Below are 57,570 nucleotides of genomic sequence, written 5' to 3' on the forward strand. Positions count from 1 at the left end.
GCCGAATATTTGATGTAAATAAAGCTGTGACGTGTTATGAAACACTGTCTTAGAAGCAAAATTCGCCCCGACTATGGTGCAATCGAAAAAGGCGTTGCCCCCCAAGATTTTACACAGCGTTTCTCCAAAATGTGCACTCAACTAAGGAGAAACATGGAACTCAAAATAATGCTCAGATTAGGAGAATAGAGGGTTTGATTTTCGGTGTAGTTTGAAACTGATCCCCAAACTGATTATAAAGCCACAAAGATTTTGTAACCGAAAATCAGAATTTATTTGAGTAATTAAAACACCTGTAACCGCCGATCATAATTGATCACGTAATAAAACTTCTGATAACTGAAAATCAGAATTGATTTGAGTAATTAAAACGGAAGCGAAAATCAAGGAACGTAATAAATACGACCGTTACGATTTTAGTTTAAGAGGGTGGAGTGAGCTACGTAACTGACGGTCCAGTCTTAACTGACCGGTCTCATAAAGACTGGACCGTCAGTTACGACTTGGCCCAAAAAACCACCACACCCCACCGCGCACGTGCCACAAACCGAACTGGCCGGACTGGCGGCAGCGGCGCTCGCGTGGGGGGTATATCCCCTTCTAGCCCACACCACTTGGGGAAGTACTTCGAAGTATAAACATTATTTCCTTATATTTAAACAAAGGGAAAAGCTTGTTTTCTTTCCATGTGGGACAAAAATCCTTTTCTTTAAATACTCCACTTGAAAAGCCTACTTTTCATTTCTCCCAATGTGGAACATTTTCACAATATGGTAAAACTCTTTTTCTTTGCATTATTTCCAACACAAAGATATATAAAAAGAAAATTGATATTTGAAAAAATATATTGAGACTAAATTAACTAGCAACACAATGCATATCACATTTTATGTATTGGTGAAAAAGAGTCAAAGCTGTTAATGTAATAGTACACAATTTAAATTATTTCGAATTCAATAGGCATGCACAAATGAAATACTTTCTCTATTTTTAAGGTATGTTTTCATATGCTTTTGGTGTCACACTTTAAATACCCAAATTCCACATTTATCATTGTTACCTAATATTTTTCTTCTATTTATTTGTTATCATATGGACTACTTTAATATTTACAATTTTTTCTTAATCATTATGCCCAAATCAAATAGTAATGTGGGACAAAGGTCCATGACTGTTAGACAGTTAGACCATGTTTACTTGTGTTAGTAGTCTATGTAAACGATGGTCTAACAATTACGAAGTACTCCGTAGTAAATTATTAGGTAAAAACTTAAATTACATTTTTTTTTTGTACATATGAATGAGTCACAAGGGAAATATGAAATTACAAATGGATGCGGGAGGTTTGTATTTGGTCCAAGAGCAACCAAAATCTAGTGGGTGGGTGGATTTCCAATTGGATTGGTTTATGGGAAAGGGGGGGCTGCAAAACCAGAGAGTAATTACGGCGTTTTATACAATGTACTTGTACTCCGTACTCTACTCTATTGGGGAAAGTACACTGTACCGTATTGTGTACCATGTTATTAGCAATATGATTGGTCGGTTCATAGTTTAACATTATCCACATCCAGGTTTTCGTAATTTTGTTTTAGATAAAACATGCTTTATCCCATCATCCATTTATCCAATCCCCAATTTATACATTTCTCCTTCATACTTAGTATCCACCCTTGAATTAATTAAACTTATTAATTATCAAAAAAAAATAATTAAACTTATTGTTACACATTGAAAAATTAGAAGAAAAATGATCAACTTATTAGTGCATTGGGCTATTTTATTTATTATTGTAAATTCGTAAAAACGTACTATATAGTTAAACTCTCACCCAACATAGACTTGTTACTATCTAAAATACTAACCATCATAACATACGAACTCACGGTTTCCCAATGAACCGAGTAAACCCCAAACCGTCGTCCCTTATTTAATTAAAAATATACTCTTAAATCTTAATGAAATGATGAAGAAGGTTCATACAAGTTTACGTGTATGTTGGAATAATTTGTTAAGAAAATCATGAAATTAAAAGGTGGACATCACAATCAATGAATCAAAATTAAAAGTCATAAACCGAGTGACGAATCTCCATAACCATAGATTCGGACAAATAATACTTTGACTTTGATAAATTACATGATTGAATTGTGATGATGATGAATTATGTTGACCATAACTCAAAGGGTATAAATAATGAATGAATATTGTTATTTCGAAACGGGCAATTGAGATTGCAGAATGGCATCAGGGAAACTTATCAGAACCATACACACAATTATAGAATAATCCAACAACAAATATACCTTCTCCCAGTTGACATCTTTAATTTGTTTGGAGTTATTTTTCTTGTTTTCAGTGCATTTATCTTGACCTCCAATCATTATGCATGCTTAGGATACCTCCAGCAAGAGGTTTCGGGTTTCGATCAGAAAAAGGCTACATGTACACATAGTGTACAAGATTTTCATGTACATCACCATTAATTTGTTTACAAATCATTAAACCCACTAAAACTGAGAATGAAAGACAATAAATATGCAATTTCAACCAATAGAAAAATATGGAGTACAAGATATCTTGTACACTAGGTGTACATGTAGTAGGAATGTAGGATCCTTTGGATCAACTACTTTATTCGTCCTTAATCGAGTGGCGGAGTTAAGATTTTTGACTCGATGTGTCAACATATTAATAAAATAATATTTTAATCCATATTAATTTACTTTTATATTTTGGTGCGAATGAGCCACAAGGATAATACTAATACTAATTACAAATTGGGGTGGGAGATTCGAACCTATGACCTATCGTGCATAAAAACACAATCTTAACCATTAGGCCAAAACCTCATTGGTTAATTTACTTTTCTAATAATACAGGGTATAAACATTTTAAAAAAAAATTGGGTTGTCAGCCGACCACCCTTGTCTTATAGTGGCTTCACCACTGAGTCCATCCGATCCTTAAAGATCGTTCTGTGTATAAAATACTACTCCCTCTGTTTCTTTTTGTTCTTTACGTTTGACATTTTGCACGTTTATTAAAAAACTAATTAATGTGCATTGAGATTCCTTTATTTTATTTTTATTTTAAAAAGGATAATTAAGTTTATTTATAATGTTTTTACTTCTATCAAAATTCTGATATTGGGAAAATGAGAATAATTTAATGTCCCAATAAAAGAGTGTGAGAGATTAAATGACCCAATGAATTTAATTGGTTAAAATAATTTTTTTTTTTTACAAATTTTGATAGAATATTAAAGCATTTATGTGATAATATAAAAGAAAATATAACACCTAAAAATGAAAACGTAAAGAACAAACCGAAACTCCCTATGATTTTTATGCGGTATTTTTTGAGTTTTTTTGATACGAAATACGGAGTATTTTTTTGGTATATATATTTCAGATTTTCTCACATGTTCTCATTATGTTTGTGGATACGAATTTTTTTTAGAGTGAAAATTGTGATGTGAGACAATATTTAAGAGATGGGAGCCGGGAGGGGTACAAATTTTAGCCTTATACAGAGAAGGATAACGATAACAATGTTTTTGAATTGAAGCATTACACATTTTAGCCTTTTAAGATATCGATATCAATGTTTTTTTTTTTTTTTTTTAAAGTTAAACTGTCTTTTCGGACTTCCAAATTTCAATATGAAAAATATGAAACTATAAGGTCTGTTCTCTGTTGTTATACATATATTTTGTCCGGTTGTTTTTCGATCATTCAATATCACAGTATGGATAAACCTTAATAATAATGCATTCACAATCAAAATTGGCAAGCTTTAATTGATTCTAAATGAACAAATAATAAAATTAACAAGACTACAAGAGTAACAGAATAAAAATATCCTAGTCTTTTTCACCATGCACGCCATTCTTTCTCCCAATTTCCCATACAAATCTGTTTTCGTGAAAGCTATGTTTAAGCACATATGCTCACAAGTTTTAAGCATACGGCGATATAGGTAAATAGATAGCTCTGCTCATACCATGCTCATAATATAACAAGTTGTATATCGTAAACTGGCCACTCATATATACGAGGTATTTCCTCCGTTTCTTTTTAAAATTTTAGTTGAAACATTTTAATATTGTCACTTTTTTACTATTGGCACTATTTAAATACTCAACTTGAACTATCATTCTTTTGTGATCTATATATAAGTAAAAAAAGATAATCCAGTTATGTAGGATCTAGGATCTTATCAGATTCATGTCATTGTATATTCTCAAGATACCAAAGTTTTTATAAATTTTATTTATTGACAATTGTAATAAAAAATAACGAATAGCCGCATAGGCTACTGTAAAAAATAATGAAGGACAAGTACAAGTGTACAACCCACTTTTTCAGTAGAGATGAACATAGGGCCAAGCCACGCTGAAATCAAGCCAATTTTGCGAGCCATTCAGGCCAAACAATATTGTCGGGCCGAACATTACAAGAAGATTGTTTTCAAATCACTTTTAACCCAACCAAATTTAAAAATGTTGCAACTATTTTGCTAGAAATGGCTCAAAAAACACGAAGTGGTCAGAAATGCTGGTACAGACTTATGGTAACTTGTACTACTACGCAGTGTGTAAATGAACTTACGGGGAATCGAAGTTTAGAACATGAAGCATTGAAGCCTAAGCTAAATAGCAGCCATGTCTGCATATCCAATCCCTCTCCGGTTAGTCGGAAAGAGAACGAACAAGAAGCTCGACAAAGCTCCGACTCCAAGAGGCAAATTCAGAAGAAGTGCACTAACCCAATCTTCATTTGCTGAATTCCAAAGAAAACACTTCAACACATGTTGATCACTGAAGGCAAACACCAAGAACACAGCCAATGAAACAAAAGCATGAACAAAGTCTATAAACCTAATCCTGTGCTTGCTCAAGTCTTTTGCTTCTCTACCATTTTCCCTCTCCTCTTCTTCCCATTTCATCCCATTAAACACGTAGATACCCTTACGTGTGGCAATCCCGTAGTAGAGTTTACCGTCTGGACCCATAAAGCTGTCAGTGAAAGAAGAGAGGAAACAAATGAGAGCAAATACTACGATCAGAGATATGGTGAGGTATGTGTTGACAGGATGACATAAGCCATTCTGGGAGAAAGGAGGGATGAGGGCTTGGAATGCAAGGACTGTGCCTGTAGGCAGAAGGTTAGCAAGGTTAGCAGCACTGGATAAGGTTTTGTGGACCGAGCCTGTACCTTGTGGTGTGGATGGGCCGAGCAAGGGTCCGTTAAGGGGTAGCTTATTCATTGTTGATTGCTGTGACTCGGGTGTGTTTACCATCGCGGATTTAATAACTTTATGGAATGGATATGGTTTGATTTGAATGTAGTTATATAGCTGGTATAATTTGGTAATGGAAACGGGGTGGTTAAAATTTCGGTGGGGAGTTTTTCCTTGGCTTTTGGTGTATGGTGCATCAGTAACTAACTTGATGGAAAGCATACTAATCATGTGAGATGTTTCAAGAGATATAGCGTATTAGGCATCTTTATGATGTGTATGCCAAACTGTAACCAAAATGACATGTGATTCAGTATACGGTTTAAAATGATTGCAGTATTCACAAGAAATAGTGCATGTATGAAAGGTAACATTTTGGATTAAAATTTCTCAGAACTTACGCTACCAGTTTGTTCGGCTAGAATGTCGTATCCGTTATAGATATGTGCAGCAAATGTATCACAGAAATACATTAAATCCTGCTCCGTAGCATGTATAGATAGAAGAATGTAGTGTATAAAACAACATATAAGTTGATCGATGTTTCTTGAGATGAAACTATGAACGTAAGCATGAGTCAGGTGAAGCTAAGTTACAAAAGTAAATAAGCGGATGAAGATATATACCAATATCAAAACTGAAAAGATCTATGAACTTGATGTTAAGGGGTTCATGGATGCCTGGATCTCTTCCAACGTGCGATCCTTAGTCTCAGGTACAAGCATTGCAACAAACACGACAGTCAAACCACAAATCACGCAGAATAAGAAGAAAGTACCTGTTACGAAAAGAATCCATTGTTAATACTCAGTGATTGTTACAGCAAACAGAAGTTCAGGGCAGCTAGCAAGGAATTGAAATGGGTTTGTTACCAGGGGAACTCCAGCTCATCAAGAAGTTGAAAGCAAATGAAATAATCCATGAACCAAGCCAATTTACTACTGTGACAAGACTACCAGCTGAACCGTTGACGTTAATTGGAAAGATCTACAAAACAAATGCAACTTTCGTTTTTTAACATGACATGAAAGTTTGAAGATAAATACATTCTGTGAAGGAAGCATCGAATGCACAGGAATGCTACATCCTACCTCGGACATAATTACCCATGGTGCGCCACCCATGCCCAATGAGAAGAATGCAGTGAACATCTAGGTCAACAGCAAGAACAGAACATCATTAAGTTGAAAGAGTAGCATATAACAATAAATTTTGTAAAGGAAAACTGCATGATTATTAATCAAGGATTTAATAGAAAAATAACAGATCCTCCAGTAAACTTTTAATACAAACGGCTGAACCGGTTACTGACACCATCTTCTCATAGCTCCTACAGGGGGTGGTTGCATGGAGTTGAAATAGAAAAAAACACCTCTAAATTTTTTTGATTGGTTAAAATTGATTTAGTTTTACCAGCTATTTTAGGCTGATCCTTATACGGGTTATACCTTTTCCTTGGCAAGATCTTCGTTTGAGACTAAGGGGTGAAGCTTTATTTCATCTAGGTAAAAATCCACAACCGAGTATATATTCAGAAAAGGGGGAAGAAAAGTAAATATGCAGGGCTGGGGTAACTTGTGCCTACTCTTATAGTCTTATGCATCTTACCAGTACCCCAATGAGTGCCAAAATGGGAGCTTCAGTATTCCCCATATGAAGATCCTGCAAAATGAAGAGCATAATTTTCTTAGGCAAGGAATTTTACAGGAGAAGATGATTTTCGTAAACCCATGAAGATGAGTAGGAGGAGTTGGGGATGGGAGTTTGGAGTGAGCGAGAAGAGGACCTGGAGCAAGAATGACAATCCTGTCAAGAAGCAACCCAAACAAGTCCCAGCTGCCGAAATCTGAATTTGATAAGCAACTTCAGGCTTATCTATATACTTGCAATTCAGATGCCGTGCACAAATCTTAGAATCACTCACCATTAGAAGAGGTCGCCGTCCAGATTTATCCATTAAAAGGGTGCCCACAACTGTCATAGGAACCTGTCATCGGCAGTTACAAGGTCTTACAGACATGCACAGGCAGATTTGTGGGAACCATTAATAATAAATGAAAGCAGAGAACCTGAAGTGTGACCATTGCTATAGTCCCCACTCTTTCCGAAAAACCTGAGCATGCACAAAATTTATGAGAACAAAGGATCAATTGCAAGACTTTGTTACATTGTTAGAGACTTAGAGGTAATACCAAGAAGCACCATTTTCAATACCAGCAGATTGGAATATAGAACTTGCATAAAATACAATCCCATTAACACCTCCAAATTGTTGGAAGACCATCAGCCCAACTCCAACCTAAATAAGATTTAAAGCACTTCGTGAAAGAACAGTCACTCTAATAAAGGGACTGCAACTGACAATTTGAGATGCTCACTATCAGTGAACGGGTATATTCTTTCTGGAATAGGTCGAGAAACTTTGCTTCAGATAAGTGTTGAAGGGTTTCTGTATATTCCTGAAACATCAAACATGTAGGAGGCTTAACTCATTCTCCATCTTATGCAAATTTAAGGACTCAAAAACAAGAGCTGGATAAATCACCCTAATCTCCGTAGCCTCTGCTGAAGTATCAACATGTTGTCCCCTAAGATGCTTCAAAACATCTTCACACTCTCCCCATCTTGAATTCTTTGCCTGTACACAAAATTTTGGTGTTCCAGTTAATTTTCCTTAGTTGATTATTCACTCTTCAGGGCCCACGTATGTTTTATAGCAGAACTGAAAAAGATACTACAACATAAAATTAACTGATTCGTAAGATGAACCTTACTACACGCATAAAATTTCCAAACTGTAAATCAAATTATAATAATACATAATACAGGCTTTTGATCACAAAATCAGATCACATGCTAGAGAACATTAATATCTTACTTAGAATACTTACGAGCCATCGTGGGGACTCTGGGATAAAGAATACACCTAGAAACTGTAGAACACTTGGAACAATCCCTGAAAAGTAGTCAAGAAACTGTAATTCTGAAACCACATCTTCCCCTTCAGTCAAAGGTTTAGGAGAATAGGAGAAGAGTACCAATTAAGGCGAGAATGCGCCAATGAAGTATATTTCCAGCAAGCCACATTGTTGATACACCACAGCAAATCATCAACTGCCATGCAGGACATTTAAGTTCTGAATAATAATTTTGTTATTTAACCAGATTGCAGATTCAAGAGACAGAACCTGATGGGCTGCTGTAAATACTCCTCTAAGGTTTTTAGGGGTTATTTCGGCTACATAGACAGGTACCTGTTATGAATTTAGGAATGCAATTACAATGTTTCACATTAATAAGTAATAAACTGGGCTTAGTGCTCGTATAAGATGTTGTACTTACAACATAAGAAATGATCCCAATTCCAACACCGATTAGTAGCCTTGCGATATCAAGTAACCAAGCCACCTTCAGCAAACATGGGATTCACGGAATCACGGTGACATAAGATTGCAAGCACATTATTGTAGAGTGAAGGTTGAAACTTAAAAAAATACCAACTGTCCTGGAAGAAAGATAATTGTACTAGGTTTCTTGGGCATATGCCAATTACATTATCAGTTACTTTCTTTGGAGGGATGAAAAACAAATCTTGGATCAACAAAGTTTTCTCAGCGAAACTCGCTTAGAAATACAGAAGAGGAGTTTCATGTAAGTATGTAACTACCATAAAATAGGTTTTGGTCCTACTCATGAAAAATTCATACACATCCAATTTTTAAAATATACTTCTGTAGAGGGGATTAATTAAAATAATTGTGATCTTTATAGCCATACAAGAGATGGAAGCAATGTTCTGGTTACTGATTATCTTTATAGAACTTCACATATGCTGATGGAAGCACACAAGAATATGCAAGAAAGGTTGTACGACTTATACCAAGTTAAACCAGAGACAACCTACCAGTATCATCAGAATTCTACTCATGTTAAACCAGAGTTTTGCAATAGATGCAAAATCGCTAAACTTGTCAAGCGGCGTGAACAAATATTATGTTTGCTCTAATTGATGAGAACATCAGATTAGAAAGATGGGTACTTCAACATTTACAGTTGGAAAAGATAAGAAGTCAAACCTTCGCAAATACAATTGCAAGATTTCCTGCAAGGCAAAGAAGTTCCGAGAATGCCATAGCCTGCAAAAAAAAGATCACTAGAAGATAACAACTTAGCAAATGACATGACAGTAGCAATTTTCAAAGACCAGTTAGGAAAAGTGAAGCAACTTACACCCCTTCTCCCAAAACGATCTGATAGCATGCCACTTACCATCGCACCTATCATTGCTCCAATTGTCAATATCGATCCAAAGACTGAATACTGTATGGCCAGGTAACGCAAGTGGTGTAAGTTTTTAGAGAAAAAGAAAATGTATCAGTTTACTGTGTATAAGATCAAGATCCTGCAATGGTACAATGATACCAAATGATTCACATAATTTTTCCCCAAAACATGCTGTATATTTTGGTAACTCAACACAAGTCGTAATTCACGAGGACGTGATTTCTATCATGCATTCTTATTTTCAATCTTAATTCGCATTCCAGCGTAGAGGCCGTAGACTGTCTAGTTTATATTTACCTTTGTTACTCAAAATTGAGTATTGCCTTCATATTGGCATCAGATAATGGTACATGTAGAAGTGTCACACTTGACCTTTTAGTGAAAAATGTCCATAGTTAACATCCAAAACAAAGTGATAAGTGTCCATAGTTCCATGTCACTGTGCAAGGATTTGACACGAGTATTTGAGGTAAAATGAAGAGGAGTAAAAGCTCTTGCCCACAGAACTTTCTAATTCTTGAGGCATCCTTGCTGATTAAATTAGTACTTTGTACACTCTTTTTGGATGAGGAAACGAAGACAAAGAGAGGGAAGGGATAGGGACGGGAACAAGTTCCCTTGTTTGGATAAGGGGTCGGGGGGAGGTGTGATGAACCCACCCAAATCACCTAACCTTCCCCTTGATCCTATAGTAGTAGCAGGCCAGGCTGACAGAAGCAGAAAGGATAGCAGAAGCAACAAGTAGTGTTGGTGAAGAGAGGTGTGGTACCTAGCTAGAAGACAAATAGTAATTAAGAGAAGAGTACGGTCAGAAAAACTCTAGGCTATATGTAAAGGGAAGACAAACAAAAAAAGTGTGTGAATTGTGTAGTGTATTCTTGAGAGTTGTGACCTAAAGTCACTTGTTTTGGAAAGTGGTAGCCTAAAGCTACTAGTTTGATTTCCTTGAGCACTTGCTTAGAATTTTCCAGTAATCAAGACTTCCACTTTCTCAGTAATCTTATGAGTTTATCTTAAATCTATTGAGTGAATTTGTTAGTTCTTTGCAGGAGGAAGGGGAGGGATCCAATTTTCCCTCCCTCTTTACTTCCTTAATAACCATCATCCTTACAAAATTGGAGAGATTTGGAGGAAAAATGGAGCTCTGCCTTCTCCCTTCCTCTGCGTTCCCTTCCCTCCCCGTCTATCTTACCATCCAAACAAAGTGTTAGACACAATTATATCTTTGAGGCCCTTACAAATCACAGCCCACCGATTTGGAGCAAAGATGACGCTAAGGATGAATTTATGAGTCACAAACATCGCTATACAGGAAACTCAAGGCAAACTATAATCACAGTTTCTGTACCAGGTATATGTTTTTCATGATGGAATGATAAAGAACAATGCAGTCAATCTAAGATGTAATGCGTACAACTATAACTAGACTAAATTTTCCAGCATTTATGTCTGTCCGAATTGAATGACAAACTTAATTAGGCTTTTCATAAGCATCACTTTACCAGAAATGAGCATATCAAGTAGAAAACTTAGGACATACTAACTACTAAGTAATAGACCTTGTTGATGACATTGCACGACATATCGCAACAACATAATAGGGTAAATGAAAGTGTATTCGACTTGCATTATGCTACAATAGAAAGAAGATATTACACACCTGTGCCAAAGTTAGGTCTAGGTCAGAGATCATTCCAGATTCAGCAGGTGATGAAAAACCAACCTGCAACAAATCATGTCTCCTTCAGTAGCAACTACCAAGTACTATGTCCCAAAAAGTACAAGAGTGCAAAACCAAGTCATTTCCCTTCTCAAACATTTAATTCAACTTTATGATTTCCCTCTGAATTATTGTCCCCTTTCACATCAATTTCCCTCTACAGTCCTGGAGTGGACTATTTTGCGGTACTCAAAACCTAGGATCGAATACCGCTTACATTATGACAAGTTTATATTCAGAAAAATCAGTGTTTTATTAGATAACCGAAGTTATCATCTTGCAGCAGATGTTTAGTAAAATTTCAACAACAATCAACAACCCCAGAATGAAACACCAAATAATGCCAAAAAAAAAATTTGGGCAAAAGAAGAACGATTGGGTTAATAATCAACTTACAGAAGAACCAAAAACAAAGGACCCAGAAATTGCAACCAAAGTGCTGAGTATAACAGCTGCAGTTGCTGCTGCTGGTGAGCCATTTTCTCTCTCCTCAACTAGCAGAGGGCTACTACTGCTGCTGCTAACTGATGTTGTTTGCTGATATTCTTTCATGGTTTCTCTCTCCACTGCTCCGGTGTTTGCCGATTTTAACAGTAATGTAATACTATCCGAATGAACCAAGAGGGCATTACAAATTACAAAATTAATATCGAGTACTAATATTATGAATCAGTTTAAAATTACTTGGGAACTGGAATTAAAATTGAACAAATAAATGCCGGGCAAAGTTCCGACGACGCAAATCAAACCCGGCCAAAAACAAATACAGTTCGGATTTTATGGGTAAAATAATAAAATTAAAAAGTTCCGATGCCGGGAATCGAACCCGGGTCCCCTGGGTGAAAGCCAGATATCCTAACCGCTGGACGACATCGGATTTGTTAATACTAATACAGCGGTAAATTAATTAAATGCTAACTTGTGTCAGAATTGAAAAGTTCAATGGCCGGGAGCCTATTCATGTTTTATCTACCGTAATTGTTACCCCTCCTTGTCAAAATAGTCGTTACATTATTATGGGCACACGGTATAATGCGATAAGTAGTAGTGTGATTATCAAATATTATTTTATTAAAAAGTAGATGTGATCAGGGGCGGAGCCAAGGGGGGCTAGGGTAGGACATGACCCCCCTATGGCTAGAATAAGTAATAAATTCTGCTATTATTAACACAAGCTAGCAGTAGCAGAGATGGTAATCCTTAACTCATAACAAAATATGTCAGCATATCACAGGTTTGAAACCTAGCAAATGCAATTTTAGTTTGCCTATTCTTTTCTTTTTGTTTCTACTTTCAATTATTGTTTGTTATGTTTTTTTTTTTCCAATTCTTTGCTTTGACAACTTCATTTTAATGGCCAACTTTAACAAAGTATTTTAAATGTCAAAAAAGATTAAGGAGTATATTTTGAAACCACGCTATTTTTTTAATTCTCGAAGGGATATGAATAAATTTTGTATATCATACACCGCACTATATTTGCCCCCCCCCAATTAAAATTTTCTGGCTCCGCCCCTGGATGTGATGGAAGTTAGTGGGGTATTTTAATATTAGAGGAAAGAGAATTTATGATATTTTTATATTGAAGGATAGGAGAGTTGAAATTAAAATATTTGTGTAGTGAGGCAAAGTGAGAAAGGGACTCTATTAAAATATTTTCTAAAATGGGTTGGAAAAAAAGTGTAACGAATAATCTGAGACGGATAAAAAAGGAAAGTGTAACGAGTATTCTGGGACGAATGGAGTATTTTTTATAATTTTTTTGGTTTATAAGCAGAAAAATCCTCTTTTGAAGAGGGTTCAACGAAAGACCTTCCGAACTTTGTTCGCGAAGGAACCGGATGTCTGAGCGGTTGAAAGAGTCGATCTTGAAAACCGAAGTATTAATAGGAATACCGGGGGTTCGTACCATGATACTTTCTGTTTTGTCGAGCCCGACTTTGGTCTGTTGGGTCTTGGGTTTGTTTTAACTTTTCTCCGTTTCCAAATAGTTGCATCATTTTTTACTTTTTCCACTATTCATTCAACTTTAACCATAATTTTCTACTCATAAATAAAAACAACGGAAATTTCATGAAATGCCCTCGAATTTTGCCATAATTCACCAAACGCCCATCAAGTTTCAATAATTCATAAAATACCCCTCACCATTCGTACAAATACCCAACATACCCTTACTAATAACGGGTCGTTAGTCCGCCGTTAGTCAATTCACCCAAATGCCCCTATTCTGAAACTTATTTCACCAAATGCCCCAAATTTAAATATAGCTATTCTGATGTTCCGATAGCTAGTTTTTGTGTTTGAAAAGTGGTTCTTGGTCATGGTTGGCTATAAAAACCCCTTTGCTTAATGGTTCTTGTATTTTTGATGTTATTTTACTTTACTTTGCTAATTTCATAAGATTTGTGTCATGAGTTTTCTTTCAAAATCATCTTCCACACCCAATGAGTCCACATATATTAGGGTACCTAACAAATTTTGTTATTGTGGTAGGAATGGAGGTTGAAGTGGAGAATTGTTCCACAAGCTCTTCTGGATAGTTGCTAATGCTTTTTGGGGAGTTTTTTGCACATCTGTTTTGATCTTGCACATATTCATTGAGTAGAAAACAACATTAAATGTAGTTGGTGCAAAGATGTTTTGTAAGTGAAGCTAAAAACAGAAATGCTTCCCAGTTTGGTATTTTGTGCAGATTATGCAACATCAATTATGTATGAAATGTGAATTTGTTTCTCATTACTTCATGATTACAATACAGTAAAATTACAAACATCAATATCCTCATTTGTATTAAAACTTTGACTACTTTTTGTTGTTGTTTTAGCTTCTTCTTCATTTGCTTCAATTCTTCTTGCATCTTACTGTTTCGCCTGTTTTCAATACTTTCTCCTTCGTCTAAGCTTCCCCCGCAATATCCTTCGTGTTGTTGCCCCTTGTTTTCTTGCTCAACTACTCCCTTGCACCATCTCAGATTGTTTTAAGGATCACACTTGTAGTACAACCTTTGTGGATTGAGTGTTGTATCAGAGCTTCGAATGACAAATTTCCTACCACAATAACAAAATTTGGCAGGTACTCTAATATATGTGGACTCATTGGGTGTGGATGATGATTTTGAAAGAAAACTCATGAAAAAAAATCTTATGAAATTAGCAAAGCAAACAAAAATAACATCTAACTTACAAGAACCATTCAGCAAAGGGGCTTTTATAGTCAACCGTGACCAACGGCTACCTTTCAAACACAAAAACTAGTTGCTGAAACATCAAAATAGCTATATTTAAGTTTGGGGCATTTGTTGAAATAAGTTTCACAATAGGGGCATTTGGTGAAATAAGTTTCAGAATAGGGGCATTTGGGAGAATTGGAAACTTGGCTAACGGCAGACTAACGGTCCGTTATTAGTAAGGGTATGTTGGGTATTTAAACAAATTGTGAGGGGTATTTTATGAATTATTGAAACTTGATGGGCGTTTGGTGAATTATGGAAAAACTCGGGGGCATTTCATGAAATATCCGTAAAAACAAATATTATTATGTAAATGTTATTGCATTTATCTCATGAGTACTGTAGCATTTAAAAATAAAACAAATAGAAGGGTCATGCTTTGTATTTGAACCGAACAACCTCCACCAACAAGAGCATTCAGTTCAGTTCAGTTCAGTTCAGTTTAGTTCAGTTCGGCTCTAAAGAACAGGGCCTAAGAAAAGGAGAGAAAAAACCATTAATGGTTTGCAAGGTTTTTTGCAACACAATGCAAGCCATTAATGGTTTGAATCATGATACATGATGCAAACCATTAAAATCCATAATGCAATATATCATCATTTAAGAGGCTTCCGGTAACCAGGCATTCTTCTAAAACTATCAACCAACAATGCAATATAGCATCATTTAACACATTATCAAGCAATTAATGCAATATGATAAACCAAATTTAATCAATCAACAAAAGCAAGATCCCCTTTTAACCCTAACACACACAAAAAAACCCAGTTCATATCTTTTTCATTATTCATCAAAACCCTATTGAATGAACCAATCACAACTTTTCAAATGTATGGATCAAAAATCAATAACTAACAAAAGTTAGTAATTAGTAGTAAAAGAGGATACACTTTCTTGAAAGCCCCGCTTCCTAGGATTTCCTTATATGAAAAGTGGAACGGGCAGAGGCGTTCGTAGGCTTAATCACATAATGCTTAATCCCTGTCACAAACTTGAAGGAAATAATGCCCTTGGTCCAAGTATACATTTAATGCTAAGTCTAATAAATGCGGTTCAGTATTAATTAACAAGTTAATAATTCAGTGAGATCAAATGAACTGAATGCCTAGCTAGATGCCGCTTCAGTTCAAGTGGAATTAATAATATTAATCCACAACTTACTCTTGACTGAACCCGTAGTGTCACACAAATAGTACGTGAACGGATCAAGTATTTAAGTGAATATGTTATTCATTGAGTACTCCATTTATGAACATTCGGAAACGACGGATCTCGGTTCCAGTGGGAGCTGAAATCGTCAAAAGGTAAAATAAAGAACACTCAGGAAATGATGATATTGCCGGAAACGAAAATATGATTCATGACGGAAATATAAATATTATCCAATTCGTAGATGTTGCCGGAAACGGAAATATGGTTCGTATCGGAAAATATTATCGGAAATAGAAATATTGCCGGAATCAGAAATATTGCCGGAAATGGAAATTACCGGAATCGAAAGTATTGTCGGAAAAGGAAATTATTTCCGGAATCCGAAATATTAACAGAAACGTAAATATTTGTTCAAAACGGAAATGAATTCCGGAATCGGAAAACGAATCGGAAGCTCGACGAGCAACAAGCCGGCAAGCGAGCCGGCCCATCGCTCGACAAGCAAGCAAGGCAGCACCACGGGTCGCGCCCTGTGAACAAGGCAGCATCACCATGGGCCGCGCCAAGCTGCAAGCAAGGCATCAGCCATGGGCCGCGCCAAGCCTCGAGCAAGGCAGCAGCTCATGGGCTGCGCCCAGCAAGCAACGACTGCAGGCCTGCTGAGGCGAGGGCCACAACACACTGGGCCGAGGCAGCACCACACACCAACGTGGCCCGTTGTGGCTGCATTGGGTTGTTTCTTCTTGGGCTCCAAGAAATATCTGATTACTTAATTCCCAAGTAACCTTGGATTAAGTATTTCTAGTCCGATACTAGAATTCATATAATTAAGAGTTTAATTAACGTTGCAATTCTAATTGAATAAGAATTTCAATCCTAGTAGGGTTGGTAATTCTATTCCTAGTAAGACTCAAATTCCTTATTTCCTACCCTATAAATATGAGGCTAGGCCCTCATAATTATACACATCAATTGAATTGAAAATCATATTCTTTATTCCCATTGCGTTCAAGAGAGAACATAATACAAGCCTAACCTGAATACATAAAACCTTAAGTAAAATCCTAGTTGGTTAAACCTAAGGCGGATCCGAACGTGCTGTGGACTTTCTACGGAGGGGCAACGTTTGGGGTTCTAAAGACTTGTTCTTGTTTGGTTCGGTAGCAGCTAGGGAAGGCACGCATCACATTGTATGTCACCTAAATTATGCTAATTGTTTATGTGGTAATTAATTTGGATTCTGACTTTATGGTTTTTCCTCATGAATTATATTGTTGTATTATTATTCATAACCTAACAGTGGTATCACGAGCCTCTAATTAATTCCATAATCAATAATAGCTAACATGGATTAAATTTTATAAATTTGCAATGAATTAAAGGAGTGATTAATTTCGTGGATGTAATTGATTGCAAATTCGTGCGATTATTTGATTATATGTTCGCAGGATTTTTCGGCAGTTTTGTCAATAATGGTCGAAATCTTATGTTTTTATAGTGAATTTCGCATATAAACGACGTTTTAAAATTTTGACAAAAATCAAAGATTTGACGCCGAACCCAGAATTCCCAAATTCGAAGCCTAACTATGACTTTTCGGAGGTTTTAGTTTTTCGAATGCAAAATTTGTAATTTTTATGATGTTAAATTAAATATTTGCGAATCTTGTATGTAAATCTTGAATCTATGATTGACCTACTGTATATGTTTAACAATTTTAAGGTCTAATTTTGTTAATTATACAACCTAAATTGTAATTATAATTAATTTGTTGAATTTCAAATAATTTAGAATTTGTTTTGATTTTCATAATTAATTGATAATTAAATTAGGATCCTATGATTAAAAACCACCATAAAATTTGTTAAAATTGAAAAGTTTAAAATTTTATGACCTAGATTTTAATCCCTAAGAAAATATGTAATCGGAAATTAATTTGAATAATAAATTTTCGATTTTTTTCACATAAATTTAGTGAAATGAATATGAATTATTAATTTGTACTTAAATTTGAATATAAAAGTTTTGATTTTTATAAATCATTCACAAACTTGCACGCACGAAGCAATGGAAGCTAAGTGTTACCCATAAGGGGTGTTGCATAGTGCGGGCTTGCGACGACGAGCAAGGGAGCTCGTCCCCCATGCGGTACGAGGCAATGAGCAATGAGGCATGCGCGGCAGGCAAGGGTTGTGCCGTGTGTGCCGTGTGGATGGTCGAGCAAACAAGGGGAAGCGATGCAATGTAGCGCCAGGCACGTGGCAAGGCAGCATCATACGAGCAAGGGAGCTCGCATGCCGCTCCGCAAGCCAAGGCCCAGCGCGCAGGCAGCCATCGAGCAACGAGCAGCAAGCACAACACGAGGTTGTGCGCAGCGATGGTGCATCACTCGGCCACACAACGCGGGCCTGGGCGCTTCTTCGTGCACGCGGCCCATGGCGCTGCGGTTGTTTGGTGCTTGCGTGAGGCTTGGGCTTCGGCCTAAGGCCTTGCCTTAGTACGTAAGGGCCGTTTTATTTATGTTTCGGTTGAAAACGATTTTAATTAAATTTAAATTCGTAAATTCATTTTTTCTCGGAATTTAATTTTGATTAATTTAATTATTATAAATTTATTTATACTAATTATTTTACTAAAATTAAAACCTTGATAAAATTTAAATTAATTAATTTTAATCAACTGAAAATAAAATTAAAGGATTTAAATATTATTTTATATGAGCTTTAAATTTTGATTAAATTTGTAAGTTTCCGGTTGGACTAGGAAATACAATTTTATGTTTAAAATTTGTAAAGCATGTGAATTTCTTGGTTTTAGTGGGAGCTTTTAGTCATTAAACTCTTGATTAGGTCTACATTCCTTTAAGGTTAAAACAACTTGATTAGAACTAATAAGGATTGAATAATTTGTAGATTATTGGAACCCTTGATTAGTTGTTGCAAATGTTTATGTGATGCATGATTTGTTTCTACTACCTTGCTATGTGGGTCATTCATTGATAAATGAATGGGTGAATGGTATATTGTAAATGTACTGTTTTGCAGGTTATGAAAAGTGACTAGTATGACCCAAATAGGATAGGAAATATGGTCTGCGTACCATTAATTTGAATGTAAAATTGGTCTAATGCACCAAAGTTTTTATTTTAAATATGGTCTGCGTACCATCAAATAGTTGTAATTAGTTTCAATTATAGCATATCCTATTTGAAGAAAATGGCGCCTCCCATGGTGAAATTCAAGACGGAGTTTGAAGTTGAAGCTTCAAGATGAAGTCGGGCCATACTATATCACATTTACATCTTATGCATGCTTTAAGTTATTTATTGCTTTAAATATGTCTTAAAATGCATGAGATCAAAAGCTTGATTATGTTGCATGATTAAGGATTTTAGTTCACTTAAAATCTAACCAACATAGTAAGAGCCTTAAGTTCCAAACTTTAAAAATTGAGTTAAAAGGTGCCATGCCAAAATAACACTTACTTGGATAACCTTTACATCAATCTAAGTAATAGTTTTCCGCCATAGCGAGGTGTTACTTGTTGATCCTAAAGGGGTAAGGTACACAAATAATTATGATTACATGTTAGTTTTGGTGAAACTCAACGATATAAGTAAGGAGTCCTTTTATGTCGTTGCAAATGAGATAGGTTTACCTAATAAGTTCTTAGACGTACCTATCAACCAAGTGTAGTTTCTAGACTATTAGCAAAGGATTTGCTTACCTAAAATATTTTAGAATTAAGTTAAAATACATAATGTGCTTAATTCTTCAATGATTTAAGGATCTTGGATTCATTTTATTCACACCTGCCGGAACACAAACACTCGAATAAAATGCCAATGACTTGTTTAAATTGCATGATTGCTTTAATTTTTAATTTATTACTTATGATAAATGTTTAGACTTTGCATGCTTCAATATATGTTTTAATTATTGTTTATAATTAAATATCTTACACTGCAGTAAATCCTTTTAGAAAGGTAACAATGAATTTCCTCGATTGGTAGTGAATCCAAGAACGATTTACGGAAATGAGAGAAAATGAGCAATTTAAAATGTACCTTTCTTTTAGCGAATTTTATGGTTGTTTTCGAGTATCAAAGTCGAATGGCAAACCGATTGGTGCTTGTGAATTCAAAATACAATGTAGTTTTGAGATCATAAAGCATTGAGTTTAACACTCAGCTTTACCAATGGTTAACAACCTAATATCTTTTATCCATTTAATTCTCGAATGAGTCTAGTCCCTAGACATTCAGATAGATCGATGCTTAGAGAAATTTAGAAGCTTCTGGTAAGATCATCTAGTTGAAACAGAATATTCAACCTAAATAAAATGGTAAGAACCTTGTTGGAGTGACATTGGACATGTCTAACTAAGTATAAAAGTCAACACTAAAGAAGTCAATTCTTAAAACTATAAGAAAGGGTACAAGAAATAGGAAACATAAGGAACACATGAAAGGAATTTACAATTATGTTTCTACCTATAAGTTTATGTTTAAAGAGAAGTGACCTAGCAATCAAACTTCCTTGGTATCATATACTGCTTGAGGTTCTTACTTCAGTAATAACTCAAATGATGGAAGCTAGGATACACTAATGACCTACAAGTGGAAAATGAAGCATGTCATTGCTACATTAGTTGTAGGGTCATCTAGTTTGTTTTAAGTCCTTTCAAGGCTGGAACTTAATGGCTATTTTGTTCCATAATCATCATACCTAAATTTCTGCTTCAAACACAGAAAGACTCACATTCGGAAAAACATAAACACTGTTTGTTTGTTTATTTGAATGAAATGGTCATTTACGGGTTGAGTCATGTATGCTTGATTAAAACAAACAACTCTTTAAAAAAAAGAACTTTACTAGGTTCAAATCAATCTCTTGATTTGAGTTCCACAAACCTTTAGCATTGTTGCTTAGACCATGTCAACAAGTTAACGTTCTAAAGCTCTATTTTGATGGAATTTTGAAAGTTGACTGATTTCTAGATCATTCAAGACAAGCTAGTCTTACTTGTTGAAAGTAACAAAAAGGATATGAACTATTGTTAGAACACCAAGACAATAGAGTTCAAAGCTAAAGAAAAAAAAATTACTTTATTATTTTACCCAGGTTTGAGTGAATATTGGTTTATTTACTCAAAGTGATATAAGTTTGAATCTGTTTGGCTAGTTCAAAGATTCATAGAAAAGTATAAAAACGTCCACTTGGAAAGAAATCATAAAGATCTAGGTTAGATCATGTTGATGATTACTTATACAAAAAATGATCATCAATGATTGTGTGTTGTAATTTCACGATCTAGCTCCATAAGATATGGCATATCTACGTTGGAATGATCGAAGTCAATTAGTACTTGATTCGATCAATGATGAATCATAAAGATTTTTTCTATAAAATGCTCAACTACCACCAAACTAAACCAAATTCGTCAAAGCTGTTGAAAAGTAATTTCAGAATATCTTTTCAATAATAAAATACATCTAAAGAGTTTCTAAACTCAGTGGGAGCTTAGTGTTTGTTATTCGACAAACTAAGGCCCAAGTATAGATATATGTTTCATTGTGATATATTCAAATGAGACACAAGGGTAATCTTTCTACCACGAGTTTTTGAGAACATAATGTTTGTTTGCTCGAAATAGTGTCCTTTTGGAAATTCGTTTCCAAAATGACAAGTGGGAGAAAATAGACCTCAAAATGTCTTCGAGGCGAACAACAAACATAAACGGACGTTTCGGAGGCTTTTCGAAGTTCATCAAAAAATCAGAACACTTATTCTTTAAGGACTTTAGAAGTGGCTTTAAAGAATGGACATCTCTTAGAAGACTTTACAAGTGCTTCAAGGAGAACAGAATATTCAAAGGACTTTCAAGTGTCTGTTGATATTCTATTGTTTGATGTTCTATACCCAAGTAGGCATAGAGTTCAGGTCACTGAAACTATGAGATTCTTCTATTAGATAGTGAAGAAACCTACAACTTGCAGTCAAACTATTATCATCTAAGATTAATGAGTTTGTGACTTGTAAGAAAGCTATGACGAAATATAGATTCCCTAAAATGGTTAGAGGCCATATACAGACTTAATGTTTAATTGGTTAAAGGCCATAAAACATACTTAGTGTTTTGATGACAAAATTGAAATTTTGTTGATTTGCAAGAATAGATTAACACCTATTGGTTGCAAATTGGTTTTAAGGATACAAACCATCAAACATGGAATTGTGTTCACACACAAAGCTAGATTAGTTGCTAAAGGTATCAAGCAAATTCATGGCGTGGATTGTGTTGAAACCTCATGCAAAATCGTAATGCTTCAGTCTATAAATCAAGCAATGATTGCATATTGGTACATATGGCAATTGGATGACAAAACATCTTCCTCAATCAAATATTGTAAGAAACTATGTACATGGCATGTCATAGGATTTGTGGATCCAAATAAATACTTGAAAAGGAAAGCTAGCTTATGAAATCTAAGTACGGATTTGAGCAAGCAATTGGGAATTGGAACTGTATTTTAGTGAAGCTAATAAGTATTTTTGTTTCATAAAATATACATGATTCTTATAGATATATAAGAAGTTTAGTGGGAACACGTAAAACTTAATTGTTCCTATGTGTATCACACACATATCTCTCTATTGTGAAATAACATTCAAATGCTAATGACTTAGATTTGAAATTATTCATCAATGAGGGACCAAGGCGAAACTTAGTACATACTGGGTATTAAGATCTATTTACAAAGATATTAGAATATTGTTTTGGATTAAGTAATGTCATTTACTAAATCAAACACGAAAGACTCCATTGGAGATATTCGACCCATATGAATAAATCTAAGTAAAGAATGTTTGAACTATGTATAAGCATTTACTAAGTTAAACATCAAAGGATCTGAATGAGATTCTTAACCTATATTATATGTCAAAGAATTTAGTTGGAATTAGTATCTACTGAAACTAGACGAGCTAAAGTTACATGAATAGAATTCAATTGGGAATTATTCTGCAAAAGAATTTATCATGTATGATATAATATGAGGATCGCCAAAAACGTATCGTATGGCTTTAGGCATGACGAACATATACCAATATGTATTGATCTAAGTGAAGATCAACTAGATTGAGATCAAGAAAAACTTATGGTACTTGAAAAGGTACATAGGAATAATTATTGATTCAAGGAAATGAAGATATGCTAATATTGATGCTACACGCATAAACACTGGCAAAGGGTCAAGCAAGATCCCTTTGGAGTTAACCATTGGCAAGAACGAGCTATATGCATCGTGGTTTGAAATGGCAACATGGATTGAAGACCATGAGTTGTTGCGTGGAAAATTAAGTATTAATTTCTATGTTCTAAGATACAGTTGGAAAGTCTTTCACATATCCGTGGACTGCTTGGATAAGAAAATCCAAACAAAGCGTCACTAGCAACCTATACAGTTGAAGTAAAAGTAATTATTGCCTAAGAAGCAATGAAACAGAGTTGTTTATGTTAAATAGTTCTTCAGTGAACTTGGGTAGATCACGTGTCTGCTGGCTTGATGGTTCTTCATTGCAAAATGCGTAGAACAACTCTTGAAGCAAGAAAGACTAGATCACAAAATAAACATACTCAAAAGATCTGATCATCCTATCTCGAAAGGCATTCGATGAAGAGGATATTAAGATTGGCAAAGCATGATAACTAAACCTATGCAACAAGTGAAATACAACACTCACATTGTGGCACTGGAACTCAAACATAGTTTTGAATTCCATTAATTGTTTTAAAGATGGGTTTGAGGCCCATGGTTGTAAAACATTGGGGTTGAACATTTATCATATATGAAATGTATTTTCATATTCCATTTAATCTTGGTTTAGTATTAAATGATGAGTCCTTTCAATTTGACGATATATTCAAGATAGATTGTCAAGACCAGTCCTGTGACTAAGAAATGTCTATCAAGTGAACTTGAATGTCAAAAGTTGAAAATGGTCCCTGGTCGGAAGTTTTCTATAAAGGTGGACGCATAGAAAACGCTGGACGACTAGAATGCAAGATGACTAGTAGTTCTGTTTCTTGAACTATGTGGATATGGCAATGTCGCAATCATTTGCATAGATACTTACTTTGAGAAGATTAGTATCGGACAGACCTATGAAACTTTACTGTAAGAGATGAAAATTTGTCATAAGTAAATTTCATTACATTATTAGACACTATTCCTCAATACCAGGGTGATTTGAGATTACTTGTTTGAGAACTGGTTACTTTGACGTTGTCAACCGTCGCACCGTAAAAGGAGACTATAAACGCAACGCTCAGGTAATCACCTATCAAACGAAGTCTAACCTCAAGATCACAAGATTGGGATTGTCCTCCCATAAATCGGGATGAGATGCTGAAAGTTGTACAAGGCCACTCGGAGAGCTAGAAACTGAAAAATGCATGGCCGTGCTCAGATGAATCATAGGCTATATATGATTATCTATTTAATTGATCAGTTGAACTCTGAAACCGAGAAATACCTCTGGACATAATAAGGATGATTACTCTTACCTTATGTTCATGAGCAAGCATCAAGCGACAAAGGAATTAGGCAATGCACACTTGTCCCTAAGGCAAGTGGGAGACTGGAGGAAATAATTCCTTTGGTCCAACTGTGCATTCAATGCTAAGTCTAATAAATGCGGTTCAGTATTAATTAATTATGAAAGTTAATAATTCAGTGAGATCAAGTGAGCTATATGCCTAGCTAGAGGCCGCTTCAGTTCGAGTGGAATTAATAATATTAATCCACAGCTTACTCTTGACTGAACCCGTATATCTTGCTTCAATTGTCTTATCTTAACTACACTATAAATCAATTTTGTTGAGTATGTTAATTACCTTAGTTGGTTAATGTCATAATATGATTGTACGAATATAGTTTGGCTTTTATTGAGCATGTTAATTAACTTAGTTGGTTAAAGTCATAAGGAGTATGATCGTACAAATCTGAATTGTTTTGCGTTTGTGGGTCTATGTGATAGGGAAAAAAGTTTAGTTTTAATTTTTTATGGAGTTAGTAGTTCTTTTGCTTAAACATTGTCGGTCATGTTAGGTTATGACAAATATAAATCATATATTTCATGCGGAAAAACCATAAAGCCAGGAATCCAAATTAATTGCCACATAGTCAATTAGCATAATTTAGGATACATACATGTGATGCGTGCCTTCCCTAGCTGCTCCCGAACCGAACAAGAACAAGTTTGGGACTCCAAATGTCGCCCCTCCGTAGATAGTCCACAGCACGTTCGGATCCGCCTTCGATTCAACCAACTAGGATATTCCCTAAGGTATTATGTTTTATTCGAAAGCTTAGTTATATATTTAGGCAATTTATTAAATTCGTTCTTGAACTTAAACTATATGAATACTAATTGAATTGTTGTATATAAATTATAATTATGAACCACGTATTTATAGGGAGGAAATAACCGACTTAGATTTCTACTAGGATTTAAATAACTAAATCTATTAGGATTCTAGTTAAATTAATCCACTAGAATTTAATGTTTAATCAAACACAAAAACATTTAATTCGTGTAGAATTAGGAAAACGATTTAATCAAGCAATCCTAAACGACCAAGGAATTGGTCGTACGTAGCATTGCACACACACGCAGCCCACAAGGGGCGTTGGTGCGCGGCTCGGCCCAAGGCAGGGCGCTGGCAGCACGCGGCCCATCGTGGGCGTTGCTGCTGGGCTTTGCCTTGCTCGCTTGCGGTTGGGCCTTCCCTGCTCGCTGCTCACGCGCTGGGCCTGCCTTGCTGCTCGCTGTGCGCGCGGGCTTCGCTAGGCGCGGGCCTGGCTTCGTGCTGGGCCTTGCGTCTAGCAAGCTCGTCCGACGATCGTTTCGTACGTCGCGCTTCCGATTCGTTTTCCGATTCGAACAATATTTAATAATTCCGATTCCGGATTTTATTTCCGATTCGAACAAATATTTAATTTTTCCGATTCCGGAATTTATTTCCGATTCCGACAATATTTCCGATTCCGGTAATATTTTCGTTTCCGGCAATATTTCCGATTCCGGCAATATTTCTATTTCCAATAATATTTTCCGATACGTACCATGTTTTCGTTTCCAGCAACATCTACGACTTGGATAATATTTATATTTCCGTTACGATCCATATTTCCGTTTCCGGCAGTATCATCATTTCCGGAGTATTCATATTTTTCCTTTTGACGATTTCAGCTCCCACTGGAACCGAGATCCGTCGATTCCGAATATTCATAAATAGAGTATTTAATTCACTTACATACTTGATCCGTTCACGTACTATTTGTGTGACCCTACGGGTTCAGTCAAGAGTAAGTTGTGGATTAAAATTATTAATTCCACTCGAACTGAAGCGGCCTCTAGCTAGGCATTCAGCTCACTTGATCTCACCGAATTATTAACTTGTTTAATTAATTAATACTGAACCGCATTTATTAGACTTAGCATTGAATGCATACTTGGACCAAGGGCATTATTTCCTTCAGGTCAAACAAGCAGTAGGCTTTGGAACATTTTATTGTGCTCTCTATGATGCTTTTGTATCCTTCAAATAACTAAAAAGGGTCATTGAACTTTTACTTTATCTTTTAAGTTGTGATAAATGTAGGGATGCATATGAATATCATCAGAGATATGGATATGGCGGTAATTGAGTTCCTCAATTGGTCGTTGTAAATGAATATGGCTAGCTGTTGATCTGGATTGATATGGATATGGTTATCACATGACTTCTGATCACGTGCCTCCCCTCCCCTGAGAGAGCACATCCTCTGATCACATGATCAAGTTATGTCTGACCATTGACATCTTGGACATGATCATATACGTAGTGCTTTTTTACATATTTATTTATTTAGAATATAAATATGTTATGGTTATCACCTGTTTGGAGAGACACGTCTAATTGAGCTGGAAAATTACGTAGTAGCTTATTACATTACCTCATTTTTATAATCCCAATTTGCTGAAGATGTACAACTTTTCTTTCATGTTTTTAGTTGATTATATAATTTATAATTTCTCTGGAGAAAAAAAAAAGTATTACAACCCGAGAGTTTTGGCCTGCGATTGTTATATAATCAGCTTCTTTGTTATTGGAAAAGAAAACCTTTGAAATTTCTGTTGTAGATTTTCTGCAGTTTTTCTTGCAGTCAGAATTCTTTTTTTCCTCTGTTACTGTTACGCGTTTATTCTGAATGCAACTGTGGTTCGTTGTTTACAAGAACAAAGCCGAGACAAGGGTGAAATATCAGGTTAAGGATTTGCAAGTTTCTGGGTTGTTTTTTGCTATAGGGAATGAACCGCATACTAAGTTTTTGGGTGGGCAGCTGGAGTTGGATGCTGATGGATATGTGGTGACTACACCGGGGACGACGAAGACCAAAGTTAAAGGTGTTTTGCTGCTGGTGATGTTCAGGATAAGAAGTATAGGCAGCTTGTCACTGCTGTTGGGACTGGTGAGTGGCATTTTGTTTCTTCTATTGACAAAACGCAGATGGTATCGATGCCTTTTTCCTTCTATTTCTCTCTCTGATGATGTGTTGTTCTGCTCTTTTCGATTTTACCTTCAATCTTAGTGACAAATTGTACTTAATATGAGTAAATCTATATTTAGGATGTGTTGAAGTTTGCAGTTGAACATGTATTAGAGTTTTGACCGTTAATGCACTGAAGTAGAATTTTTTCAAACTTGCAAATCTGAAATGAGATGAATGTAAACATAGCTTATTGTTCATGCTAAAATTTGTGTATTGTCTATGGATAATTTCGAGCATTAGATAGAGATTGGAGCTAAAGTCGATTCGAATTTTATTTTTATTCATTATGGCATTGAAGATTTATAATCCAGAGTTCTTCGAATTTTGTGCTTTAGATTGTAAGCTTTATTTTCTGTAATTTGATCCATTGGAGAAACCAAACAATCTCTTCACTTATATAATAGAGATTTGAATCTTATACTTAAGTTGGTTGATTATAATTGGGGGTGAATACATTTTCCGGTTTTAATTTGATCAAGCCGTTTGATGTTCTGTATTATGAGGTTCATTTAGTTAATTTAATTTTTCTGAAATTTTTAGGATTATTTTCTAAATTTATGAGTTAATCGATCATTTCTTAATTTTAGAATTTTTCTAATTTTTTTTCCAGTTCGATCAAAAGTGGAGACGCATCAAGGAGAAGAATCAACAATCCAGGAAAAAACATCTACGAAAGAAGAAATCAAGTAATCTGATGCAAATTTTGAACTATTTTAGTTGTTTTTACTTTTTAGTAGTGAATTTGAGTAAATTGTGCTCATTTCTTATTTTAAGGAAAGTTGCCCTGAATTATGTAATGTGGTATGGTTTGTGACAATATATCCATATTTAATTTTAGTTTGTGTATAATCTCGCACACATCGCGTGCATATAAGACTAGTACTTAAGATGAGAATAATAGTGCGTGTATATGTAACACATACCGTATAACCCTGTAAGATCTAATCCCACCCATTTAAAAGCCAATTAAAAACAGATTCTTTAAAAGCCCGGTCCATTTATAAGAGCATAGTTATCAAACACCTTGGTTTTGGTCTTCAACCTAATAAAATACAATATTTTTCCATTTCTCTCTCCCTAACACCAAACTCAACACCAACAACATTTAACAACATTTATCAAACACCAAAAAATCATATCTCTCGTACATCACCCATACACCACCTACATTTATATCTCATGATATTGTTATGGATAAGTATATATAATCAAATTATTAGTGGCATAGTTAATCGTTATTAATTAACTTAGTGACATATTAATTGTTTATTAATTAAATTTTATAATCGGCTAATAAATATTTAATTAAAAATAATTAAACTAAGTAAAACTTCACTTGTTAAGGTATATAATTTATATTAATAATAAACTTAACTTGTTACCTAAAAACTCGATCATTACAACCCTTAAATAAGTGGTATTGCATAATACTAACATATAACTAATGAATCACTAGTTTGTCTATATTTTTGCCATACATTTTCAATAAGGTCTTCTTTGAGAGATTTGTGTACTTCATGATCACACACTCGAGCTCTATTGGCCATATATGTTGATAAACTTACAATGCGCGGTTTGAGGAATATTCAAAAGGTTCATCGGTGTTCGTCCTATTTTGCCTTAGCCTTGTACTAGTTGAAGGTTCTGGTTGTTGTTCCTCATATTGTGTTGGATCATAGTAGAGTACTAGAGTGCATATTTATTAAACAATAAAAAATGAGTTGTTAGCCATTGTTTAAGTTTTTGTTAACAACAAAAAAATTAAACAAGAGAGAAGAAAGTAAAGATTTTTTTTGTGATCTAAAGTGGATCAATATTACTCCCTCCGTTTCTTTTTGTTTGTTACGTATTACTTTTAGGGTGTTTCATTTTGTTTGTTACATGGAAGAATCTTTCTATTTATAAATTTATTATAGTGTTATTTTTTGTGCCCATTTTTAATTTTAATTGGTCAACTTTTTTAACTCATTAAATTTATTTACCATTTCCCAAGTATGTTAAGTTAGAAATCTTTGTGCTTTTCCATTATTGGTTCATTTTGATAAATAAAACAATCTTATTGGTTGTTTTAGTGATTAGTGGATTGAGGTTTTATTTGGGTTTATTTTTTTTAATAAAAAAGAAAAGGAATCACTATTATACGTTAATAAACGTGCAAAAGTCCAAACGTAACAAACAAAAAGAAACGGAGGGAGTAGTATATATTTGTAGAGCATCAAAAAATAAAGACATTTATAAATTTTTTTTTTGAGTTGTAATTTTTTTTTTTCTGGACATTGTAAATTTGCAATAGGTATGTATTTTTAACACAACAAACCTATGTCATAAATCACATTGCAATTTTTAAAAAAAAATAGATAACCGATAATTTTGGTCCCCATAGGCCACATGTCAATATCTCCAAGCAAGATTTTGGTTTTCCATTTGGTGTTCATGAACACCATTTTTTTTTCCATTATCTCTCTAACTTTCTCACTCATCTCTCTACGAGGGTTTCTAAACCTCAAGTGACTTGTGTCCACATGGACACAAGTGATCCAAATACAATCATCTTGAGTACCAATACATAATATGTCAGTACCAAAATGCAAAATTGCTTAAAATACCACCAATATAAGTCATATGTGTTATTATTGGTATTCACATAATTTGTATTGGTACTAACATATTCTGTATTAGTACTCCAAATTCTGTATTGGTACTCACTTGTGTCCAATATGGACACAAGTCACTTGTGACAAAGACTTCCTCATCTCTCTACCTCTTTTATTATTTTTTATTCACACCAAACCAAGGTGTTTGATAACTATGGTCTAACAAATTCGGGATGGAGGGAGTATTTTACTTCGTTTCTCTCCTTCTGTTCTCGATAAAATTCCAATTCTCAAATTAATTGATAAAATCCTCTTAGCTTTCAAATTGCCACCGAAATTGAAGAATTGAAATCTCCACTGTGTAAACTCGTGAAATTAGTTTAGAGTTTTGCTATGTAACCTATGCGTTATGCGCAAGTGAATGAAGTGCATATTTTTTTCGATGTTTAATTAGTTAAATAATAAGAGGTAGTACTGTTTTTCTGGGTTTGAAGATAAAAAAGGAACTGGGATTTATGGGTTTTTTGTTTTATCAGGCTGGGACATGTGAGTTGTTGATTACATATGAGATTGAACTCATTGAAGATTATGTGTTTGTGGCCTTGTGGGTTTGAGTTTTGATTATGTCATGGGAAAATGTAAGGTATTTAGGGATGCACAGAAGGTGTTTGATGAAATGTTTGGGAGAAATGTTGCTTCTTGGACTTGTATCCCGTGTATGCTTGATGGGTATGTTTATTGTGAGGACTTGATTAGTGTGGAAAGGGAATTAGATGCAATGCCGAAGAGAAATAAGGTCTCATGGAATGCCATGATAATGAACCAGAAGACAGAGAGGAAGCAGACATCTCAAAGAGGAAGAAGGGAAAATCAAAACAAAGGGAAAGAAGCAAAGGAGAGAGACAGAGTGGAAAACTAATAAAGAAAGGAAATTGGGCGCCAAAAAAGAAAGGAAAAATCTTCAATAAAAAAGGGGAAAGAAAAGGGAGCTTAAATAATAATTGGTGACGTGGTACCAATTGAGGTTAGCATGAGTGGTTAAGGGCCTCTTGCTCCTTAACCAAGGTCTCGGGTTCGACCCTTGGGAATGGAAAAAATCTCAACTGGGAGGGATGCTGCCCATCGAGGTACCCATGCAAACTCCCACGGGAGATTACCTCGCCGAAGGCGGTGGGAACTCCTCGTAGTAGAACCAAAAAAATAATAATTGGTGACGTGGTATAACTGTCAGGAAAATATTGTTGCGAGAATTGAAGTATTCCGTCCATTTATGTTTTGGCGCTCAAAAACATAATTCAAACACTTTCCCCTGTAACTCTTCTTTGATCAAACCCAAACACTAAAACATTCAAGAACGAATTCTCTCTCCTCCCCCTGTAACTCAAATCTGATCAAACCCAAAGTCCAAACACTATAATCTTTCAAGATTGTAATCGCCATGGATAACGGGAAGGGCAAGAACAAAGTAGATGAATCTAGAACAGAGATTGGCTCTCATGTAAGTTTTTCAACTTAATTCTTCGATCAACTGGTTTTATTTTTTTGTAAGAATCTTGGTTTTATTCGTTAATTATCTCTCAGTTACTTTCTGCATTGCCCATTTCTGTGTTCATAATACCTTTTGAATGTCTTTTAATGGAAAATTGAGAGAAAAAATCAAATGGGTGTTTAAACTATTGCAAAATTCAACTTGGTATAAACTAGTTTCTTCTGGACTTGATTATCTTTTACTCACGTTAATTATTTCTTGCAATTATGAAATCATAATGTCGTACATTGTTTAATTGATTTTTGCATTTCGATAGTATGTGTGACTTTGTTGGTTCATACGAAGTATAACTTAGATTTGTACTTGATGAGTCGATTTCTGTGTTTCAGTTGAATCCTACAGATGTTGATGTTGAGGAAGTGTATGAATGTGGTGAAGAGCAGAAAAACGTAAGTTCTTCTACTTGGTCTTCTCCAATTTCTAAAATTAAAAACAAAAGATGAATAATAAAACAGAGACTGGCTCTAATGTAAGCTTTCAACTGAATTTTTAGTTTTAGAATCTTGATGTTATTCTCTTTGATTATCTCTCAATTTACTTCCTTCTGCATGATCGATTTTCTGGGATTATTATACATTTCTGACTGAATTTTAATGGCGAGTTAATAGAAAAATCAAATGGGTGTTTAAATTATTGCTTCATTCAACTTGGTTTACTTTCCTGATTAGTTTCTTTAAACTTGGTGTTTACTTTCCTCTCGTTCTTGGAATATTAGTGGTTGTTCTTTGATTAATTCATGTATTATGAAATTATCCTAATGTACTTTGTTGAACTAATTACTGCATTTCGAATTGTCGAATTTCTGGGGTGATTTTTAAGTCCTCCGAATGAAGTAAATGGGTGTATTAATTTAGTGGTTTATTAATAGATGTAACACCAATTTGATGTGACATATTTGCTATTCTTGATTAGATTTGTGCTTGACGATTTAATATTTTGATATCATGATTATTCCTGAAATAGATATCAGATTTTAAAGGTTATGTTTTTCAGTTGAATGTTAGGGAAGTTGAGGAAGATATATCTCATGCTTCGAGTGAAACTAATATGTCCGGGCCTCCATTTCTGGGGAATCCCACTTCTGTTCAGACAAGTCTCCCTGAATTAGAGCCGTCTGGGCCATCTCAAGGGATGGGGTCTCAGCAATTTTCTCATGTCAGGGACACTGGTTCAATCAGCCATCAACTTCCCCATTCTGATTTGTTAAGGTTAATGAGAAATACGTCGAATTCTGCTTCTGCTCAAGGCCTGCCATATCTACCTGCATTAGAACAATCTCGATGGATGGGGCCTCAGCACCTTCCTCACATCCGTAGCACTGGCTCAACACGCGAGAGGCCAATGCCCAGCCTTCAACCTGGTGGGGATCAAGTAGTTCCTTTCTATCCTGGTTTGGTAATGGTCACCAGTAGTATGTCGGATCAAGTAGTTCCTTTCTATCCTGGTTTGGTAATGGTCACCAGTAGTATGTCGGATCAAGTTGTTCCTTTTTATCCTGGTTTGGTAATGGTCACCAGTAGTATGTCGGATCAAGTTGTTCCTTTCTATCCTACTTCTGCTGGAGTCAATGCCCCACTCTTTCAGTCACAGCCTCGATACAGTTCAACAAATCAATATGCATCAGTGTCATCTCCATGGCTGGAGTCTTATATCAGAAACGCTGCTTCATGTAGCCAGAGTCCAAATCCTTATCAGTTGAGATCTGGTTCAGGTATGATAGTTTACCAACCATTATGAATAAATCTTCAGTTTGTTCCCCGCATACCTTATTGCTTAATGCTTAATGCTTAGGATAATGTCATGAATCTTATGGTATTGGGAAAAACGTGTACAGGTCGACAATCGCAGCAAGGCCCCCCACCTGGATTCAACCTTTCATCATCAGCTCTACAGCTAACCACTCAGACCATAACAACAATCTGTAAGTCTGCAGTTTGTCTCTAATTAAGAGAGTATGTTTTGAACAAATCTGCAGTTTTTTCCCTGCATACCTTATTTGGTTAATACTTATGATAATGTCAAATGTGTACAGATCGACAAGCACAGCGTGGCCCCCCACCTGGATTCAACCATTCTCTATCAGCACCACAGCTAACTACTGAGCCCATAACAACAATCTGTAAGTCTTTTCATACTTGTTTCTAAGAGAATATGTTCTGAATAAATCCGTCATGAATCTTATTATGGTATGGGGAAAAACGTGTACAGATCGACAAGTGCAACGAGGCCCCCCACCTGGATTCAACCATCCTCCATCAGCACCACAACTACCAAACGCAGCACCTGCTTCAATTCCTTTTCAGGTTGGTCTTCATAATCTTCTTACAGAATGCCAGGTGTGGTTCTGATGTTTTAACCCATCCAATTTCTTTTTACTTGGTTTATTACTAAGGAATAATAAGAATGAACAACTATCAAATACTTATCAAACATTGGGATAGGTTACCTAGAATTTATTATCAGGACATGTCGTACATGTGGTAATATGCTGGACTAAACTCCCTTCCAGTGCTATTTATAAGGATATTAGTGGCTGGGAACATGAATGACGGGAACGGCTGATTGATGCTAGTAGAGATGCATTGCCATAGGATACTTGAACTTCATTTTCAATTTTTCATAGTTTCAATAGTCGTTAGAATAAAGTTTGATTCATGAATCAGATAATCAGATTTATATTACTTCGCTTGTGCATTCTGCAGTTAAGACGGAATGATATGAATAGGGACAGACTTGATGGTTTGAGGTTTGGCGTGACTGATTCCCTAGACCGCCTTCAAAATCTGGAGAACAGCATTGCTGAATTACAGTCTAGAGTGGCTGATTTAAAAAATTGCATTGTCAATCTAGAAGAAGAGTTAAATAAAGATGGCGAAAATGAAGCAGAAAGCCAGGGATCATCATCCTGATAATGCAGAGGACCCTTCATTGACTGAACTTCCAGGATTTTGTAGCTGAACTTCCTGTTGTCTTTAGCTGATTTCATAAACAAGCAATTTATGCATTCTGATGTTTTTTTTTATATTCTTTGAGAGACTACGGAAGATTTAGAGCATTGTGAAGAACAAAGTGTTTTTCATGAGATGTATAGAAGATATGTACTTTTTGAACATGTATGGGTAGATCTCGAGATCAAGAGTGACTAAATGCTGCTTCCTATCATTGTAGTTGGGAAATTAAGCCATTGATATTTTAGAATGTTGGCATTCTCAGAGAAGAACTTAGTGGAGAAAAACTTTGTATCGGTAGGGATTCTAAGAAGATCAGTGACTCAGTGAGTGTCGTGTTTTTGCTGTTTTGAAGCACGAGGGTGATTATATTCCCATTGAATTTCTGTAACTCCAGTCATGATTAGCAGTGCCAAGCATCCACATACATGCGTTGCTAATTGTTTTTTTTGCTCCCGGTGTGTGTGTGTGTGTTTGTTGTGTAGAAGTTTGATGTGGATAGTTTTTTATTGGCGACGAAAATGATACTTTCCCCGTTCCGGAAATATTGCATCATGGTTGACTTTTATTCCTATAATCATTACTTTGACTCTTAATATCTCAAATTGTGTGCAAGTAAGAATTATAAAAAATTGATATTTAGGAAATATATATCGATACAAATCTAACATGACACTAAAATTTCCTTACGTACAAATCACAAAAAATGGTCAAAGTCATAGTGTGAAACTGTGAATAGTTCAAAAAACAAATGGTGCAATATTTTCGAAACGAATGAAGTATTAAAGTTGCCATTCTCTCATATTGTAAAACTAGCACGATTCTTAGTTATTGAAGTGAAATAATGTACGATTACCTATAATCCTTCTCATTTCTACCATAACTCGTACAATCCTTCTCATAATTTCTACCCCTCACAAACAAGACATTGTCACTAGAGTTATTTGATAACTTAGAAAATAATTGATTGTCAATCGAATACCTTTGGGTCAAAGCATCCGTCACATCATCAATACTCAAATCATCTCTACCATATAGGATTGTATCACGAAAATGTTTGTAGGATAGTGGTAATGAACACAACAAGTATATTGCAAGATCTTGACTATCTAACTCAACATCAATATTTTGAAGATCCATAACAATCAAATACATTTCATCAAGGTGAGCTTTTAGAGAATTACCTTCCTCAAGTCGCCAATCACGAAGCGTACTTTTGAGTAAGAGCCAGTTTGTGACACTCTTTATCATGTACAATTGCTCCAATCTCAACCATATACCTTATGCAGTCTCCTCCTTTGCAACTTCCTGCAATACCTCATTTGAGAGGCATAGCTGCATAGCCGACAACGCTTTGAGATCAATCTCTTCCCATTCATCTTCTGTCATGAATTCGGGTTTCTTTATCTTCCCTTAAAGGGCTATGCGAACTCCATTTTGTAAATGCCAAAATTAATTGACATATTAAACTTCTCTATTTCTAACTTCACTAGTTGACATAATATTCAATCACGAAACCACTGAAAACAAATCCAAACACAACCTTGCTTTTGATACCACTTGTTATGAATTAATTAATGTTGTATTAATAAAGATCGAAATTTTTTAATTTGTGGTTTTCTTGTTGGGCAATAAAATGAAGAACAACAAATCCATATTAGTAAAGAGGAGTGATGACAAAGGTTTTGGATCTCTTTATCATGTACAATTGCTCCAATCTCAACCATATACCTTATGCAGTCTCCTCCTTTGCAACTTCCTGCAATACCTCATTTGAGAGGCATAGCTGCATAGCCGACAAAGCTTTGAGATCAATCTCTTCCCATTCATCATCTGTCATGAATTCGGGTTTCTTTATCTTCCCTTCAAGGGCTATGCGAACTCCGTTTTGTAAATGCCAAAATTAATTGACATATTAAACTTCTCTATTTCTAACTTCACTAGTTGACATAATATTTAATCACGAAACCAATGAAAACAAATCCAAGCATGCACAACCTTGCTTTTGATACCACTTGTTATGAATTAATTAATGTTGTATTAATTTAATAAAGATCGAAATTTTTTAATTTGTGATTTTCTTGTTGGGAAATAAAATGAAGAACAATAAATCCATATTAGTAAAGTGGAGTGATGGCAAATGTGAGATATCCAAAACCCAAATCTCCACATCTCATCAACCGATTATTTAAGGAAATTTGCCAATTAAGAATTCAATAAAATTAATTAAATTGAAAAAAAAACTCGAGGCTTATGGAAATAATTCTCACTCTTTAAGTAAATATTGATGAAATAAATAAATAATTTTTAAGAGGTGGACTATTTAAGTCAACATCAATGAAATAAATAAATAATTTTTTTTTCAAAAAAGGAACCTTCAATTACAAAAACATAATGATTGACTATTTTCAAACTATTATTCAAAACTCCTAAATTGCTAAAATAAATTGGGAAAAATGTTTACAAAACATAAATATAAAATTATTAGTGTTTTCTTACCTATTTTCGTAATATCTTGCATTGTTTTAGCGTACTAGGTGCTAACCGTTGCATTAGTTGCATCATTGTGCATAATAATTTTCTCTTTTTGGCTCATTGGACATTCCTAAAGTTAGTACTTAAGAATGGAGTGTTTTGTGTTTGAATCCTAGTCTCATGCTATAAAATTCCTTGTACATTGTAGTGATGCATGATTGAATGACTTCGGTTTTACTACCCAAAAATAACTTTTCAAAAACAAAATATTTTGTCTTCTTATGTTAGTCTAACTTCCCCAATAGAGTCTCACCCAAAGGTAGCTCTCAAGTGTCGTTGTGGTGTACTTCCTCCGTTCCTTAATACTCGCACCAATTGACCGGTGCGGAGTTTAAGACACTTGAATTGACTTATTAATTTAATAGTGTTAGTTGATAGTGGAGTATTTTTTTAATATAGTTTGTGGGAAATGTGTAAGGGATGGGGAGTGGTGAGTGGGGTATGTGAATTTTTAAATGATTTTTTGTAGGGAATAGTGGTGTAGGTGGGTTAGTAGGTAAGTGTGAGAAATAATATAATATTGGTAAGAATTTCCATTCATAAAAACGGTGCAAGTATTAAGGGACGACCCGAAAAGGAAAGCAGTGCGAGTATTAAGGAACGGAAGGAGTAAATGATCATTTCCCCTCATCTCATGATTCATGAAACTTGGATTTGTTTTAGTTCTATTTGTATGTACTTGTCTTTATGAACTACGAAGTTGAAGCCTATCTAAATCTACTCCCAAACACATGCCGTAGCGTTTCTTTGATACCCCGGGCTATGGAAGCTAGGATTTGTTATGGGAGTATGGTAGCTTCTAAGAACCTTAAGAAGTCATGTTCAAGGTCACCTCATGATTGTAATACATTTGTAATTATGTGTCCGTGTTTGTTTATCGTTTCAAGTTCAAAAAAAAAATAAAGAATCAGAAAAGAAAAGAAATGTATTCACTCCAGAAATGAAGCATACAAAAAAAAGTTGTATAAATCAATGATGAACTGATCGATATCTTCCAATGTTTATTTTATCTTTGCAAGTATCGCGCGTATAAAAGACTAGTTTAAGTATATCAAAACTGTTGGGTGCCAAAATGGACCTACCCATTTTGGCCCAAAGTAACCACATTCCACATAAGTCCAATATATTGATAGGACCATAAAAGAGCCTCATATGCACAAATAAGCCCACTAACACTATGGGCCCAAATACTACTATTATAAATACCTTCCTTGGAGGTAAGAGAAAGGGAGGTCAAAACTCTCACAAAAGACTCATTCTTCCTATATACTCTCTCCCCTAAAATACTCTCAAATACACATTGTTTATACACTAGCTTGGGCGTCGGAGGCTCCGCCTCGGGTTAAACCCCGAGGGCCCGGAGTTTATCTTGCAGGACCGTACACGACCCGGAGCCCAGACTCGGAGCAAGACCTAGACGCTCACGTCACCATCGAGGTAACCATAAATACCCGAAACATAAACTATCATACTCGGTCCGTGTTTCTTTGTCCCAGTTTTAGAAAAACACCTTCCAATCTTATAACCAAACATTGCGTTTTATTGATGATCTTAGGTCCAGTATATGATTACGAACTCAAAAAATCAATCTAGGTTTTTTAAACTAGCTACTCTTGTTGGTGCAAATTGATATAAATATATAAATGGACTATCTCGTACTAATTAAGTACCGTATCATGTCATGTATAGTCCAAAAGTAAACTCAAAGGGCACTTTTTTTTTTTCCTACTATGAGGAGTTCCCAGCGCCTTTGGTGAGTGGACTAATCTTCCGCGGGAGTTTGCATGGGTACCTCGATGGGCAGCATCTCTCCCAGTTGAGATTTTTTCCATTCCCAAGGCTCGAACCCGACTCCGTATATATCCTAAGACTTAAGGTAATTAATTAATTACTCCATATATTGGAGGTGATTTTTTTTTTTAAATCTTAGTCTAACTAGGAATAGAAAGTCGTTTGTTTTAGTCTTAGAATAAGGAAGAATCCAAGGCTTCTATGATTTGGTTATTTTTTACTACCAAAACTAAGTTTTACTAAAGGTTTTACTTACTGTTTGTTGGATGCAAATGAGTCAATATGTTTGTAGACTACTCTAGAACAATCTTGGTCAATACTTTATTAAAACTTGGTCACAGCTCCTCTGTTAATTAAGTTAATAAATAAGATTGAACAAAAAAATAAATTTAAGCTCGTTAATATTGTGAGCAACTCTTTTAAGTTACTCCGTAGTTTGTAGATGTGTTCATCTTCTAACATAACTCGTATAAAAGTCGTTTCGACTTGAAAACATTTATGACTGCATTTGGAAACTACTCCCTCCGTCCCGGAATACTTGACTTGTTTTCCTTATCGGGTCGTCCCTTAATACTTGACCTGTTTCTAAAAATGGAAATATTCTAACAATATTATATTATTTCTCATTCCACCCCTATTAACCCACCTACCCCCTACTCCATATAAAAAATAATTAAAAATTCAACCCCTACTCTCCCCAACCCCACCTCTTAACCCACCTCTCACTAACTACATTAAAATAATACCCCACTATCAACTACTACCTATTAAATTAAATAAGTCAATTCAAGTCCCTTAAACTCTGTGTCGGTCAAACCGGGTCGAGTATTCCGGGACGGAGGGAGTATTTAGTAATCTTTTTGTATTCTGTTTAGACTATCTCAAGAAAGGTATTGTAGTCTGGAAAAATATACTCCGTATAAATTGTTTTTTTTTTTTTGTTGCAAATGAGCCACACAAAGGGCGAGGATGAGAATCGATCCCAGGATCACCTGGAACCGGGATGGAAGCTCTAACCAACTGAGCTACCCATCACTCTCGCTCCGTATAAATTGTTAAAATGCAGTTATACACTTGCTCCTCTTTTCTCTCTTATTTGTGTGTGCCGAGTATATAACGACTAGAAATTCAGTTATACATTTGCGCGTCTTTTCTCTTAAAAAAAGGATTGTGTTCACTTGCTCTCACTCTCCCTCGATTCTCCCTCAATTCCCAGATTGTTTTACGAATTTTGATAAACATGAAGGTTATAGCAGCAGAAGCAGAGAACAAAACCATATTCTCGTTTGAATTCTACGTTCCTAAAACTGAAGATGGCGTCAGAAACCTATCGAAGAGCATGGAGAAATTGGTGGCTCACAGCCCTTCATTTTGCGACATTACTTGGCGTGGTGAAGGATCTTTAACCCTAGAAATCGCAAATCTTATGCAAAATTTTGTTGGTGTTGAGACTATGATGCATCTCATCTGCACTAATATGCCTGTTCAAAAGATCGATCATGCTCTTAATACTATTAAGTCCAATGGTGTGCGAAATGTTTTTGCTCTTCGTGGTGACCCTCCTCGTGCCCAAGAACAACTTCAACACGGATTTTCTTCCGCCCTCGATCTCGTAATTTTTGCCCCCTTAATTCTCCTCCGCTTTTCAATTTGATTTGTATTTTGTTTTTTAGGGTTTAGGGTTTAAGGTTTCTGATTTCAGGTTCATCATATGAGGAACAAATATGGAGATTACTTTGGGATTACTGTTGCTGGTTATCCTGGTAATTATTAATTTTTGATTTAAGTATTTGATATATAGCTCTGTGAAAGTTCTGTTTTAGAACCAAACAACATATTCTGCACAAATATCTGGTAAATCAAACAACATATCGTGAATTAATTATTAAATGGTATTTTTGTGAGAAACTATCTTATAAAAAAAATTGCAATGAACTACCTTATGAAATATTTATATGTTGTAATATATGGAGGACGAAAGGTTTGACTCAAAATTTCAGGAATTACTTTATGATATGCACCTCATGCGTCATCAAATTACCAATTTCCCATGAGATACGGAATTTTGATTTCACGTTTATAATACAGCGGACAGTAGTAGCTTACGATATACTCCCTCCGTCCCGGAATACTCGACCCGATTTGACCGGCATAGAATTTAAGGGACTTGAATTGACTTATTTAATTTAATAGGTAGTAGTTGATAGTGGAGTATTGTTTTAATGTAGTTAGTGGAAAATGTGCAAAGGGGTGAGTGAAGAGGTGGGGTTGGGGGAGAGTAGGGGTTGAATTTTTAATTATTTTTTGTATGGAGTAGGGGGTAGGTGGGTTAATCGGGGTGGAGTGAGAAATACTATAATATTGTTAGAATATTTCTATTTTTAGAAACAGGTCAAGTATTAAGAGACGGCCCAATAAGGAAAACAGGTCAAGTATTCCGGGACGGAGGGAGTAAATATTTATAAGGTAGTTTCTTGCAAACATCAGATTTTATAAGTTAGCTTTGAAAGAATTTGCCTATGAATTATTAGTACTTTTAAATTGTTATTGTTTTGATATAGTTCATGTGAATGTTATCTGAATTGGTGTGATATTTTAAATTAATTTAGAGGCACATCCTGATGTTATTGGAGCTGGTGGTTTGGTTAGTCCAGAAGCATAGGCTAGTGATCTGGCTTACTTGAAGAGAAAGGTAATCTCTCTAATGGATGCCCATAAGATGAGTATGTGGTTTATGTGGATCATGAGTTGATGTTGCATTGCGCTTGACACTGTTTTACTTACCACATATATATGTATTTAGGTTGATGCTGGTGCTGATCTAATCGTCACTCAGCTGTTTTATGATACGGAAGTGTTTCTCAAGTTTGTTAATGATTGCCGCCAAATTGGAATCACTTGTCCAATTGTTCCTGGCATTATGCCTATTCAGAGCTATAAAAGATTTCTTGGAACAACTCGGTTGTGTAAGACCAAGGTATAAGATCCCATGTTTACATTCTCAAATTTTGATTCATCCCTTGTAGTCTGAATTAACTTGCTTGTTTTTGGCTTGAAACATATATATACATATATATTGTAGATTCCTCAAGAGATCGCGGATGCATTGGAGCCAATTAAGGACAATGACGAAGCAGTGAGAGCCTACGGTATTCATATGGGAACTGAAATGTGCAAGAAGATTTTGTCTAGTGGAATCAAACACCTGCATTTCTATACAATGAATATGGACAACTCTGCTTTAAGAATATTGCTGGTACACTCACTATTAGTCCCTGGCTGGCCTGCTTATGAATTAATTAATTTGTGATATGTTGTTGATTTATTTAATGCTATATATATTCTCCAACTGCATGCTGCAGAATCTTGGTTTGATTGAAGAATCCAAAATTCAGTGTCTGTTGCCATTGACATATCCAGCAAATGATCACCACACCAAGGAAGATGTTCCACCCATATCTCGGTATAAACAGTGCAATGGACGATGTGGTGATGTTTGTAATGCTTGTTATGATGGAGCACCATGTGATGTTCAGGTAACTTGATAACCTAGCTTCCTCTGAATCGATTTGAGGTCTTTGTGAACCTGTCCTTATTGTTGGTTACTTGGCAGTTTAATGCTTATCTGGTTTAATTCGTTGACAGATTATGAGACCACATGAACTTGAGCAGCAAGACGAGTGGGTTGTCCCAGTGCAACATATTGAAGATATACACGAGGTAGGTAAAATTATACGGAATCGGAGTATTTCTGTTGGCTTGTTTAAAACCATTGGTCCTGATGTATGTTTTCTTTCGTATATCAGAGGTTCCAGAAATTATGCCTAGATATGCTGAGATGCAATAGTAGATGACCTTCAATTCAGCCAGAAACAATGATCATATTAATACGGAGGCAGGGCTCATTGAGGCAGTATTGGATATTTCGTATATAAATAAAATAGCTACAATCTAGGCTTGGAAAAAGCTGATGCCAAATCCCGAGCTGAGGTAGAGCACTCAATGGGCTAGGGTGGCGTCTTGCTTTCACAATCCAACCAGCTACTACATTTAGATCGAGTTTACCATTGTGCACTTCATTGTATTCTCTGTTACATTTGAACAAGTAATATGGTGAACCTTCTTTTTACTTTTTTAGCCTAGCTGTTTCTTCAGAATCATCTTTGTCTGCGATATTGTTTAACGAGTTGCTTTTACGGATTACTCCATACTACGATGGCATTTTACGTGACTTCAGAATCAGGCATAAGGTTGTTTTTCTAGTCACATATTTTCTTATTGATAGATTAGGTTTAATTGTTTGTTCTTGCGTTTGTATTTCTCAGAATGTGTATTATATACAACCTAAGCCAAAGCCCTAAAGCCCAATATATAGGCTGTAGCTATTAAATGGAGACATTAATTAACTAATTACATAGTTTAGCCCAATATACAATGTAAGCCTCAATACCCCCTCAAGTTGGAGCATGTAGATCACAAATGCCCAACTTGCCAAGTAGATGCAAAAACTGTCGCTTGCCAAGAGCTTTCGTGAAGATATCCGCCAGTTGGTCATGCGTCGAGACATGACTAGTGCTAATGACACCCTCTTGAATAGCGTCCCGAACGTAGTGACAATCAATCTCAATGTGTTTTGTACGTTCGTGAAAAACTGGATTTTGAGCAATGTGGAGAGCAGACTTACTGTCGCAGAATAGTTCCATGGCCCTGGGATGCGCAACACCCAGACTGAGTAGTAAAGCCTTAAGCCACTTCAACTCCGAAGTAATAGCGGCCATAGACCTATATTCCGCCTCCGCCGACGACCGTGAGACCGTCTGTTGTTTCTTTGTTTTCCAGGACACTGGGGAACCACCAAGAAACACCAACCAACCTGTAAGAGAGCGTCTGGTCAACGGACAACTGGCCCAATCAGAATCACACCAACCGGACAACGAGAGATCGGAATCCGCCCGTAGAAGAATGCCTTGGCCCGGGCATCCCTTAAGGTACCGCACTACACGGACCGCGGCGTCCCAATGCTCTTGCCTTGGTTCCTGCATATATTGTGCAAGTATGTGAACAACATAGGCCAAATCGGGACAGGTGAACGACAGATATATGAGACGACCAACAAGCCGTCTATACTTCTCCGGATCATCCAGAATAGCGCCTTAAGCAAGGGCAAGGGAGTGATTTTGCTCAATGGGAAAACCTGATGGTTTCGCCCCTAAGAGACCGGCCTCGGTAATAATATCAAGCGTGTATTTGCGTTGACACAAGTAAATGCCGTCCGAACTACGCGCCACTTCGATACCAAGGAAATACTTCAAAGTTCCCAAATCTTTCATATGAAAACATTTACCCAAGTAAGCCTTAAAAGCAGCAATAGCGAGGGAGTCGTTACCTGATATGATCAAATCGTCCACATAAACAAGAACGTTAAGTTGTATAGCACCCTGATGAAATGTGAAAAGAGAATAGTCTGAATAAGACTGTAAGAACCCATAATTCTTCAAAGATGCAGCTAACTTAGCAAACCAACATCTCGGAGCTTGTTTCAGACCATATAGTGACTTTTTCAAACGGCAAACCATGCCTGGTTTATCCACCGAGAAACCTGGTGGCAATTTCATGTAGACCTCTTCATCCAGATCACCATGGAGAAAGGCGTTGTGCACATCCATCTGATAGAGTTCCCAATTTTTGGCGGCGGCAACAGCAAGAAAAGCACGCACGGTAACCATCTTAGCTACAGGTGCGAATGTGTCGTTGTAGTCAATCCCCTCAACCTGATGGTTACCAAAAATTACAAGGCGTTCTTTTAGACGTTCGATCTTGCCGCAAGCATGAAATTTGACTTAGTACACCCATTTACAACCGAGAGCTTTCTTGCCAGGAGGCAACTCCTCCATGACTCAAGTTTCATTTTCCTCTAGAGCACCAATTTCTTTTTGCATAGCCTCTCTCCATCCCGCATCCTTCATGGCCTCATTGAAATTACAAGGTTCCATACTAGAAAGCACAGCTGCAAGAAATATACGGTGTCGAATAGAAAATTTGTTACAATTCACAAAGTGTGCTATAGGATAGGGAGTACCTGAGGGACAAGACGAGGCCGAAGAACTCGTGGAAGGACTCTTTTTGACAGTGGGCGTGACATAATATTTCAGCCGAGTTGGAGGACGCTTAGCACGCAACCCCTTTCCTAGACCGAGTGGAACCGCGGGAGCTGGCTGAGCCCCTGACTGAGGTGGCTGGACTTGCGGACCCGAAATGGGTTGTAGGACTTGTGTAGGTTGGTGGGCCGGATGGGCTGTAGCAAGAGAGCTCGGGGAAGTGGGCTGATGCACAGGGGGTCCATTTGAGCAAGAGTGTGAGGTAGATGAGACATGAGACTCAGCGTGGGCCACTGCCTCACCGTGAGTACAAGGGACACCAACTTCCATATCATTAACACCATGCGGCCCATCCCTTTCAATAAATGGGGAGGAGTCCAAATCAATATCATTATCACCAACTTCATTTACACCAAAATGAACAAGATCAGCATAATCATCCATAATGCCCACATCACTAACGTCAGTTTCACCAAAATTCAAAGTATCAGTATTAGCATCGTCATTAGAGTCAAGGTCAAACGGGTATTCCGTCTCATGGAATTTCACATCCCGTGATACAAAAATATCACCGGTTTCCATGTCGTACACCTTCCAACCCTTCTTACCATTGGGATATCCAACAAAAGCACACCTCTGACTCCGTGGAGCAAATTTACTGCCCTTGCATTTTTGATCATAAGCATAACACAACGACCCAAAAATACGAATGTTGGACAAGTCGGGTGCAGAACCACATAGTACCTCGAAAGGAGTCCGATTTTGCAACAAACCGGATGGAGTCCGATTAATGAGGTACACGACACCTAAAATACATTCACCCCAAAAAGAGATAGGCAAGCGACCCTCAAACATCAAAGCACGACCAACATTAAGAATGTGTTGATGTTTTCGCTCGACTCTGCCATTTTGTTGGGGTGTCCCAACACAAGATGTTTGAAAAATAATCCCATTCATATCAAAATATTGCAACATACATTTGAACTCCGTACCATTATCACTGCGCACAAACTTAACAGTAGTCTCAAATTGTCGTTCAGCCATAGAAAAAAATGAATGAAATGCTTTACTAACGTCGGTTTTCGAATGCAATAAGTACACCCAAACCGCTCGTGAAAAATCATCTACTATTGTCAAAAAATAATGAGCTCCACTAGAGGAAGGAATGGTGTTTCTTCCCCATAAATCACAATGTATAAGTTCAAATATTCGACTAGCCCTACTATCACTAACAGGAAAACTAGAACGATGTTGCTTGGCTTGAGGGCACACGGTACAATAAATTGCACGTTAAAGAGGGAACAAAAAGGACACTATTGAGTGTAAGCCCGTCAGATAATACAACTTGCCCTCCTTTGTGGCAATAGCATGTTTCCCGTTTGTGAAGGAAATAATGCCCTTGGTCCAAGTATGCATTCTATGTTAAGTCTAATAAATGCGGTTCAGTATTAATTAACAAGTTAATAATTCAGTGAGATCAAGTGAGCTGAATGCCTAGCTAGAGGCCGCTTCAGTTCAAGTGGAATTAATGATATTAATCCACAGCTTACTCTTGACTGAACCCGTAGGGTCACACAAATAGTACGTAAACGGATCAAGTATTTAATGGCATTAAATACTCCATCTATGAATATTCGGAACCGACGGATCTTGGTTTCAGTGGGAGCTAAGATCGTCACAGGCAAGAAATGAATACTCCGGAAACGATAATATTGCCGGAAACGAAAATATGGATCGTATCGGAAATATAAATATTATCCAAGTCGTAGATGTTGCCGGAAACGGAAACATGGTACGTATCGGAAAATATTATCGGAAATGGAAATATTGCCAGAATCGGAAATATTGCCGGAAACGGAAATATTGTCAGAATCGGAAATATTACCGGAATCGAAAAATAATTCCGGAAACGGAAATATTAAATATTTGTTCGAAACGGAAATTAATTCCGGAATCGGAAATATTAAATATTGTTCGTATCGGAAATGAATTCCGGAATCGGAAAATTTAATCGGAAGCGCATCGTACGAATAAGCATCGGACGAGGCCCAGCACGAAGCCAGACCATCGCCCAGCAAGCCAAGCGCGCCGCACAAACAGCCACGCCAGGCCCAGCGCAAGGCCAGGCCCAGCAGGCTGCGCAGCGCGCACAGCGCGCGCAGCACGCACAGCGCGCGCAAGCACGCGCAGCGCGCAGCGCGCGCGGGCGCTGCGTGGGCTGCTGCTCGCGCGCACGCATGGGGCCCATCGTAGCTGCCGTGCGTGTGTGTGCAAGTGTTTGTGTTCGTGCACGTTTCCTAAAACATGCAGAGTTCGGTTAATGATTAAATTCCTAATTCTATTTGATAAATTAATTAAATAAGAGTTCTTGTAGGATTCTAGGTTTTAATTAATTTGTATCTGAATAGGATTTCGATTCCCTTTCCATACCCCTATAAATATGAGGCTAGGGCTCACAATTTATAACAAGTTTAAAAAGTATTCAAAGTGAGTTTTTGAGAGAAAAATTCAGTCACACATTTGCCTATAAAGTGCCGAAAATAATAGTACCTTAAGGGCGATTCTAGTTGGTCAATCTTAAGGCGGATCCGGACGTGCTGTGGACTATCTACGGAGGGACGACACTTGGAGTCCTAAAGACTTGTTCTTGTTCGGTTCGGGCGCAGCTAGGGAAGGCACGCAACAAAGAGTATGCATCTAAACTGTGCTATATGATTATGTGTAAATAATATGTATTCCTGGGTTAATGGTTGTTTCCGCATGATCTATGTAATGTCATATGTATCATAACCTAACAGTGGTATCACGAGCCCCTTATTATTTTCATAATCTAAATTGCATGAACATGGTTAAATATTACAAATTTGCAAGAATTAAAAGGGGTGATTAATTTTCGTAATTGTTAATTAATTGCAAATTGCGTTTATTTAATTATACGTACGCAGTTTTTCGGCAGTTTCTTCGTTACTCATCCGAATTGAGTGATTTTTGTGTCAATTCCGCATGTAAAAGGCATTCTAAAATTTTGACAAAAATAGTATTTTTCTGCCGAACCCAGAATTCTCAAATTCGAAGCCTAACTATGACTTTTCGAAGGTTTTAGTTTTTCGAATGCAAAATTTCGTAAATTTAAGATGTTAAATTAAATATTTGCGATTCTTGTTGATAAATCTTGAATTTTTGATTGACCTACTGCATATGTTTAACAAGTTTGAATGCCTAGTCTTGTTAATTATGCAATCTAATTTGTAATTATGATTAATTTGTTGAAAATTAGAATAATTTAGAATTAATTTGATTTTCATAATTAATTGTAATTTAATTAGAAACCTATGATTAAAAACCACCATAAAAATTGTAAATTTATGATAAATTTTAAATTTTTTATGACCTAGACTTGAATCCATGTAAATCGGAAATCAATTGAATAATAAATTTTCGATTTTTCGCCCTAAAATTATGAAATTAATAATATTTATTAATTTGTCATTAATTTTATAAATTTTAAATTTTTATACGATTCGTTCATAAAACTTGCACGCACGAAGCAATGGACGCTTCGTGTTACCTTTAAGGGGTGTTGTATAATGCGGGCATGCGACGACGAGCAAGGGAGCTCGTCGCCCGTGCGGCACGAATGCAATGAGCAAGGGCGTAGTGCACGAGCACAAGGCAGCAGCCCTGCCTTGTGTCGTGTGCCACGAGCAATGGACGAATGGGCATGGGCGAAGGGCGAGCCAAGGCAGTCGCGTGTGGGCAGCAAGCGAGCTGCGCCACAACGCGCGCTGCCTCGCACAAGAGCGCGCAGCCTCGCGCGCAGCGAGCGCAAGCTCGCGTGCCACGAGCGCTGCGCCCAGCATTACTCGCGCGCACAGCGAGCGATGTCGCCCGCCCAGCGAGCGATGTCGCGCGCCCAGCGAGCGATGGCTCGCGCGCACAGCGAGCGATGTCGCGCGCCCAGCGAGCGATGTCGCGCGCCCAGCGAGCGATGTCGCGCGCCCAGCGAGCGATGGCTCGCGCGCCCAGCGAGCGATGTCGCGCGCCCAGCGAGCGATGTCGCGCGCGCACTGCGAGCGATAGCTCGCGTGCGGAGCACCAATGCGTGCGGAGGCTTGCGATGGGGATGCAGCAGCTATGCGACGAGCGCATGGGCTGCGCGCACATGGCCAGCAATGGCTGTGTGCGTGCGGCCCATGGGCGTGCAACGCGTAGGGTGTTTGCGTTACGATTAAATATCGTTTTGAATGTTTAATTTGAAAATTTCAGTTCACGTAATTTTAATTAATTTTAAAATTAATAATTTAAAATATTTTCTTGGATTTTAATTTTGAATATTGTAATTATAATAAATGTTATTTATTCTAATTATTTTACTAAAATTAAATCATGAATTAATTTAAATAAACGACTGAAATTAAATTAAACTTTTTGGATTCAATTATAAATTGATATGAGCTTTAAATTTTAATTAAATTTGTATGTTTCCGGTTGGACTAGAAATACATTTTTATGTTTAAAATTAGTAAAGCATATAAATTTATTGGTTTAAGTGGGAGCGCTTTTTAGTCATAAACTCTTGATTAGGTCTACAAATCCTTAAGGTTAAAACAACTTGATTAGAATTAATAAGGACTGAATAATTGGTAGATTATTGGTGCCCTTGATTAATTGCTGCAAATGTTTACGTGATGCATAATGTGTTTTACTAACCAGCTATGTGGGCCATTCATGATAATGAATGGGTGAATGGTATATATTGTATATGTACTGTTTTGCAGGTTATGAAGTGACTAGTATGGCCCAAATAGGATAGAAAATATGGTCTGCGTACCATTAATTTGAATGTAATTGGTCTAAAGTACCAAAGTTGTTTTTCAATTCAAATATGGTCTGCGTACCATCAAATAGTTGTAATTAGTTATAACTTATCCTATTTGAAGAAAATGGTGCCTCCCACGGAGATTTTCAAGACGGACTTTGAAGTCAAAGCTTCAAGATGAAGTCGGGCCATACTAGATCACAAATATCTTATGCATGTTTTAAGTTATTTATTGCTTTTAAATATGTCTTAAAATGCATGAGATCAAAAGCTTGATTATGTTGCATGATTAAGGATTTTAGTTCACTTAAAATCTAACCAACATAGTAAGAGCCTTAAGTTCCAAACTTAAAAATTGAGTTAAAAGGTGCCATGCCAAAATATACACTTGCTTGGATATCCTTTACATCAATCTAGTAATAGTTTTCGCTCAGCGAGGTGTTACTTATTGGTCCTAAAGGGGCAAGGTACACAAATAATTGTGAGTACATGTTAGTTTTGGTGAAACTCAACGATATAAGTAAGGAGTCCTTTTATGTCGTGGCAAATTCGATAGGTTTACCTAATAAGTTCTTAGACGTACCTATCAACCAAGAATAGTTTCTAGACTATTAGCAAAAGGCTTTTGCTTACCTAAGATGTTCTAGGATTAAGTCGACAAACTGTGCTTAGTTCTTCAATGATTTTAGGATCTTGGAATCATTTTATTCACACCTGCCGGCACACATAATTTGAATAAAATGCTTAATAAACATTGAATTATGCATGTATGCTAGAATTTAAGTTTATTAAGAGAAACTGTGAATGGTTATTTATTTGTTTATTCTTTTCAATTGTAGTTTTTAATATGGCAAACAACAATTCATTCAACATTCGATCAATTCTCGAAAAGGAGAAGTTGAACGGGAAAAACTTCCTTGACTGGCAAAGGAACTTGCAAATAGTTCTTATGCAGGAAGAAAATGAGTATGTCCTGGATGAGGCGATGCCCGAAGCTGCAGGCGACGGGGTCACTCAGGCAGCCCTCAATCATTGGATTGATGCCAACAAGGATGTGAAATGTCTAATGCTCGCCACCATGAGTGCGGATCTGCAGAAAACGTTCATCAACTCATATGCTTTCACAATCATCAGTGAGTTGAAGAACATGTTCCAAGATCTGGCTCGAGTCGAAAGATTCGAGACTCATAGGCAAATTCTTGAGACCAAGCTTAAGAAAGGCGAGCCCGTAAGTCCACATGTTCTCAAAATGATTGGACTCATTGAGAATATGAGTCGGATGGATCAGCAATTTTCTCAGGAAATGGCTATAGACACCATCCTCCATTCTCTTCATAGCGGGTATGATCAGTTCAAACTGAACTACAGTATGAATAGTCTGGACAAAACGCTCACTGAGCTTCACGGTATGCTGAAGACCGCTGAAAAGACGCTCAAAAGTGATAAGCAGGATGTGCTTATGGTGCGTGGGGGCAAGTTCAAGAAATCTGGAAAGAAGAGGAATGCTAAGAAAGGTGGCAACAAGGCCAGCCCAACTAAGCAAACTGGCGCCAAATCTGCAAAGAGGAAGGTCAGTCAACCCACTTCTGAATCCGAATGCTTCTACTGCAAGAAGAAGGGGCATTGGAAGAGAGATTGCTTGAAGCTAAAGGAAGATCAGAAGAACGGAACAGTCGTTCCATCTTCAGGTATTTTCGTTATAGACTGTATACTTGCTAATTCAACTTCTTGGGTATTAGATACAGGTTGTGGCTCACACTTATGTTCCAATCCACAGGGACTAAGAAGAAGTAGAAAGTTAAGCAAGGGTGAAGTCGACCTACGAGTGGGAAATGGAGCACGGATTGCTGCATTAGCTGTAGGAACTTACTATTTGTCGTTGCCCTCTGGGCTAGTTTTGGAACTGGAAGAATGTTTCCATGATCCAAGTCTTACTAAAAACATCATTTCAGTTTCTTGCTTAGATGCTAAGGGATTTTCCTTTATAATAAAAGACAATAGTTGTTCGTTTTATTTTAAAGAGATGTTTTATGGATCTGCTAGATTAGTCAATGGACTTTATTTATTAGATCACGACAAACAAGTATATAATATAAATACCAAAAAGGCCAAAAAGAATGATTCAGATCTCACCTATCTGTGGCATTGTCGATTAGGCCATATAAACTTGAAACGCTTAGAAAGACTTCAAAAGGAAGGAATTCTAGAGCCATTTGACTTAGAGGATTATGGTAAATGCGAATCATGTTTACTTGGCAAAATGACAAAGCAACCTTTCTCTAAAGTTGGAGAAAGAGCAAATGAACTATTGGGTTTAATCCATACAGATGTATGTGGACCAATGAGTACAAATGCTAGAGGTGGTTTCAGCTACTTTATCACTTTCACTGATGACTTCAGTAGGTATGGTTATGTCTACCTAATGAAGCATAAGTCTGAATCCTTTGACAAATTCAAGGAATTTCAGAGTGAAGTAGAGAATCAATTAGGCAAGAAGATTAAGGCACTGCGGTCTGATAGAGGCGGTGAATATCTGAGCTATGAATTTGATGACCATCTGAAAGAATGTGGAATTCTATCAGAATTGACTCCTCCTGGAACACCACAATGGAACGGTGTGTCAGAACGGAGGAACAGAACCTTGCTAGACATGGTCAGGTCAATGATGGGTCAGGCCGAACTTCCATTAGAATTTTGGGGACATGCACTAAATACAGCTGCACTCACTATAAATAGAGCTCCGTCTAAAGCTGTCGAAAAGACTCCATACGAATTATGGTTTGGAAAGCCTCCAAATGTGTCTTTTCTTAAGATTTGGGGATGTGAAGTATACGTCAAACGATTAATTTCAGACAAACTTCATCCAAAATCTGACAAATGTATCCTTGTGGGCTATCCAAAGGAAACAAAGGGGTATTACTTCTACAATACATCTGAGAACAAAGTGTTTGTTGCTCGAGATGGTGTCTTTTTGGAGAAGGATCACATTTCCAAAATGACAAGTGGGAGAAAAGTAGACCTCGAAGAAATTCGAGTCGAACAACAAACTCTAGAGAATGCTCAAGATGACATTCAGGATGAAACTCAGAGATCTTTAGAAGAATCTGGTGAGAATCATGGTCAATCTAGAAATGTTACCCCGCGTAGATCGCAAAGATATAGATCTCAACCGGAAAGGTACTTAGGTATTTTGACGAACGAGAGCTATGACGTTCTATTACTTGAAAGTGATGAACCTGCGACTTACAAACAAGCTATGACGAGCCCTAGCTCCAAGCAATGGCAAGAAGCCATGCAATCTGAATTAGACTCCATGTCTGAAAACCAAGTATGGGATTTGGTCGATTTGCCAGATGGCTACCAAGCCATTGGAAGCAAATGGGTTTTCAAACTGAAAAATGACAAGGATGGGAAACTTGAGGTTTTCAAAGCTAGATTGGTCGCAAAAGGTTACAGGCAAGTCCACGGTGTGGATTACGATGAAACCTTTTCACCAGTTGCAATGCTAAAGTCTATTCGAATAATGTTAGCAATCGCTGCATATTACGATTACGAAATATGGCAGATGGATGTCAAAACTGCTTTCTTAAACGGCGTTTTAACAGAAACTGTGTTTATGACACAGCCTGAAGGTTTTGAGGATCCAAAGAATGCTAAAAAGGTATGCAAGCTAAAGAAGTCAATCTACGGATTGAAGCAGGCATCCAGGAGCTGGAATATACGTTTTGATGAAGCAGTCAGTGACTTTGGTTTCATCAAGAACGCGGACGAATCTTGTGTATACAAGAAGGTCAGTGGGAGCAAAATTGCTTTCCTAGTATTATATGTCGACGACATATTGCTTATCGGAAATGACATTCCTTTGTTGAACTCTGTCAAGATTTGGCTTGGGAAATGTTTTTCGATGAAGGATCTAGGAGAAGCACAGTACATATTGGGCATCAAGATTTACAGAGATAGATCTAAAAAGATGATTGGACTTAGTCAAAGCACTTATATCAATAAGGTGCTTGATAGGTTCAAGATGGCGGACTCCAAGCGAGGCTACCTACCCATGTCTCATGGAATGACTCTAAGCAAGACTCAGTGCCCAAAAACACTTGATGAGCGTAGACGAATGAATGGGATTCCATATGCATCATTGATTGGTTCAATAATGTATGCTATGATATGTACACGCCCAGATGTTGCGTACGCACTCAGTGCTACGAGCAGATACCAGTCAGACCCAGGAGAGGCGCATTGGACTGCTGCCAAGAACATTCTGAAGTACCTGAAAAGGCACAAAGATGACTTCCTGGTCTATGGTGGAGATGATGAATTAATTGTTAAAGGCTATACGGACGCAAGTTTCCAAACCGACAAAGATGATTTCAGATCACAGTCTGGGTTTGTCTTCTGCCTCAACGGAGGAGCAGTAAGCTGGAAAAGTGCTAAGCAAAGCACCATTGCGGATTCTACAACTGAAGCGGAGTACATTGCTGCACATGAAGCAGCAAAGGAAGCTATATGGCTAAGGAAGTTCATAGGAGAACTTGGTGTAGTCCCCTCCATTAAAGGACCAATAGCCCTGTATTGTGATAATAACAGAGCTATTGCACAGGCAAAAGAGCCTAGACACCACCAGAGAGTCAAGCATGTACTTTGTAGATTTCACCTTCTACGAGAGTTCGTTGAAAGAAAGGAAGTCGAGATAAGCAAAATTGGAACTGATGACAACATATCAGATCCATTAACTAAACCTCTGCCGCAGGCGAAGCACAACTCGCACACTGCAGCTATGGGAATCAAGCATATTGGAGAATGGCTTTGATGTCTCTGTTTAATGTTTTAAAGTTTTAGAGTTTAAATCTTTGTAAAACATTATTGGTTAATCATTCACAATAAATGAAATGAATTCATTTTTCCATTTAATTTGTGGTTTATTAAATGATGAGTCCCTTCAATTTGACGATATATTCAAGATAGACTGTCAGGACCAGTCCTGTGACTAAGAAATGTCTATCAAGTGAACTTGAAAGTCAAAGGTTGAAAATGGTCCCTAGTCGGAGTTTTCTATAAAATTGGACGCATAGAAAACGTTAGACGATTAGAATGCAAGATGACTAGTAGTTCTGTTTCTTGAACTATGTGGACATGGCAATGTTATAATCATTTGCATAGATACTTACTTTGGGAAGACTAGTATCGGACAAGACCTATGAAACTTTACTGTAAGAGATGAAAGTCTGTCATAAGTAAATTTCATTAAATTATTAGACACTAAATCCTCAATACCTGAGTGATTTGAGATTACTTGTTTGAGAACTGGTTGCTTTGACGTTGACCAACCGTCGCACCGTAAAAGGAGGCTATAAAGGCAACGCTCAAGTAATCACCTATCAAACGAAGTCTAATCTCAAGATCGCAAGATTGGGATTGTCCTCCCATAAATCGGGATGAGATGCTTAAAAGTTGTACAAGGCCACTCGGAGAGCTAGAAACTGTGAAATGCATGGCCGTGCTCGGATGAATCATAGGCTATGATTATCTGTTTATTTGATCAGTTGAACTCTGAAACCGAGGAACACCTCTGGACGTAATAAGGATGACAACTCTTACCTTATGTTCAAGAGCAAGCATCGAGCGACAAAGGAATTAGGAAATGCACACTTGTCCCTAAGGACAAGTGGGAGACTGAAGGAAATAATGCCCTTGGTCCAAGTATGCATTCTATGTTAAGTCTAATAAATGCGGTTCAGTATTAATTAACAAGTTAATAATTCAGTGAGATCAAGTGAGCTGAATGCCTAGCTAGAGGCCGCTTCAGTTCAAGTGGAATTAATGATATTAATCCACAGCTTACTCTTGACTGAACCCGTAGGGTCACACAAATAGTACGTAAACGGATCAAGTATTTAATGGCATTAAATACTCCATCTATGAATATTCGGAACCGACGGATCTTGGTTTCAGTGGGAGCTAAGATCGTCACAGGCAAGAAATGAATACTCCGGAAACGATAATATTGCCGGAAACGAAAATATGGATCGTATCGGAAATATAAATATTATCCAAGTCGTAGATGTTGCCGGAAACGGAAACATGGTACGTATCGGAAAATATTATCGGAAATGGAAATATTGCCAGAATCGGAAATATTGCCGGAAACGGAAATATTGTCAGAATCGGAAATATTACCGGAATCGGAAAATAATTCCGGAAACGGAAATATTAAATATTTGTTCGAAACGGAAATTAATTCCGGAATCGGAAATATTAAATATTGTTCGTATCGGAAATGAATTCCGGAATCGGAAAATTTAATCGGAAGCGCATCGTACGAATAAGCATCGGACGAGGCCCAGCACGAAGCCAGACCATCGCCCAGCAAGCCAAGCGCGCCGCACAAACAGCCACGCCAGGCCCAGCGCAAGGCCAGGCCCAGCAGGCTGCGCAGCGCGCACAGCGCGCGCAGCACGCACAGCGCGCGCAAGCACGCGCAGCGCGCAGCGCGCGCGGGCGCTGCGTGGGCTGCTGCTCGCGCGCACGCATGGGGCCCATCGTAGCTGCCGTGCGTGTGTGTGCAAGTGTTTGTGTTCGTGCACGTTTCCTAAAACATGCAGAGTTCGGTTAATGATTAAATTCCTAATTCTATTTGATAAATTAATTAAATAAGAGTTCTTGTAGGATTCTAGGTTTTAATTAATTTGTATCTGAATAGGATTTCGATTCCCTTTCCATACCCCTATAAATATGAGGCTAGGGCTCACAATTTATAACAAGTTTAAAAAGTATTCAAAGTGAGTTTTTGAGAGAAAAATTCAGTCACACATTTGCCTATAAAGTGCCGAAAATAATAGTACCTTAAGGGCGATTCTAGTTGGTCAATCTTAAGGCGGATCCGGACGTGCTGTGGACTATCTACGGAGGGACGACACTTGGAGTCCTAAAGACTTGTTCTTGTTCGGTTCGGGCGCAGCTAGGGAAGGCACGCAACAAAGAGTATGCATCTAAACTGTGCTATATGATTATGTGTAAATAATATGTATTCCTGGGTTAATGGTTGTTTCCGCATGATCTATGTAATGTCATATGTATCATAACCTAACAGTTTGGCAGTCCCACCGGGCAGTCATGTATGGGTCTGACATTTATCATACAAGACTCAACGCCTGTGACATGGTACGATGCCCCGGTATCAATGATCCAAGGCAAAACCGAGAACTCACCCGTCATTCGATCCAACTTCGGGTTGTTAATCATATTGAGTAGGACCTTGGTTTGCTTGGGGGTGAGGTCCAAAGTGAAGGAAATAATGCCCTTGGTCCAAGTATGCATTCTATGTTAAGTCTAATAAATGCGGTTCAGTATTAATTAACAAGTTAATAATTCAGTGAGATCAAGTGAGCTGAATGCCTAGCTAGAGGCCGCTTCAGTTCAAGTGGAATTAATGATATTAATCCACAGCTTACTCTTGACTGAACCCGTAGGGTCACACAAATAGTACGTAAACGGATCAAGTATTTAATGGCATTAAATACTCCATCTATGAATATTCGGAACCGACGGATCTTGGTTTCAGTGGGAGCTAAGATCGTCACAGACAAGAAATGAATACTCCGGAAACGATGATATTGCCGGAAACGGAAATATGGATCGTATCGGAAATATGAATATTATCCAAGTCGTAGATGTTGCCGGAAACGGAAACATGGTACGTATCGGAAAATATTATTGGAAATGGAAATATTACCAGAATCGGAAATATTGCCGGAAACGGAAATATTGTCAGAATCGGAAATATTACCGGAATCGGAAAATAATTCCGGAAACGGAAATATTAAATATTTGTTCGAAACGGAAATTAATTCCGGAATCGGAAATATTAAATATTGTTCGTATCGGAAATAGATTCCGGAAATGGAAAATTAATCGGAAGCGTATCGTACGAATTAGCATCGGACGAGGCCTGCCGGACGAAGGCCCAGCACGAAGCCGGGCCATCGCCCAGCAAGCACGCACG

At 36.9% G+C, this 57,570-nt stretch overlaps 3 protein-coding genes, 1 non-coding gene and 1 pseudogene across 8 annotated transcripts; 2 read left to right on the forward strand and 3 right to left on the reverse strand.

Annotated features, from left to right (window-relative positions):
• Positions 1-4,350: 4,350 nt before the first annotated feature.
• Positions 4,351-5,573, reverse strand: LOC110789912 (protein DMP10). Its single transcript, XM_021994633.2, has one exon. It carries the CDS (start codon positions 5,473-5,475, stop codon positions 4,654-4,656), a length of 822 nt encoding a protein of 273 aa, XP_021850325.2. The 5' UTR covers positions 5,476-5,573; the 3' UTR covers positions 4,351-4,653.
• LOC110789911 (sugar transporter ERD6-like 5) lies at positions 4,351-11,999 on the reverse strand. Of its 4 annotated transcripts, XM_021994630.2 has the most exons (19): positions 11,645-11,999; positions 11,189-11,251; positions 9,475-9,564; positions 9,321-9,380; positions 8,587-8,652; positions 8,433-8,498; positions 8,283-8,358; positions 8,136-8,200; positions 7,790-7,882; positions 7,623-7,703; positions 7,459-7,543; positions 7,314-7,357; positions 7,169-7,231; positions 7,031-7,090; positions 6,853-6,906; positions 6,336-6,395; positions 6,117-6,231; positions 5,871-6,022; positions 4,351-5,020 (listed from the first exon to the last, which is right to left on the reverse strand). In XM_021994630.2, exons 1-18 carry the CDS (start codon positions 11,798-11,800, stop codon positions 5,892-5,894), a joined length of 1,428 nt encoding a protein of 475 aa, XP_021850322.1. In that variant the 5' UTR covers positions 11,801-11,999; the 3' UTR covers positions 4,351-5,020; positions 5,871-5,891. The 4 variants fall into 4 exon arrangements, with proteins under 4 accessions (XP_021850322.1, XP_021850324.1, XP_056699814.1 ...); XM_021994632.2 differs by lacking the exon at positions 4,351-5,020 and having other exon boundaries at positions 5,713-6,022; positions 9,514-9,564; XM_056843836.1 differs by lacking the exons at positions 4,351-5,020; positions 11,645-11,999 and having other exon boundaries at positions 5,713-6,022; positions 9,321-9,397; positions 9,514-9,564.
• Positions 12,000-12,053: 54 nt separating this feature from the next.
• On the reverse strand, positions 12,054-12,125 carry TRNAE-UUC (transfer RNA glutamic acid (anticodon UUC)). Its single transcript has one exon. It is a non-coding gene; the product is annotated as a tRNA-Glu (tRNA).
• Positions 12,126-30,021: 17,896 nt separating this feature from the next.
• Positions 30,022-34,616, forward strand: LOC110789907 (uncharacterized). 2 transcript variants are annotated; one of them, XM_056827362.1, is made up of 7 exons: positions 30,022-31,323; positions 31,704-31,763; positions 32,464-33,085; positions 33,209-33,295; positions 33,407-33,493; positions 33,583-33,677; positions 34,077-34,616. In XM_056827362.1, the coding sequence occupies exons 1-7, from the start codon at positions 31,264-31,266 to the stop codon at positions 34,281-34,283; spliced, it is 1,218 nt and encodes a 405-aa protein (XP_056683340.1). In that variant the 5' UTR covers positions 30,022-31,263; the 3' UTR covers positions 34,284-34,616. The 2 variants fall into 2 exon arrangements, with proteins under 2 accessions (XP_056683340.1, XP_021850318.1); XM_021994626.2 differs by having other exon boundaries at positions 30,027-31,323; positions 32,368-33,085.
• Positions 34,617-39,717: 5,101 nt separating this feature from the next.
• On the forward strand, positions 39,718-42,910 carry LOC110789905 (methylenetetrahydrofolate reductase (NADH) 2-like; annotated as a pseudogene).
• Positions 42,911-57,570: the final 14,660 nt, after the last annotated feature.

The sequence above is a fragment of the Spinacia oleracea genome, chromosome 4 (genome assembly GCF_020520425.1).
Source record: "Spinacia oleracea cultivar Varoflay chromosome 4, BTI_SOV_V1, whole genome shotgun sequence".
NCBI lineage: Eukaryota > Viridiplantae > Streptophyta > Magnoliopsida > Caryophyllales > Amaranthaceae > Spinacia > Spinacia oleracea.

What these genes read in the sequence shown, in the direction of transcription:
- LOC110789911 (XM_021994630.2), bottom strand. Translation starts at nt 11,800, where the DNA reads ATGAAAGAATATCAGCAAACAACATCAGTTAGCAGCAGCAGTAGTAGC. An exon ending in TTCTATATTCCAATCTGCTG is followed by an intron (nt 7,358 to 7,458) that starts GTATTGAAAATG and finishes GTGCATGCTCAG; the next exon opens with GTTTTTCGGAAAGAGTGGGG. An exon ending in GACGGCGACCTCTTCTAATG is followed by an intron (nt 7,091 to 7,168) that starts GTGAGTGATTCT and finishes TATCAAATTCAG; the next exon opens with ATTTCGGCAGCTGGGACTTG.
- LOC110789912 (XM_021994633.2), bottom strand. Translation starts at nt 5,475, where the DNA reads ATGATTAGTATGCTTTCCATCAAGTTAGTTACTGATGCACCATACACC.
- LOC110789907 (XM_021994626.2), top strand. Translation starts at nt 31,264, where the DNA reads ATGGATAACGGGAAGGGCAAGAACAAAGTAGATGAATCTAGAACAGAG. An exon ending in TCAGTTGAGATCTGGTTCAG is followed by an intron (nt 33,086 to 33,208) that starts GTATGATAGTTT and finishes AAACGTGTACAG; the next exon opens with GTCGACAATCGCAGCAAGGC. An exon ending in TCAGACCATAACAACAATCT is followed by an intron (nt 33,296 to 33,406) that starts GTAAGTCTGCAG and finishes AAATGTGTACAG; the next exon opens with ATCGACAAGCACAGCGTGGC.